The 72,089-nt window shown below is 46.1% G+C and overlaps 1 protein-coding gene and 1 non-coding gene across 3 annotated transcripts; one reads left to right on the top strand and one right to left on the bottom strand.

Annotated features, from left to right (window-relative positions):
- Positions 1-18,890: 18,890 nt before the first annotated feature.
- Positions 18,891-18,984, bottom strand: trnar-ucu (transfer RNA arginine (anticodon UCU)). The gene is made up of 2 exons: positions 18,948-18,984; positions 18,891-18,926 (listed from the first exon to the last, which is right to left on the bottom strand). It is a non-coding gene; the product is annotated as a tRNA-Arg (tRNA).
- Positions 18,985-26,462: 7,478 nt separating this feature from the next.
- On the top strand, positions 26,463-60,165 carry LOC111847241 (protein FAM110B). 2 transcript variants are annotated; one of them, XM_023818254.2, is made up of 3 exons: positions 26,463-26,727; positions 44,906-44,999; positions 57,944-60,165. In XM_023818254.2, exon 3 carries the CDS (start codon positions 58,245-58,247, stop codon positions 59,355-59,357), a length of 1,113 nt encoding a protein of 370 aa, XP_023674022.1. In that variant the 5' UTR covers positions 26,463-26,727; positions 44,906-44,999; positions 57,944-58,244; the 3' UTR covers positions 59,358-60,165. The 2 variants fall into 2 exon arrangements, with proteins under 2 accessions (XP_023674022.1, XP_023674023.1); XM_023818255.2 differs by lacking the exon at positions 26,463-26,727 and adding an exon at positions 35,414-35,602.
- The last annotated feature ends 11,924 nt before the right edge of the window (positions 60,166-72,089 follow it).

The following is a 72,089-nucleotide window of genomic DNA, read 5'->3' as shown; positions in this document are numbered from 1 at the left end:
ATCATTATAAGCACCGTCAATTTAAGGTCTTGTGTTAATCCACATGTAAAGGTGCACAAAACAGGGCATCAACCAGAGGTGGAGATTTCAGGTCCAGGGAGTACAAATCCAGACCAAGATATTGTTTCAACCAACCAATTGAGTATAAAGAGTCACAGTCACGAAGTACTCAAATGGTTGGTTGAAACAATCTTGGTCTAGATTCGTACTCTCTGGACCTATAATCTCCAACTCTGGCAGTAATGCATTGGTACCAGTCACCATCTGTCATGAGAGGTGTGCGGCTCCTGGTTGACGATGTGAAAACCTCAGAGAAAAGACAGAGAGAAGGCAGGGTTAGGTAGTTCCTAGAGCAATTTGGGGTTAAGCACCTTGCTCAAGAGCTCGATGGTGAAAACACTTTGTTAATCACAATATTTCAACCAGCAACCTTCCAACCACAGGTGCAGTGATCTAAACTGTTGAACTACATATTATGATATCATGCCCAAAGCAGTTTGTACTTTGATCAAACAACTGTTCCTGGTGTTCGAACCAACAACCTTTGAGCAATGTCTTTGTCCTTAAACATTGTGCAGCCTGCTGTTCAGGCCGTTTAAGTAAAGTCATTACCACATCTCTCCAGTAGGGGTCGGCAGCTCATCCTGAAGCACCGCAGGGCGAAGGTCTTTTCTAATATTTTTAAAGTAGTTTAATTAGTGCCCATTTTTCACCTGCGGCACCAGGTGAGGTTGTCCAAATCATTACATAAAATAAAGCAATTAAAAGCTCAGGCAGATTGAAAACTTACACACCCAAAGGGCAGCCTTTGCGTTCGATCTCAGTCTATAATTATTTTACTAAAACACCGATCTTTTTATAATGAAGATAAGGTCAATATCTGGACAAATGCACCATCGCATTATCTGCGTCGAAGCTTTGATTTTGTCGCCACCCTGTGGTGAAATAGAAGCAGTGCGGGCTCAAGAGTTACTTGAAGATACTTTTAAAGCATCGTTGTGTAAGAAGCACGAGAAAAAACGTGCGCCTACCACGGCGTGTTCGCAGGGGGGAAATGATGATAGGGTATCACTAGTCAAACATGAAGCCCATACCGCAGGGAGTGGAGTCAAACTGCACATACACGTGGGCAGGGGCGCCGTAAGGGGGAGGAAAGCTAGGACGATTCCAAGGGCCCCTGAGTGACAGGGGCCCTAAAAAATTAGGAAAATAACTGGATTGGTTTGGACTGGGGGGCCTAATATGATATGCTTTCATGGGGCCCAAAATCTCTAGCAACGCCCCTGCACGTGGGTGAGGAACGGGCTCCACCCTGCAGGTAGGCTACATGTGAGGTGATGTCACATGCGTTACATGTCAATAGAATCTGTCGCAAAGAAGTTGTTTTGAAAATCCAAATAAAAAACGAGTTTTGGAGAAAACAGGACCACCAACTGACGTCTTACATATCCAGTTTAGACCTGGTCTGCTCCAGCTGGGGAGAGACGTAAATTAGGATTATCACCTGTTTCGTATATTGCAGGTATATTAAAAATAAAATGCTGTGTCCCGTCTTGAACCAGGACACCTTTTGCACCGTATTTTAGTACCGATTTTGTTGTCGGTGAAACGGGTGGAGGGGGTGGCATTCTGTATTTAAGATTGAAATCCTATAGCAGCAAAAATGTTACAAACGTTTGAGATTTATCTTGGTAAATAGCGCAAACTGTGCTGAAAAGGACTGGATTGAGTTTGTGCCTTGCGCGGGTCTGCCTGCCATCGTGATGGGCTGGTTGACTAACAAAAGGTCGCCACACGTTCGACTCGTCGCCTACATTGGGTAACCTGCTCATCGCGTCAATGGTCTGCAGAGGAGTGAGCGAACGGGAGCTGTAACAGACGGGGGGGGTCTTTGATGTGACAGAGGGGTTTGGCAGGGGCGCGTATGCCCCTAGCCATTCTCACAGCATTCTGCTCGGGAGCGCTGGAAAGCATCTTCACCACGGCAATCACAGTCTGGTTTGGAAATTGCTCTGTCCCGGACCATAAAGCTTTGCAGAGCTGCAGATGATACTTTCGGCTGAACGTATACGAGAAGCTGATTTGCCCTCCCAGCAAGACGCTTACCTCGGTCAGACAAAGTAGGAGCAGAGCTGCCAAAATCAGCAGGAACACAGGCCACCAAAACAACCACCGCTTTAGTAGGCTGGGGTTGGGAAAGCGCTTCTGCTGCTTTAGAACCGCGACGTTCACAAGGATCGAGCTTCTGCCTTAGAGGCAGCAGACTGCTTAACACTGATTACACTTCTAACTGATATTCCCTCCTTATCGATGCACCTCACGCTTGATTTTGATCTGTGTTGCTCATCTCTGGTCCGTTTATTTTCTAGAGTGTAACTTTACTTTTATGACTATTATATTATTACTTTTAATGTCCTTTTTTTGCTTTTACAGTTTTTATAATTGACCAGCTTGCATTTCACTGCAAGTTGTGGTCTGACTGCATACCTTGCGTGTGTTGAATAAAACTCCTAAATCCTTGAAACAGAAAACAAAAACGAAATGACACGAGCACTTGAGCTTACTGACTTTTAAGACATTATTTATGTTTTTATATTATTATTATTTAGCCCAGCGGGGTGTAGTTAAGAGATGATTGGATGGAGGGCTGAGTCGCACCTGGGGGGGATGATAAACTTGTATAATATATAAAAAGCTATTCATGACTTAAGCCAATAAATAAAATCGATGGGGACTAAAGCCCCTCTAAAACAAGCCTAGGGACACCCCTGTAGCCCAGACTCGGGAACCTCAGTAAATCCAGGACGATGTCGGCGGGAAAGTCTCTGCTATTTTCAGGGCTGTCATGTGACCGTCCAGCGCTTTTCGAGACGGCTCACCCCTTTCTGTGAATGGACTGTATGCTCCAATCTCAGTGTCCGCACTCGTGGACCCACGGACATTGAGGCACGTTCCCATTTGGTCCATGAGGGCTTAGGGCTGTCCCACTGTCAAATAGTCAAGTGCAAGAGGGCTCTCTCGTACGTGTTTCAAGATATATTGGGCACATCCCAGTATATTCTGTTATTCGTGGAATACTCCAATATCATGCTGGCCATTTACATAAACACAGACCGCTGTACTACCGTACTAGGAAAAACTCCTCTGCTACGGTGGGGAAGAAGCATGTTGACCAGGTGACCTAGTGATACACTGGTTTGTAAGCACCAGTTTGTTCGGTGTCGTCACTGTGTTATTATTACTGCTGACCACTAGGGGGAGTCAGTAAAGCAAATCGTCAGTAAACCTGCATCTCTGCACGCTGCTTCACCTCCCACCGAATCTGAAACTGTTACTACAGAGCAGCCGGTAGCATTGAGATTAAGGACACGGCCTCGTCATTAAAAGTTCCCAGTCCTAGGCGGTGTCTTAGATATGCAGCCTGACCTCCGCTAAAATATCCTTGTTGTCGTAAATAAAAATGTGACGCTTTACATAAAAGTGTCAGCTATGCAAAGCCTACGTTAAATGATCTAAGATATATCTACAAAGGTTAGCTGAAGGAGCTTATCAGGTTTTTACTTTATGCTTTTATTAAAAGAAAATGTACGTAGATGCTAATTTTACCCTCTGATGCAGCAAATTAAGAGCAAAGGCGCTTATCTTAAGCATGTTTTCAGCAAGTGCCTGCATGACCTGTCTAAATGTATGATTACTGTATATGCTTACATAAAATGTTGAGTCAATTTAGACTAATGCTAGGCTTATGCCAAATGACCTTGCAGGTGATTTCAGTGTTACAAACAAAATTTCTATTGTCGGAATAAAATCACGAGAGTTGTTGCATCCTCCCGTCATCTTCATCGTTTGGTCTAAGGTGGTAGGATAGCTGTCTGAAGTCAGTCTTATCTCGTCTTGATGTTCCAGTACAATCAACCATGTATAATATTATTGTAAGTCTGTAGTCTTGCCTCAGGCTAATAGTGACGTGGACATTGTCGACATGAGCTCTGCCCAGCACCGAAGAGGAAGCAGCAGAGCGGGTTCAAGATTACAGGTAGAGTAGATAGGCACGGAGGAAACTCCGGCCCAAGTTCATGCAACCAGGGTCGGGTCCACATTCTGAGGCATCCTCTCTTTTTTTTCGCTGTTTTGTCAAAGCAAACCGTCGCACACACAAGAGCAGCTGTGGCCAAAAGCTGCCTCTGTTTCTACTCCAATGTTAAACAGTTTTTCTCTTCCTGTACATTTCCACCAGGAGCATGATGGGAAATAATCTCAACAGGAATCTTGTTGCAGTCTTGCAAACAGTGACCCTACAAGATCCCACGGTCTTTGATAGTCTGTGACAAAGAAATGTGTGAATAGTCTTGTCAGAACTTCCCAACTTTCGGAATGCTGGAGATCCCAGTAGCCTGTCCAGTGTCCACCTTCATACCGATGCCATGTTTCCTGTCGCGCTTCGCGAGCTCATGCCAAGTTCCTGCAGAAGTAGGACACCGTGAGCCAGTACTGCCAAGGGGCAGAGACTCTGCCCTGGACCCTCTTCTATGGAAACTTGAAAATAGAATGAGTGCCGTTTCAGGGGTTATGCTGGGAACATCTCACACAGCTCCCCTGCCTGGTTATCCGTGATCTCAGCCAAGTGTGAGGACATCATAGTGCTTTCGGGTTTTAATTTATTTGTGAGATGGCATCACTGTATACAGTACACAGCTATGATTAAATTATAGATTATTACGTTAAAAAGTAACCTAAATAGTTTTAGTTATTTTTTTCTCGATCAAAACACAGAGTCACAGGATCCTTGCTTCAGCATGCTCTTGTACAGCGTTTACTGCGCATGCTCCGTATAACATTTATTAAACTATGAATACGTTTGCTCCAGGCTGTTATATAAGATTACACACAGTTATTCAGCGTTATCATTGCGCCGATGTACCCGTGATTGGACCCCATCTGGAGACGGGGGGACGGATTTTATAATGATGTCCCACATCCTCCCGATCCCCCTCCCTAGCAGCTCCTCCCCCTCCCCCCGAATCGCTGTTATCCCGGGCGCATTTCACCTCCCAGCCGCCCTCACCGGCGGTGCCTGGAAGCTGATAAACGATAGAGAACCCCCCCCCCCCCGGTACTGGTGGACAAAACGGCATAACTCATATTAGCCGTTTTAAATATACTGTATGTTTTGTGTCTTTGCTTTCCTACTCAGCTTCTGCAACTATTTATCTAAATATATCGAATGCACACTTAATATATTTAATATTTAATACGGCGCAGCAAAGCCAGCGTAGGCACGGCGGGGTGACGGATACTGGGCTTTGCATTCCAGTTAAATGTGAGTACAGTAAGATGTTGGTTTCCTGCATTGCTTTCTGTCGTCTCACACTCCTCGACATGCATCGCAAGTAAAGATTATGCATGCAAAGTTAGATGTGAAGTGAAAACATTACTTCATCCATCCATCCATCAATTCGCATTTAGTTTTCAATGGGCACAGAATTCTCTGCTCATTTCATTTTGTAACCACGCGGTGTCACTATTGTCTCTAATATGAGGCAAACTGACTCACGCCTAGCGTAAGTCACCAAAGCAGCCCGTACAGTGTTTAACACAAACTAATTACTGTGCTTTCATAAAATAATGCATGCGCTGCGATAGCACTGTAATGCTAACCAGGTGGTTAGCTGGTTATTCACATTCAACAGGGACTGATCAGTATATGAAATTATTTTGTACTAAGAGGTTTAGGTAATCTTAAAGCAAATTACAGGGCTCTGATTATACTATTTTCTCTGCTGGTTGATGGCGATGGCAACTTTTCATATCCTCTAGCTGATCTGTGCCCAAAGATACTGAACTACACAGAGTGTTGGGGAAGTATACTCACAAAAGTAATTCATTACAGACAGAGGTGGAAAGTTCAGGTCCAGAAAGCTCAAATCCAGACCAAGGTTTTGTTTCAACCAACCAGCTGTGTACTCTGTTACCATGACACTTTATACTCAACCGGTTAACAGGCTTCCAGAAAAATGAAGACCAAACCTTTGTACTGAATTAAATAATCAATGACCCATATATTCCATTGCAAGCAGATGTAGTTATTATTAAGTCTAATTCCCAGATAAACAGAAATTCTTTGTTCTATTCTATAACCAGTCAGAGGCTAATGACTGACAGAGAGTCTCTACCAGATTGATTCTGCAACCAAAACCTTGTATATTCGTAGCTGAGAAGAGACTCGAAGATTGCAGATGCCAAAATGTCATTTCTGTGTGCATTAGGTAATGGAAGTACTGACAAGACGTCTCAAAGTACTCAGAGAGGTCCCGATGGCTTTGGTTTATTTTGACCAGCTGAAAATTCCAGTAGCTCTGTGGAACTGTAAGCAATAAAGCCTGGAAAGGGATCCATCAGTTTATTTTCTTTGAATAAAAATAAAAATTCGCCATATGTCATCCCAGATGGGAAAATTGAGGCTTGTACTGTTGTTGGCGAGAAATACGTCTGCCGTTGATTTAGGCTGAACGGGGATTTTGAGCGACAGTTTTTCGCAGAGATGTGGCAGAGTGAAGTTATCTGGGCCTTTCAAATCGTGGGACAAACAAATATATTCTGGGGCGGCCATTTTCCATTACGCCACTCGCTTCTGACAAGGGAGTTTTGCTCTGAAAAGAAACTGCACCTCTGTTGTAATTAACAGCAAATTCATATCAAAGGCGGAGAATTGAAAAAAAAAAGTTTGAAGAGTCTTTCAGTGTCACGTATGATAGATGCTGCACGTTAAAACCTGATAACAGAAGGAACTTTTTTTTGAAACATGACCCCTGATTTATGAAATATTTTAGTTCCATAGTAGAAGGAGGTGCTTTAAGGGTATTTGAAAGACAGCTTATGCTGGTCCTCATGTTAATACACAGAACACTCAGCAATGCTCTCTGCTATTTTTGGACTGAATCCAGATTTTTGAGTCATTTCCTGTCTAAACCAGCAGCAGGCACTTTAGAGGTGTTTGAAATATGGACAGCTTATGCTGGGCCTTGTTTGAATGCACAAAACGGCCAACATTGCCCACCACATTTTTTTGGACTGACCCCAGCTATTTCTCTTTCGAACCAGCAGGGGGCAATATAAAGGTATTTTACACACTGGCAGCTTCCGGGAGTCTTCATGTTAACACACTGAACACCCAGCACTGGCCACCACCTGATGCAAAGGTATGCAACTGCTTGTGATGTCATCACTGGCACAGAGACGGGGCATCCGGCCAAGGAGAGTGCTGGTAGGTTTCGGGCAGCTGGCATGTGGGGTTGGGGGAGGGGTATGTATCGTGAGCGGTAGGCTAGAGGACAGGACACCCTCCTCAAGGGCATCCAGGTACCCGGTATGCCATATGCCAGATCCACCAGCCTCGAGTGTTACGTCCGGATTCACTGACTGTACGGAAATTTCCGGAGAACTTTAATCCGCGAAGACGTCTGTGCATCGGCTGGCTGATTCCGTGTTGAAAAGCCCCGGGATCATGCAGCTGAAAGAGTGTCACTGATATAAATCTCAGCAGCACTCAGTGTGAGTGTGTGAGTAGGTTACACAAAGCAGATCCCAGAGCCCCTTTAACAGGCCGCCCTGGCGGCTCTGAAGCGTGTCTTTATCCTGAATCTCTTTGAGGATTCCCTGATGGTAAAATGAAGATGGGAAATGAGTGCGCCGTCTGTTCCGAAAGAAAGTGTTTTCTTACTTTTACGTCTCCCTGTCAGGCGTATCAGGTTAAACAGGCCATGTGTTAATGAAGCTGGTGGTGGGTTTTGTAAAAAGGTCCAAGGTCCAACAGCCGGTCAGGGTGGGGCAGACAGTCTCAACATCTGGGCCCACTGGGGTCAGGAGCCGAGGACCTAACGTGTGTCTCAGAGCTGTCGGGTCTCCTTACTTGGGTCAGAAAATTGGATCCATATCACAATACAGAATACTGGGGAGCATAGTGTTGCAGTGGTTAGCATTGCTGTCCTGCACCTTGGGGATGTGGGTTCAAGTCCCTGCCATGGCTCTATGTGCGTGGAGTTCGCATGTTCTCCCCATGTCATTATGGGATTCCCTCCAGGTACTCCAGTTTCCCCTCCCACAGTTCAAAAACATACTAAGGCTGATAGGCGTTACCAAATTCCCCGTAGGTGTGAATGGTGTGTGACTGTGACTGCGACTGTGACTGTGCTGTGCAGTGGGCTGGCACCCCGTCCTGGGTTGTTCCTTGCCTTGTACCTGTAGCCCCCAGTATAGACTCCGGACCCCCTGCATACCTGAATAGGACAAGCAGTTACAGAAAATGGGTGGATGGTGGTGTGTGGCTCAGCTGATTAGGCCTCTGTGCTGGAACGTTGTTGGTTCGAATCCCATCCTCAGCACAGCAGCCACATCACCCACCAAAAACACTCCAGCGCTGCCAGATAAATGGCTGACCCCTGCGATGAGACCCCAAGCTTTGCTCTCTCCTCTGTATGTGTATCTGTGTTAAAACAGAGCAAGATGGCATATGCAAATTCCACTGATACATTGCAATGTATCTGTTCTCATACTGTACAAATTGCAAATAAATCATAATTTCATACCCCATACAGTATATATAAACACACAGGAACAATAGGACAGAATTAATCATTCTAGGGAGGAAAAAAAAAATCAACTTTCTAATAAAATTGTTGCGTAAAACAAACCAAAGTTGAAAAATGCTGTCGATTTCAAGGTGGTCTGAATGGGGTTTTATTATATTTGCTTTGACCGGCACTGGAGTTTTCAATTTAGGATGTGTAACCACTAATTCATCATTTTGTCTCCACCTTCAGCTTTACGACGCCCCCTCTGCCTTCACGCAGCTTTGGTTTAATACAGCTGACTGGAACAGAGCGTCCTGGCTGCGATGACGGGCCCGTAAAGCCAGACGACCTCACTGCCCTGCTGCTGTGTCAGAGAGGAGCTTCCCTTTCAGGATCCTCCTTCTCCTTCTCAAGAGAAATGTGTTCCATGTGGACTAGAGCTTACTGCCATGAAAAAAAGGTCAAAACTTCTTCATCGCTGTTTAGTGATTATATGTATTTAAAGGCATTTTATATCTCATAATTGGGTTATAGAGAAGAAGGTTCAAGGTGTTTGTCTATCCATCCATCCATCCATCCACACAAGCATACCACCACTCAAACTACACACCCTTGAGGTTTGGGGGGCCCCTGTTGACCCCAAACAGTCACTAAATTGGGTTGGGGGGGTGTTGTAGTGACTTTTTTAGTGAGACCGCAGAAACAGTTAACCCACCCCTGGGTTCAGCTGCTTTATCAGTTACCCATTACAGGATTACGATGAATCTGGAACTCATCACAGGACACAGAGGGCCCGAGACAGGGGACACCCTGGATGGGATGCCAGTCCATCACAGGGCACGAGGCAGGGGACACCCTGGACGGGATGCCAGTCCATCACAGGGCACGAGGTAGGGGGACACCCTGGATGGGATGCCAGTCCATCACAGGGCACGAGGCAGGGGGACACCCTGGACAGGATACTTCTTATATAGACACCTTTCTATAAACCACATACACATTTCTGAAAATCGGATTATTAAGCTCTCCTTCAGGGCTGTTCACACACACTTTAGCTAACTCTCCATGTAGGTTAAACACATAACCAAGCTTGCAGTTTCCACATAACCTGCCTCCAGGCTTCTGCTGATATTCTACGCCAGCAGAGACAGCTAACAGCAGTCATGAGGTATGAAACATTCCTGGCTAATTTCACACACTCTGCTAAAGAACAGAGAGTTGGCTGGGCATTTTTATGTAATTGGAGTTAATGTGAGTCCCAGGGGAAGAATGCAGAATCTTAACGCTGTAGATCTCCAATACCCTGTGGCGGATTCGGCTTTTCCTGGGAAAACACTGATCTTATTTACATAGCATACCTCACGCGGAGACTTATGCGGGTCCTACTGGCAGCATATCCCCTCCCCCATATGCCTGTAGCGGATTGAAACGTGTTCTGCAAAGCACATACCGTATTCTGAAACGTACCGAAAGAAATGCATGCGTTTTGACTTTTAATCAAATACAGCAGGATTTTTTGGTGGCTAGTTAAATCGAGGAAATAAAAGCGTAAGCATTTGATGAAAAGTATAGCACTATGCAAAACTCTTAGTCAGTCAAAGGAAATGTTTAGAACTATTTATCTGAATAGTAAACATATAAAAATTAAGAGCAACACTAACAAGAGTAAAAAACTAACAAGAGTGTCCTTCGTTCTCCAAAACGTCACTGATATCTCGCTGGATGGCTAGATGAACACCGCTTCAGTTCCCAAACCTCTCCTCAGGGGTACCCCAGACATTCCATGTACAGTATTCATTCTGTTTATTACATTTCACCATCAGCAATCAATTAAACAATGAATGAACAAATTAATTAATTAATTGGTTTCAAAAGTTGAATGAGGTATTGATTAGCCACATGAGGTTGGGTAGCGGTCAAGTCACAAAATACTTGGATTGTTGTATTGGATTGTTGGCTGCAAATACTGGGCTGAATTTAGAAGAGGTTTTAAAATGACTTAGCTGACAATCTGAAGATCATTTGAACATCATTTTAGTTTTAGACTGCCGAAAAGTTTTGCACAGTACTGTATATCGAAACTGAGCCCTTCCACAAAAGTGTGATTTCAAAGTAAATTGAGCAGTTCTTCTAAACAGGCTTACATGAAGAATGGTGAAAAGGCCCAGTTTTGTGAGAGATTTGCTTAGTAGTTATTTTTATCTGACGCAACATATGCTTACAGACACGTCATTCTGTTAACCCTGGGATTTGAGCTGATGACCTTCTGATTACATGCTCAGTGTCTCAAAGTGCAAATCCACAGAGTTACCCTTTCCCTATCCATGTTTCATGGGGAACGACAGCCCGAGTTAACTCGGCAAATAGGTTCATGATCTAAGTCCAAGCAGATCAGACGCCGCGGTCTCGGGAATGAGGTGGCAGTTTCATCGAGTGCCGTCTCCCAGCTTCTTGGAGACTGCTGATTGGGTCGAGATGTGGTGGATAAAACCGTTTTTCTAGGAAAACGGTGCTATGAAAAAAAAAAGCCAGCGGTCTCGGAAACAGTGGAATAAAGCCCGGTCCAGTGAGTCATCCTTCAGCCGTGTCTCAAGACGTGGCCAAATTCTCAACAAGAGAAAGATGTTCAGCTCGTGCCAGAGGAAGCCTACAGCCTTGAGGACTTATTTCCCCTGTTGAAGGGGGGTTAGGGGGCTCATTTTCCTGGCTTGATGTAGGCTCTCTCACCCCTTTTGGAGGGGCAAAGCCAAAAACTACAAACCCGTTCTGAGCGACCACGCCCATCCTACAGCAAATCATTGCTATCCCAGTTTGGCTGGAACCTTCTAGAAGACAGACACTGAACTGAAGGTAAACCATACAGCCAATAGACTAGATCACACCCCCCCAAAAAGGACTCCTTTGGAACAATATTTGACCCCACCATCCACAACAGAATGGAGTTTCCTCCAGTACACCTTCAGACACTTGTAAGAACATAAGGCTATTAAAATACTTTATAATATCTTTTACTGTTACTCTAAGGGTCTTCATCAAGGGCCCAATGGTAACGTCACTCTGCCGACTCTGGGATATGAACCAACAAACTTGAGTCACACGCCACCCTTGCGCAAGGCATTATGTTGCTGACCAAAAACACAGTCAGTCACTTCATTTAATTATACAATGTGCACCTGGGCTATTTAAAGAATGTTTTATTTATGGTGTTGACTGTTATTTATGCATTGTTATTTTCGAGACAACAAAATGGCCCCCTCAGCAAGTCTCAGTGTCATGTGACACGTCATGTGACACGCCCGATCAGCTAAATGCTGAGCTGTAATGAAATGTCATGGAATCGCACTGCGGGGTTTCTGTTTTGGTCTGAGATGTGCTGTTTGCCTTTATACAGAAATTTCCAGAATGTTGTGCAGAGGGGTGATTCTAGGATTTTTTTTACGAGTGGGGCACAAGAGGAGCCATAATACCTACAACGTGGCCAACCTTATCATTAGCCAATAAAATGTTTTGAATTGGTGAAAGACAGGGGATACAGCATTCTGGCAGCCAATCAGTTTTCAGCTGGGGCCTGTTGTCCCGCCCCTGTATACACCCCTGGTTGTGGAAATTAATCATACGTTGCCCCAAATGGTGATGGGGCAGGGATTTTTCTGGAATGACCGCGCCTAGCCTGAGTACGGGAAGTGATCCTACTAACCTGGCATGACTATTCCCTAACAGAGTGAAAAAATCTTTATTTTATTAAGCACAGAAAGTGGAGGTTAGTTGTTTTCGGTGATGACCCAGATTTCCCCAGATGGTAGCCCTTTGGACTGTGGAGGGAAATCAAAGCCACCAGATGAAAACTGGGAAACATAGTAAGGGCACAGGTGGGGGGGGGGGGGGGGGAAGCAACAGTTTGACCAGCTGAAGCACACAGTTCCATATAAATTCAAGTTAGGTCTGTGCCTGTGATTGGAACATCATTGTTTCAAATCATGAGGTCAACAGAGTGATGTCACTGTTGGGCCTGCAAGCAAGTCCCTTAATCCCTCCATACTGTAGACTGTTTGATCCCGCTTTCTAATATAAATGAATGCGAATGTAATAATCAGTAAATATGGATACCCACCCAGCTAACCCTCTCTAGGGAGCCTGGAACCTATTCCAGACAATGGGTACACCTCGGGTATGATGCCAGTCCATCCCTGGGGACACATGCACAATGGGCTGTTCAGAGACGCCGGTCTCTGCCCTTAGACTGGCGGAGGAACCTAGAGAACCTGAATGACACCCACACAGTGCTGGGGCAGCAGGCGAAGCCCAGGAACAGAGCGAAGGTGAGATGAGAACCCGCAGCCCCGGAAGCCTGAGGTGACAATGCCGCCCACGAGAACCCGCAGCCCCGGAAGCCTGAGGTGACAATGCCGCCCATTGAGCCCCCTACACAAATTCTCATGGCCTTTATTCAGCATGATATTCTCAATTCACCCATTCAGTTTTTAAAGACTTCAAGACTTTCTCATAAGACCTTGTTTATACCCCACTGGGTCTCAAACATGGCAGCATTCCCAGTCTTCTGAGTGGAAACCCTCTTGGGAGTCTTAGGTTACACAGACAGGCTGCTGGATCGAGTTATACCCTGACCGGTCCCTAGGGGGCCCCACCTCACTACCCACGCACTTCCGGTCGAGGTGTAGGGGGGAGAAAGTGTCCCTGCAGCCAAAGGTACAGATGGTGAGATGACTGATCTGCTTCCTGTGAGGGAGGAATCATGCCTGTTAGTTTGCATCATTTCCACCCAGAAGGCGGAGCATAAGAACACGCCCCCCGTGGGGCTCTGGACACCTCCGGCAGGTATGCATGCTCAGTACCATACGGACTCCCACTGTACATCTCACATATACAAATACCAACTTATTTGCTCATATAATTCTTTGCACTACACCTGATTCTATACTGCTAATTGCGCGCTGTTTATGGATATCCATGGTTGTTGATTAATGTTTAATGTTTTGCCTTTTTAAACTTTTTAAACTTCTCTCTGTTTCACAGTTAGTCACCTGGAATCCGGCAATCAAGCATTTCACCGAACACTGTACTGAGTTTAATTGTGTCTGTGACAAATAAAACTTTGGGTGAGTGATTGTTTGGTTGGTTAGCTGGTTGATTGATTCATTGATCGATTGACTGATTGGTTGACTCTCTGAATGGGGCTGCTTTCCAAAATCATTTCTGTGATCCACCGAGTTAGAAACAGGTTAGGAAAATACTCGACAGTCCTAGGAGTGCCGGTGGAGAGCGGATCGCGAAGCGCCGCATGCGAGGTGGATAAATGCGGAGCAGACGATCGATAGGGGCCAGCGGAGCGTTCAGGTTCCGGGCCGCGGTTCTGTCTCCTTTCCGGGGGACTTGGTGCATGGAACCGGGAGTTTGTTGGTGTTCCATGGGGTACTTCAGGGTCGGGATGGCACATCAAACACCCAAGAGGACATTTCCGACTCTAACAAAAGACGAAGGTGGACGGAGCCTCTGCTCTCTGTCTCTCTCTTGCTCGCTCTCTCTTTCTCTTTTCACAGAAAGTGACAGCTTTTGTACCTTTAACAATCCCTCACAGGTGTACGGTGACGCCTGTCCCCTGACCCCAGAACATACACACCCTCTTCCGGTAGCACTTTTCACTGTTTTCCACGACACACTGAGAGCTGTTCACTGTGATCTGAGAGCTTTTCTGTCCTCAACTACAGAGTTAAACAGAGAAACAACAACAGTTCTGTACACTGTAATGCATAACATGCCATTATTCTAAGGAGTCAAAGTAGCCGTTTGTGCAAATTCTAAGCAAAATTTCAATAATTCAATAAAGTGAAATTCTGAATAGGGTTTGTTTCCATTAGCAGATTCCATTTGAATAATACTTGCCATTTATTATCCTGTGGTATTAAGATCCATGACTCATGCATCAGCGTGGAGTTAGTATCTGTAGAAGAACTAATCACCATGTCCTACCTATCTGCTAATTCACAGTCTGTCCCCATCGCAGGTTTGAGAATTTTTTCATTTGAATGTTTCTTTTGACATTTAGATAGATAGATAGATAGATAGATAGATAGATAGTCAATCCAGCTGCTGGGATATTATACAAGAAACTTTTCAAGATATAAAAGCTTGGTCTTCATTTATTTTATGAAGCATTTAATAAAGATAAGTTACACTTTTTCGGCATCTTACATGCCGACTGTGGGAGGCTGCAGAAGAGAAAGGAGAAACGTAAATGGCTGGACAGCACTTAGGAATGTCACGCTTGAGTGAATCACAGTTAGTATATGTGCTGAAGCCCTAACCTGGGACCGAAGACCATATAAGGATGGCAGGTTATTAAATATCTCACACATTAGCCATTTAGGAGTATAATCTACCATTTCATTAAACTTCCCACTTCTTTATCAATAACAATTCATTTATTTTTTTACATGAATATACTATGTTGAACACTACAGTTATTTTGCAAGGATATTTTTGCTAATTGGGGTCCTTATCTGGAAACCTTTTTCTGAATCCAGCTGTTTCCCTGTAGTATGTACATACAGAATAAGCAGTGTAGCTAATGAAGCAGCGTGTGATCAGAAGGTTGTTGGTTTGAATCTTGGGGTCAGGAGGTTATTGGTTCAAATTCCACAATTTGAAGGTTGTCCTGTGTTTGGCAGAATGACTTTGCCCTTAAGCAAGACCCTTAACCCCAATTCCTCCAGGAAGTGGCTGTCTGCGCTTTCTGAAAATATACATCACTTTGGATAAAAGTCTCTGCTAAATGAATGTAGAACAATTACATAAGGATCAGGAGCTGGGTGGTTTGCAGTCTGAGTATAAACGTCATGCCCTTGAGCTAGGCGTTAAGCCTTGTTCACTTCACTGACCTACCAGGCCACATCAATGGGCAAACTCTTTCAGCTATAGTAAGCAAGTTTAAAAATTGTTTGATATTGACATGAACATCTCAGCATGGGGCTTGTGACGGGGTCTTGGAATCGCCGTGTTGCTCCTGAACATCCTTCGTTCTGCTTCAGGAGCACAAAGCTAATCGCTAACAAGTTCCATATGTAGAATAGGGACTCTGGGAGGCTATGCTATTAAACATCGTTAGCTTCTCGTGGACTGAACCATCTGCATTTGATTCCTGGATGACTGTAGCTTTTCTCTCTATCCAACGCTGACTGCCTCTATTTTCTCCCTTGAAGGATTTGTCATGAAACTACAAAGTAGGATTTATAAGCTGTCCTTGAGAAATATATTTTTCCATGATCAGTTTTCAAAATAAGGAGCAGAGGCTCAGCGGGTGGCGCTGTCACTTCACGCCTCTAGGGTTGGGGGAATTTGACTCCTGACCTCACTTTTTTTGAGGGTGGGGTTTGCAGGCAGTCCCCTTGATACATGGGTATTTAAACATATGCATGCAATGAAATGGCACCTCAAAATTGGTCTGGGGGTGCTTCGCGATGGACTGGCATCCCATCCAAGGTGTCCCCCTGCCCTGTGCATTCTGGGATAGACTCCAGGCTCACTATGACCTTGTACACAACGGGCACACTAAGGGCAATGTAGAGACATCATGCCACCTAAATGTGATTTAGACCCCATATAAACAGGAGGAAAATGTGCAAACCCCACAGACACTGAGACAGGGGGGGGGGTGTAATCCACCACCTGGGAGGTGGGAGGCTACAGTTCTAAGTACTGAGCCAGTGAGCTGCCAGGCCATAAATATCCATCCATCCACCTATATATCTTCCAGCCATTTATGCTGGTCAGGGTTGTGATCGAGTACATTGGATCCTACCCCAGGCAGCACAGGGCCGAACTGAACATACAAAACACAAGATACAAAAATAAAAATGCAAGCATGACTTCTATGATGTTTTCCTGGATCCGCAGGATAATCAATATCATAATCGATGACTGTTACACAAGTAGTAAAAATATCTCTTTCAAATCAACCGGAACAAATATCCTATATAACTGAGAGTGATGTATCTTTCGCATTATTTGTCTGAAATCTCAAGAATCTCACTGAAGACAGATTTACAGGGTTATGCCTTGGTCTCCCCAGTGCTATCCCATAATACTGCTGCGCACGCAGAAATATCTCTTTCTAGTAAAACAAGAGAAGGCCTGATGTTCTCCTTGGTCCCTTTGGACGGGAGATATCCTTCTTGCCAGAGAAGCTGAGAAACCGGAGCGCAGGGCCCCCAGCTGAGGCAGAAGGGGGAAGGCGGACGAAACGCTGACTCAGCGTGGCGGAGAGTCCAGGAAATAGATTATGGCCCCGCGGGGAGCCGCCGTCCCGCTGGAGGCCGGCTATCTCGGTGGAGCGCCTGGGTCGGCCCGCTTTGTGAGGAAATGCAGAGCCCACAGCTTTCGGGGGCCTTGAGTTTTGTCTTCGTCCCGGCCTTCATCCACAACGGTGGCAATGCTCCTGCACATTGGGGAGAAGATCACAGATTGTCTGTGTGCAGGAGCGTCACGTTTATGAAAGGGGGGGCTATGGATTGTCTGTGTGCGGGAGTGTCACGTTTATGAAAGGGGGGGGCTACATCTTTATTGGATGGGGGGTGGGGTCCAACTTAATGAAAACACGATTTAAACTAATTAGTGTTCATTTATTTAGGATGGGGTGTGGGGGGGGGGGGGGCGGCAAATACCTCAACTGCCCCAATAAACATGTGTTAATGAAGTTTAAAGTGACAGTGTTATGTCTCGTGGGTGTGCATTGTATTTGTGTGTGTGTGTGTGTGTGTGTGTGTGTGTGTGTGTGTGTGTGGATCATGTTTATATTACACTGTGGGAACCAAATGTCCTCTGCAATGTGATAAAAAGATCCGTGACTGCAATCAAAAAACTAAAAATGCCTTGTATTTTGTTTGGTTACTTATGATTAAGGTTACGACTGGGTAGGGGTTAAGGTGGTCATGTTGGGATAAGAGTTTTCCTCATAGAAACCAGTGGAGAGTCCCCACAAAGATATAATTACTAACTTCAAACTATCGCTGCAAGTTTTTATTTCTTCATTGCAGACATAATTCAGAGTAGAACTGCTTTAAGGACGAGCTGAAGGGGCAGTGAAATCATGACATAGGGTCTGCTGAGAAAACAAACCCCGTCACGCACCATATCTCTCCCAGCCAGTGAGCTCATATGTTAACTATTTTCCGGAACCCTGCTCCCAGGGTTATTAGGCAGCGTTGCCACGGCGATGTCTGAGGCTGGCTGCCGTCTGCTCAGCTGCTGCATTGCAGTTGCACTGCAGAGCACTTCCTTGATCCTGCTCTCCTGCAAACGCACTCCTATGACACGCAACATATTCTTGACACACGGTGAGAGCCCAGAGGCATTGTGGGTACCTGTGGATGGTAGCACTTGGAGGTATCATTGTTTACCGATGCCTTGTGTCGCAGACATGTAGAGCTGGTGACATTCAGTCGAGGGAGAAACCTGGGAGATTCAATAACCTTATTTCCCTTCTGGCAAAGAACTGGTCTGAGAACAGAAGAAGTTTGTCATTTACGGCATTTATTTCCAATGTGATACAAGGATAGCAGAGTCAGACAGCCCCTGGAGCAGCTGGGGGTTACAGGCTGAGCTCCAGGGTCCAATGGTGAAGTCACTTGGCTGAATCTGGGGTTTGAACCAACAACCTTCCATTCACAGGCCCAGTGGAACCTGCTTAGCCACTGCTTTCAGGTGATGTTTAAAAAACAAAAAAAAAGAAAACTGGATGTGTCCCTGGAGCTAATTAAGTAATCGCTAGCAGAAGGTGCCTCTGCTTGTGAGTGTGATTCACTACACTGCCACCCCCCCGGAGTCTTCATGTAAGGGGGCCCTGACTCTCTCACTGCCCCCACCACCCTGCCCCGGGGTGTCAAGTCAAACAGAAAAAAGCTGACTCGCCTGTGAGGGAGGGTGAAGGCCGGGCAGCAGGCAGACCCAACAATGGCAAAAAAATGGTGGGAAAATGGTGGCTGATTTTACTTTCTGGAATGTTCCGGAAGGGGGGGGGGAGCAGGGTCAGAAAACACAGCACCTGCAATCAGTTATTAAGGAAACAAGAGAAAGGGAAGCACGGCATTTGCTAAAGTACTGTTACATTGGAACACTTCTTTATACATACCACACCATGCGCTCCTCTGAGACACACACACACAGTCAGGAGTGACGCTTGGGGTCTGACATTAATCCAAGGCCACAGGCAGTAATGCCCTTGCTCAAGTGCCCAACAGCAGTCAGTCTGCCAGCCAGGGATTTGAATGGACAATCTTCCAATCACCATCTCCCCCAAAAAGACAACGACTCTGGTGGGACTCGAACCCACAACCTTTGAATGGCCTCACCCCAGATAAAGTCTAGAAGTCCAACGCACTATCCATTGTGCCACAGAGCCCACCGGTCAATTGGGGAAATGGTCCATGGCCTGTGGATTTGTTCTCTGTCTTTTTCACACTTTTCTTTTTTTCTGGGGAAGAAGAAGAAGAAGGACAGGAGATGAAAAACATTAAAATTACAGATTATTGGGTGGCACGTTAACGCCGTTGGTGGTATAAGATCCCCACATCAGGGTAACAAGGCTTTAATATTGACAGGAGCCTTTAAAAGCAGTTAAAACTTTTATCTGAAGAGTCAAACATTTTGATAAATGTAGAATCAGACACTCCCTGCAGCTAATGGGGCTTAAGGGCCTTGCTCAATGGCCCAGGAGAGAAACCAGAGGAATCTGCCAGTGGGATCTAAATCAGCAGCCTTTGGATCCCCAGCACAACATTCTAACACACTGTACAACCAACAACCTGCTGGGAACTTGTAGGAAGGGCCTCACAAAGGAGCCCAATTGCAACATCGCTAAGCTGCCCATGGGGGTTGAACCTACAACCTTCCGATCACTGACACAGCAGCCTAGCCCACAGAGTTAAACACCACCCACTTTAACCAGTGGGAAATTAGCCCATTAACTTGAGGCCTTTTCAACATGTCTCCCTGTACATTGTCTAAAGCGATTAAGGAGGTGTAACAGAATCACCGCGGCCCATATTTAGTCAGTACTTTGGATTCTCAAGAGGTTTTTAGCGCCTGAATGAACAATATGTCTAAAAAGGAGAAACCGAATGCAGCTACTGTCAGGTACAGGAGGCTGTATAACAACCCTGATATCATCTGTACTTACTGTGAGAATGAAACTGTCCAGGGACAGTCGTTTTTGGCTAATTATGAGGAACAAAGTCAAAGTCACACCCATTACGAATGTTTCACTGTCAACCTGAAAACTCAAATGAAACATTCACACTTATTCTGCCTGGGACCAGATCAGTGGTGGCTGGAGGCTAAAAACAGTAAGAAGAACAAGGTAAGAAGACGATACATTTTACAAAACTGCAATAGTGAATTTTTCCTAAGAAGAGAGAAAATGTATTTTTAAACTACCAGGGTCAGCCAGTTCCTGGAGCAATGGGAGTTTAAGATTCCCTATCTGGAGCCCAACAGTGATATCACTTTGCCAACCTTTGGATTTGAACCAACAACCTTCTGATCACAGTCCCCCAGTAGTGTACTTGAGATGCTGATTACTTGGACTGGTTTGCAATGGGAAACTGCACCCTCCTCTGTGGGTTTATATCTTTATCCTTTCACACTTTTCCAAAGAAAGGTCCACTTCTTTTCCCAAATCCTGGTTCCTCTTACATCACAGATGCAAAACGGCTTCCAAAAGCGTGACCCTGAGCTTGGGGCAGTGACTTCTCAAGCCTGTGAGAAAAGCATAAAACCCGGGCTGGCGATTCCTCTCGGGAGCTGAGGGGGGCGTGACCCCAGCAAGAAAAATAAATCGAATCCCGCCGTCGCTCTGCAGATACTCCCTGTAGTGCAGACCCTATGAAGCTCAATGTAAATAACACACGACTCGTAAATAGTGTATTTGTTTAATTTGCTGGTGGTCACAGGGGTCAAAGCAGCCGCTTTCAGTAGAGCGTGATGTTTATTGAACGTGTGAGAGGTCAAACGGTCCCTTAGAACCCACATTGGACGGTAATTAATATTTATGTGGCTTTTTATGTGTTTTGACTTTGGGAAGGGTGGGGGAGCATATGCTTTGAACAAGTTCCAACATCCACATCAAATTAGGAAATATGAATGACGAGCCCTTGGACGCGACCATATGGAGTAAGACTCGGGATCAGATTACAGTTCGTATCCTGGTACGTCTGAGAGAATTCATTCGGCTGATTTCTCTCTCGTTTCACTCTTAGCTAAAACACCATGGCGCATGTTTCATAATCTCCTTAAAAGCGCAAATCTGCATTAATTCTTGAGTAAGAACAGACAATACATGGCCAGATGACTTTCCATTAGATGCTGGAACATTGATGGATTTGCTGCGTTCCGGTTGTGTACCGATGATGGGTGATCGGGTCCTTTTCTGTGAGCTTGTGTGGCCGAGCGCCTCACAGCTGAGCTTCTCCCAGATGTTTTGACCTTCATAGTCACTTCACTTGCAGTTGGCCGGAGCAGCTTTAGCAGGGCAGAAATGTGGCAAACTCACTTTTCGGGAAGAAGGCTTCTTTGAATGTGCCAAGTGGATAGTCACTATGTTCTCCTGTACAACAACCACATATTCTGCTGATAATGTTTGTTGCAGGATATTGTGTAACTGTGAGCTTATTTACACATCTGAATCAGCAGTGTGTGTGTGGATTAAACAGGAAACTCCTCTGATTAATTGGTGTATCTTCATATCTTTGGCCATATAATAGCTTTTTATTTTTTCATCTGTACAAGCACATGAGGACATATTAGTTTTCACCGATCTTTCCATCGTGCTCTCCTGTAATACCTACAAATGTGGTTAAAGCTCCAGGTCAGAGCACAGGGTCAGCCGTCTATCCAGGACCCTTGAAAGGGGGGGGGGGTTTGATTAAGGGTCTTGGTCACTGGCCCACCTGAGATGTGACTAGTCTGGTATGAAGAGGATTCAAACCAGCGACCTTCCGATCACAAGTACAAAGGCCACACACCTCCCACTCATAAGGAAGTTGCCAGGAATGGTGAGCAGCCAATTCATCAGGACACACTCACACGTTATCCCCCAAGCTGATATCTGGGAGTGTGGTCTGACTGATCTGCTAAACACTGACACCGCCGGCTGTGCGGGGGAAGGGGGTACCGAGGAGGAGGGCAAGAAGAAAACAGGCGCAGGATGGGCTGCAGCGGTCGCTCAACTGAAGAACACGTTTCTCAACATCTCGTCTTTGTTTCAGTCCCGGTTCATGGATTTGGGTGGTCCCTGAATGATGCCTCTATGTCTACCAGAGTCAGCTTCAGATGGACCTACTCGGCTTGCCACGGCCCTCGCAGGCTCTTCACAAGGGCGGTGTGTGGTTCAGTGGGTTTAGATGCTGGTTTTGGGATCTGAAGGAGGTTGGTTTAAAACCCAGAGTTAGCATAATCACTTCACTGTTATTCTCTTGCCCTCCCCTTCCCCCCAATTGCTCTGGTAACTGTTTGCCTGCGTTTCCTCCATAGTGGACATTGCTTGTAATAAATGATTCACAGCTGGTGGTTCTGGTGTTGAAACCTTTGACCTTAAAAGCTGATAAGTGTGCCCCTTTCCTAAGAGCTTCTCATCCAGGAGAACACTTAGAAATAATTTAATAAATGTAATCACAGCAATTACAAGAATAAAACATTATTAATTGAGTTGGCAAGACCTTTAAGAGTCCGCCTAGTGCAATCAATCATTTTCATTTAGCTGGTTCAGGTCAAACTGCTTTACTTGACCTGTGGAGTTATTTTTTTTGCGAGAAGGTGACCTCAGCATGCTCACTTGTCACATCTAACTTATGTAGTCAAATCATGTGAAAGGGCTACTTTAACACGAACAGGAGCTAAGACCTTGCTGATAGGTCATCTGAGTACCTGACCGTACCTGCAGTTGTTGAACATCAGAATGACCAATATGAACAGACTTAGGGAATAACCCAGGATGGGCCTCCAACGCATCGCACACTCCCAAGATCTTAAACCACAAAACTTCAAACCCCTGGGCTCTAGCGGGTGGGTGGCCCTCAAGGGCTGCAGTGATTACTAGTCTTCACTCAGCTCTTTTGGAAGTGTTGTGTGACTCAGTAAGTGAGGATGTTGAGTCTGTGATCAGAAGGTCACTGGTTTAAAGCCTGGATTGATTCCACTTTTAGGACCCTGAGCAAGGCCCTCAATCCCCATTTGAAAGCAGGAACTTTCTGGACCCGCTTTCTCTAATAAACAGGGCGGATAAAAGTCTCTGCTAAATGTAACTCAGGCATATCATTATATGGATAGTAAATCTGGTTAGCTGGCATTTTACATTACAGGTCGAGTGTTAATTTGTGTATGTGTAATGCTCTCAGAATGAGGAGTTATCGGCAAGGCCCTTGCCCCATTCACTCCATCGCCCCCTGTAGTGATAATCTGGTCAAGATGTTTTCACCCAGAGAATAAACTGTTAGCCAGTCAGTGCTGCATGGTTATCTGTTTAGCTGTGAATTCCATCTGTTACACAGATACATTAAATCTTATGTGAATGAATCACAAGGTTGCTTGCTGTTGTGTCAATAAACAATAGTAATTATTAATTCTGAGCAAGAATTATAAATTATTATATGCTCAGATCTTCTAATGTTATCTAAACTGCACCCTTTTTTCCATGGCCAGTTTATACATGAAAGATTTACAGAGAGAGCAGTTGATCTAGTAGGTTGTGACCACACAACCTCCCAGCGTAAATGTGCTAACCCACACTCTAACTGCTGCTGGTACAACCAAATTCTGGCCACTTTTCTTGAAAAAAACACATTTTAACACAGAAAAATATTGTCGGAAGTCTCAGAAATCCACTGTTTGTCAAATGCAAAACACCAGTTTGATTTGAACCTGCAACCCTGGGGTTGTGGGGCTACTGGGTCATCTGAATTAGCATCGAATGAAACACTTAACAAAGTGATGTAATATTGTAATGATATTATTGTTGGTATTCATCAATAGGCCATAGCATCATCAGTTGCCCTTTGCGTTTAACACTGAGAAGTGCAATAATTGTGGTGTGTAGGATATTAGAGCAGCTTTTGCCTGACAACTACGGTTCTAATTTTCAACCCATTTAGCAGTTGCTTAGTAACCATGAGGGAAAGTCTCCCCAAAGTGAAAAGCTTCTTTTCTGTGCCTCCCACAGACGCCCGGCAGGCGAGGCATGCAGGTTTTGGGCCTCATTTTGGGTGTTTTTACGCCTAACAGGCAGTATTCCAGTCTTATGGGAAGTTCAGGAATGAGCCCTACTGCGCTATCATGTTTATCAATACCAAAAATGCAAAGAACATACTTGTGCTCTTGCCAAGAGCGTTCTTGCTAAGTTGCCGCTCATGAACGAGCTGGGATGCAATGAATCATGGGATTGTTCTCGTTGGAGAGAATGATACCGATGTATCCTTGATATCTGGTGCTGGGCAAGAATGACTTCCAGGGATTTTTTTTTTACCGTCCTCCATACTTCTATTCTTGGGAATGAAACTGTACTTCGGCAATGGAAGATGTTGTCTACCATTTATGCGAGAATACAAGAACGGTCAAGTATGCAAACTGATAAACACCCCTAGGCTAGCATTGAAATCCAGGGAGGACATTGGTTGGCCAGCAGTCGGCTGAAGCGCTTGCAAGGGCAGGTTTGTTGTTGCTCTCAAAAAGTCACGTTGCCCCCCCCGCACTAAATAAATAAATAAATAGCCAACGAGTTCAGTCTGTAGATCGTAGCTGGTTAGCATCACACGCTGCTTCAGCACCTCCTAAATAAGGACTGCATGTCTTTAGTGTGCAGCCAAAAGGAACCCCCAACCCTCAGGGGCTCCATGAAAATACACGGTTTGAACCTGCAGCTGCACACCTGAACCTGTATGTGTATCAGTGAGCATTCAGCGGCACAGTGCACGAAGATGGAAGCTTCCAGAAGATTCTGGCTGAATGATCATAAAAAGGTCTTTACGTTGCCATCAGAGCAAACAGCTGTGGCTAAAGTCGGTACAGGACTGGCGAGCTCACTTCCTGTCTGACAGGGTGTCCACGTCCTGTCTAATCAGTTTAATAGTTCCACCGTGTTGACATTATTGAACCTTTGTATAAACTAACCGCTAGCTGCACAAGTGAAGTGAGGGGAATATACTGACACAGAACATGCTGGGAAATGAGTTTTAAAACGTGAGGTAAATGGATTGTAAAAAGAAATATGGATACCACATTAGTTGGGGGTCGCAACAAACAAATAACAGCCTGCAAACAGTAAACATGTTTATGCGAAGGAGCAGGACTCACGCCTCAAAAACACCTGGGCTAAGGCTGGTAAATTTTACCCTACAACACACTTTCTTTTCAAGCATTATTAACGGTCTATTCAGAATATATTGGTGTGTATATATTTGGCTTGGATAACAAAAGTTTAACAGTTAACACAGTTGTAAGAAAAACACGGATATTGCACAATTACACGCACTTTTAAGGGGAATTTCGCGATTACATCAAACTGACTGAAGTGAAAAACCACATCAGGCTTCATCGCCGACCAAGAGCAGCGCAAACCGAGCGTGTTAGAAGATGACAGCTGCTCTCTCAACACACGGCGCTCAATAAGTTTCCCGTTTTTGAAAATATAGTATATTTAGTATTTTAGTATTTAATATTCGGATAGTATATTTTATTTACCGGACGAGCTGTAAGGTGTAACTTTACGCATCTATCCGAAGTCGTAACGCTAAGTTACATTTAAAACATCTAAACAGTTTTAAGAAGTGCTATATAATTTCCTGCCTACGCATGTAGACAAGTACAATGATACTCAGTCTTTGCCATTGGGATTATTTTTACTCGACACAACTGTTGCCTTTTCCCATTTATGTAGGACAAAACGTGTAGGCTATGCAAGATGGATGGATGGATAAATGGATGTTTATTTAGTCAAAGTAATTCATATATGATTTAAGCGATATAAATGCAGTACCTCGCCGTCATTATTAATTAGGAATTGCGATATATAATATGGCGGAGAAAACAAAACAAAAACTGCACTCTAGGTTAAATATAAAATGTTTGATGGCTTTCAGGATGTTTATATTTTAGCAGCCTGTCAAACCTTTCCTTTTCTTTAGTGCAGCAGCACTGTTTAAATGTTGTGCTCAGTAGATTAATGGTTGCAATTCAATTCTAGATTGCATTGAAACGGTATCTAGCTTGGTGTTTAGCTCTGTGGGTTCAGGATCTGTGTCCGGAAGGTCATAGGTTCAAATCCCGTGGCTGGCAGGGTAATCCTATCACTGCTGTCCTTGAATAACGGCCCTGATTTCGGGTACTGTGTGTGTATCTGAAACGTGCTTATGGGTTATGCCGCTTATTCTAAAACTGAGCAACATAATCTCATTTTCCCATAGATTTTTCATCAAAATATTAAGTACAATTTAAAATAATTTCATTTATACAGTGAAAATCAATATCCATCTATCCATCTTCCAAATACTTACATGTAAATATATTACATGTAAAAGACACACGATTGGTGTGTTGGAAACTAGTCTTCGTGGTAAGTTGCCTTCTAATGCTTTGGCAGTTTTAAATCTATAGAACTGAAGATTCTGCATATCTGCTTTGCATATGCATTTAAACATATTTACATAATAACACGTTTGAATATCTCACGAAGTGCGACGTGAGTAATATGTGTACAGAGTGATCATTATGCTGACCTACTTATTGACCTGGTAAGTTAACAATTTGACTTTCACCCTAAACGAGCTCGACGTCTTTAAGAGACCCGGACTGTATCATTTGAAGGCCGTGGGTGAGCATCAGAATAAAAGCGCTTCTAACGCCCACGCTGCGCTGAAACAGATACTTCTAAGTGGGGTTTTATAGTGACCGACAGTCATATTTAATACGCGGAGCCCAACAAGGGTTGTACTTAAAAGGATGACATAGGATTTATGCTTTTAAAAGTACCTCCTCCCCCCCTTTTTGGCTGTAAAACTGGAGGGTCCTGACGGGACTGGGAGAGCGCTGCCGGACCGGTTAGAAAGAAACAGCTTCGCGGCAGCATCTCTCGCCTGCTACTGGCCGATCGCTGGAGGTAAGACCGGTTTTGTTTTATTTTAAACAATCGCAACTTAACAGTTCCTTATAAATGCGTATAAGGGGCATTTCATAATTAGAACCGCGCTGTTTGATGTGGACGTGCCTTTTGCAGCATGCACCCGTATTGTTTCCACCCTGTGGTGAAAAATAAAAACATCAGTATTAATAGTTTATTGCAAAAAAGAATAGGTTAGCATCCTTGTTTCCCCGGCTTGCATCATTTTCATTTCAGGGGGCGCAGTTTTCCGACCCCCGATTCCACGCCACCTTAGATCCCTTTTAGATCCATTCTGCCATGAACTAGGCTTAGTTAAAAAATAACTTAAGTTTGGTTTCAGTAGTTCGGCTTTCCGCCGGTACGGGTGCTGGGCAGCGCTGCGGTGCATTCGGCGTGGCATGCAGGCGACACTGGGGACCTTTATTATTACACGGAAAGTCACACGTTTTTTAAAGGAGATGGTGGAGAAATTGGGTCGGTACCGTTGGTCCGGATGAGGATCGTTCGCCATGCACGGCAGTGCAGAAGGTCCGATTTATAAAAGATGTTTAATTTTCATTAAAGTAACCATCGATGCATGCCTCCCCCGGGTGCGAATGCCGCTGTCAGCCAAAACGACAGCACGGATGAAGGAAGGGAGATCAGACGGCGGGCAAAGGCTCCGATAGCCGGTCCGTAAAGCCTCGACCGTGAGGAGGCGATGATGTGACTTATGCGGGCGATCAGACCGCAAGACCACGTAGATCGTATTTAATGCGTGAGATAAGGGCAATCAGACGCCGCTACTCCGGCACGATCATTTATATGTTTACCTGATGCACCCAAACTGTGGCTTTTCTGTCCTCTATGGCTTGTTTTCTGCTTTAACATCTTTCATAGCAGTTGTTTGGTATGTCCTTCATGGTTTTAAATATATTAAATAAATAATATGTTAATGCAGAGGTGAAGAGATTCTCGTGACTGAACCGGGTCTGTGCTGGTATTGGGCGCCTTTATAGAGTATTTTCTTCCACCAATGAAAGTATTTTTCTGACATTATTCACCATCTAATAGGCTCTTTTCTGCAGCAGACTGACTTTGGTTTTTATTAATGTTTCTCTGCTCCTCAATGTGTTTATCTGAGCAAGAGTGTTTTTAAAAAGGAACAAACTTTATTCCTAGTTAGGTTGTTCAAACCGTATGTGTAATGGTTTTATGTGTCCAGAACCTACCCCGTTTTAATAGCAGATATTTTACCATGCTGGAAGCTGGTGTCTATTTGTCCACAAAAAGAGACACTATGTCAAGGTGATTCCTGACTGCTTTACGGCAATCCTATAAAAGTTCTCCCATAAAAGGTCTACGGTGGCAGGTCTGCCTTTCCAGAAATGTACTCCATAAAAACTCATACGATAAACTGTAGTGGACGTTGCATGTTTAGGAAAACGAATAGCAGGTATAGCATTAATTGTGATGTGTCACTGCAAGGCTGCTGCTGCGTAGCTTGACCCATCTGTTTAAAAAACACGCCGATAGAGGCTCTGAAGCCCTGAATTGTGTCTCTGTCTTTTGATAAACACTCCCCCTTTGACTTCAACTCGAAAACGACTCCATTCAGGAGATTCAGGCCAAAAGTCACCATCACAAATCCCAATTGCTTATAATGAAGTCTTTCATTTTGAAAACCGCAAGTTTTAGTCCTTCCAGTACTGCATTTTAGGTCAATTTGATGGTGTCATTCAACGACTGAGTCGTTTTTGAAGCTATCTCATGTGCAGACGGTGAAAAGTGGCGTTTAGTGGACTTTGTGTTTAGGAGACGGAATGCAGTATTGGACAGGAGGACGGACTTGGTTCTGGGTAGGTCCTGGAAGGTTGCTCGCCTGAGAGGGACATGTGGGAAATGCATGGGGGACAGACTGTCTGCTAGAAGTGGGAGAAGTTTACTGAACCTTCAAAACTGTAAAATTGTCTGATTATTTAGCTGATGCATTTGTTGTGAGGTTCATAATTGCCTGTTTTGAATGGAGTCAGCGACCTGTTGATTTCATTATTTTTCTTCACATATTTAAAGTATGCTTTTCATCTCTTGCAGTAGCCTGATGTACGAACATGTCCCTCTGCTTATCTTCACGCTTCTTTCAAACATCTGCCTGTTTGATTAAAAACTTACTAAAAATATGCTGAGTTCTCCTTAGGATGAAGATAAAAACTGAATACTCTCTTTGGGGGGGGTCTCTATATGTCAGTTTGATGCTTACTTGCTTGACAGGTCCTTCAGAGTTCCTGGTCATCGTCAATCTTGTTGAGAATATGAGTTTTGCTTAGATGATCACTTTAGATTTTTTTTTTTGAGGATGCTGTGAGATCCACACCTGTCCATCTGTCCAAAAGTTGTAGTTTTCAACCCCAATCATATCTGGGTCTTACCTAGATGAATTGAAATTAAGCAATTGAAATGAAATACTTATTGATAAAAGCTGCTATGCCATTGATGGGACAACTGTTAGTCTTTAATGTGTCATACAACAAGTTAGACTGGACTGAATCTGAATTGGACTAGACTGAGTCTGGACCAGATTGCCCTGCGACTGGCTTGGCTTGAGTCTGGACTGAAATGAATGTGGACTAGTCTGCATCTGAAATGGACTGAAATGAATCTGGACTGGAATAAGTCTGGATTGGTCTGTGTTAAGACAGGATTGTGTCTGGACTGGCTTGGCTTGAGTCTGGACTGAAATGAATGTGGACTGTTCTGCATCTGAAATGGACTGAAATGAATCTGGACTGGAATAAGTCTGGATTGGTCTGTGTTAGGACAGGACTGAGTCTGGACTGGACTGAGTTTGGAAAGTCTGGAGTAGTTGGCAGAGGTTGAGGTCACATTGTGGGCTTTCACACTTTCCCTCTAACCCAAGGGTCGCCCGGCAGCCGGGTCACGCTGTTTATTTTTGCTCGGAACGTCACTCCAGCCGCCATGGTGTGCATCACTCTCGAGGAAATGTCTGAGTTACGTTGGGAAGAGAAGCACACTCTACCCACCATTAGGAGACCGGCTCTCCTGTGAAGTCTCACGGTGGCCGTGATCCATGGAGGGTCACATCCAGTGAGTGCCAGGGAATGTCGGGGTGTGTCAACTGTGCAAGTTTGGGAAGATGTCTCCAGTCACGGGAATTCACAGGCGGCGGGAATTCAGCGGAACTGGAGCGGCGTCAGACCTGCGTTCCAGAGGACGGGAGTCACAGGTTGATGGCATCCTCCTGCTTTGTGGTTATTTCCAGATGCCTGCTCAGAATCACAGGAGTATCACGTCGATTATAAACGCCTCTCAGCGGACTTGAGGAGTGCCGTTCCCCATCCCTTCTGGCCCGCCCTTGGCGTGAGATTTTTCGGTCTTCTTCCTGTTTTTTTTTTTTCGGAAAACGAGGGATTGCTTTTTTTTCCATCTCCTACCTTTTGACGGATACTTCCCGGAGTCACAGTGTGTTCATACAAAAGTTTGCTGTCGTGGAAACGGGGACGGCGTGAGAGAGGAGTGTTTCTGAGTTTTTTTTTTTTTTGTTATTTTTGGTGTCTGTTCAAACCATGGGTACTTGTGACTTATTAGACGTTGTTTTGCTTTTAAGAGCTGAGTTTTTTTCCTTTCAGAAAAATATTTGGATGTGTACCTTTTAGGAGTACAAGCTCAGGACTGGTGGGGGGGGGTGTGGAGAAGATGGATGCCAGTTATCTATTTTTTTTTTATTTTATCTTTTTAAAATGTATCTGTTTTTCATGTGAATTATACCTGAGCACAGACACTAGGGGGCGATGTAGAGTGAGTGCTTTAAGAGGCGGGGGTACCGGTGACCCTGGAGGTGTGAGGTGACAGTGCACTTTTCCGTTTGCCAGGCATGTAGGTCATATGGTGAGCTCTCAGCCAATGGCATGGCATGTAAGATATAACTTCTGTGATCCAGCTCACCAATGGATGGCCCCATTAAGCACAGCTGAAGCATTCGCTTGCAGTGGAGGGTGAAGAGAAGCCATAGCTTGCATCTAAGGGAAATCTCTGCCACTTACGACGTTATGGGGGGGGAATGTGTGGTGATGGATGATCGCAGTTAAAGCTGTTTCCTTCCCCTTGTTCATTCATCCATCGATAATAACTTAAGCCATTAAATTTCACAGCCGCCTGTGATTTCTGTACATAATAAGGTTTTCATGCACACTTTCTGCAAAACCTCAATGTATAATTGAAACGGTATTTTTTATTTTTTTTTTTTTACTTTCCTTCCCTGAAATGTTCTTCTCCATCGCTGTTGTCGTCACAGATCTTCAGACTGTGCCGTCTTTGCGTTATTTTTTCTTCTTAAGGTCTGCGATTGCGCCAGCATGTAGCTGATAGATGACTTTAAGATGGAGCTGAGAACGAAACACCACCTAAGCCTTCCAAGATAAACAGCCCCGCGTTTATAAAAACGCTTAAGCAAGCTGAAGGAGGCCTTTTGCAGGCTAGATATGCCTCCCGGAGACGACAGACCCTTCTAGCCTGAGCTCTGCTATTGTGCGGAGATCAGCGTTCCAGTCGATACGAGTGTGGAAATATACAGCGTTAATCTATGCTGTGCATTTTGGTCTAGGGTGCTAGCTATTTCTGTTTTCCTGTCTTTTTTGATTATTTGTTTTGTTTCACCTCTATGTTTGTTTGGGGGAAACTGCAAGACAGAATCTTCCCCTCCCCCCATGGTCCCATCTTGGGAGTGGGCTTGGGGCAGTTTCTTGCTGGATGCCTTGAAGTTGGGTTAAGCTCATTTGATCATTCCGCAGTCCCACACAAACACCCCCACACATGCACAAGCATGTTTTCAGTCATCGTTCAGCTCATTAAATGAGTGCTGGCTGGGAAATAGACCCCCCCCGCATAGACGTTTGGGGGTATGGCAGGGGGGTGCCCAGCTACCTGGGGGGAGACTCAGAGTTATTTTGCCTCAGCTGTGTACTGTAGGAGTGTTCTGTTTCATTTCACTCCCAGTAAGTGATGATGTCATTCCTGAGACTCATGACCACCAAACTCACCTCTTTTCTTGTTTGTTTTTCCCCCAGCCAGACCAGCCCATTTATTTCTGTGGTTGCGTTTGGGTTGTGCCGGTACCGTCCGGGCCTGGACCTGGTTCTCCCCCTAAAATGGGAGAAATTCCCTCAATAGGCCTTTTGGTTTGCAGTTCCTGTTATCACATGGTTCTCCTGGTCACCCTTTGCAGAGACACTCTTGAGGTCCTCGCTTTTGGAAACGGCTGTCACCTCATTGACGCGTTCCCCAAAAGGACGGCCGTGCGCCTCTCCGCCCAACCGAGGAAATCGCCCAGTGGCTTCTGGGGACAGGCAGTCAGGGGCCTGAGGCGGATGTGTAGCTTATGCTAAGATGTTAGGTCCCAGTCGCCCCCTGGGACCGATCTTTATGTGTTTTATTTCTTTATTTTACTACGGCCCATGAGCTTGGGGGGCCGGTGGGTGGGGGGGAATATGTCCTGTGATGTCTGGGGAGGTGCTGACCTGATTACTTTATCTCTGTGAGGTTGAAACTTCAATGAGATGTCTGCTGTCTGTCGTCTAGTCCTCAGTGTTGTCATTTTCGTTTGCGCATCTCAGACTATATTAGCGCAGATGCTTGTGGCAGCTACCACACTAACCAAGCAATATGGCATCAAGGCTGAGGAAATATTTACATTTCGCACACTTCGTGTATCAGTTCACCCTGCATAATGTGCATTTCTTCATATTAGCATTTTTTATTAAGGAAAAAATGAATGAGGATATCAGTATCGTTAGCTAAATGAGTGCGCTTAGCACGTTTCTCTGCCGGAAGAGTGTTTCGTCGACGATGTGAGTCGTCCTGTGTTAAGAGCAGCGAGCGACAACACAGTGCATTGATATGGTTCATAGCATCATTAAGATGAGTCCCGTCTGTGGATATTGATTCAGATAATCAGCAGCTACCGGAGGTGTTGAGTCCATGTCTGTTACCTGTCCCCAGAGGGGCCTTGATTAACACCTGCTTGACCCCCACCGTGGCCCCCGCCAATCTCACGGAGGAATGTGGAGGGATAGACACTGACCTGAGACACAACTGTTTTTGCTACCCTCTACCTCAATAGGCACTTTGTGCTGTTTTTGCTACCCTCTACCTCAAAAGGCACTTTGTGCTGTTTTTGCTACCCTCTACCTCAATAGGCACTTTGTGCTGTTTTTGCTACCCTCTACCTCAAAAGGCACTTTGTGCTGTTTTTGCTACCCTCTACCTCAAAAGGCACTTTGTGCTGTTTTTGCTACCCTCTACCTTCGAAAGGCACTTTGTGTCTTATTTTTTTGTGTCTGATTTTTTTTATCCTTGTACCGATCAATGGATTATTTTTGGAAGGCAGACATTGTTCTGGTGTAAGCTGTCTGTCTGTAATATGAACGGATTTGTGTTTTTTTTTTGTGGGAGGGGGGGAGGGGGGTAGCTTCTTTTGTTTTGATCGTCTGTGCAGCTCTGCCTCTCCCGGATGGATTAGCTGTCCTCCCCCTGGCGTGATCTGGGATTTGGGTCCATCTGTCTGACTCTTCAAGCCTCAGTTCTGGGCATGCTGGCTCCCAACGGGCCCCCCGTGGGCTGTGGGTTCACGCTGACTCACTGCACCCCCTACTGGATCAGGGAAGACCCCATGGGAGAAGTCGTTCTTTTTTCTTATTGGCTATCATGAGCTTGGCTACGAAACATTAACCTTATTGGCTGAAATGCATTTTTGTGGTTACCGAGAGTTCATGCTGAGCTGCGGGAGCAGCGGTCAGTCTACCTTGCACCACTCCCATGATGCACTGCACCACATTCTGGTTTTTTGACGATGCGCCATGACACCTACGGGTTGTGAACTGAAACTGCACCTGCCAAAAATGAACAAGAGGATCAGAGACACGGTGTCCAGAACCTACGCTGCTGTAGCTCTGTTCGTGTCCACCTTCAGAATGAGACTGCTACTGTCAGCTATGTGTAATTACATGCTTTCAGAAAGCGTTGGCTGGGACTCCTCACGATATCCACAAAATCTTCACATTGAATTTCTGTATAACTCTACTGGGGATTTCTTTTCCCGCCTTTTTTTTTTGGCCTTTTCGGGCTGGATCTTCATCTCAGGTATTGTTTTTCTCCTGTACTGAGACGGCCTGGCTGGACTCACCCTGGAATGTTCCTGGAGGGGGGGGGGGGGTTCCCTTAAGCTATCTAAGACCTGACACCCTCAAGTAAGACGCATTCTTTATGGTGCCCCAAGTGACCTGTGTGCCGCTTGAGGGAGAACCACCAACAGCATCCATCTCCTCTAGCCCCTTGGTGCCAGGAAGCCCACCTAGATACCTACATGCCTTTGTATTTGTGGGGGCGCTGTTGTATGTTTTTCACAGAGACCTTGCTTTGGGTTTTATTTATTTTTTGATTGGCAACATTATGTCAATATTTAGACAGATGCGGAGAGGATTAAATCTCCCAAGGGTAGTGACAGGGAGCTAATTAACAGGGTGGGGGGGGGGGGGTGTTGTTTTATAAGGGGTGCTGATGGCTTTCTGAGAATTTTGTATGGGGACGAGTCACTGAAATGTCTAAACGGGGAGCAGGATTGAGGGGTTTCACTGGGAGGACCCCTGGCGCCCCCTACAGACTGGGTGAGGAAAAGCAGCTGATGCTGGTTGCTGATTTATATCTGTGCAGCTGGTTTCCGAAGGGGCCCGTCAGGAAAATCCTGCTTTATTAACCTCCTGACCGGCTGTGATCCGACTTAGCCAAGGATTAAAGGACGACAAACGCATCCCGCTTAGCTGAGATGCTCAGAATCCCTAAAGCGGGAATTCCCTTATTTTATTTTTATTATTTATCGCTTGCTGTTAATTGTCACTTTGCCAGATACTAAAGAGATGAGCATCTTTGTGGGGTGCATACAAGTACTGTAAACACCCCGCTCTACCTTTTTCCTTATGGTGAAATAAAATGATTGTGTAGGGGATGGTGTGTAGCTCTGGGTTTGGATGCTGTGCTTGTGATTGTAAGGCTGCCTGTTCAGCTCTGGGGGCCAGTGCTTCAGTTGGGCCCTTGAGCGAGGCCCTTAACTCCCAGTGGCCCCAGGGGTGTGGGAAATTGACTGACCCCATACTGTAACCCACAAGACTGTCCTGCAATGTCTGCGTGTCTCATGGTGAGCAAATCGGGACAGGAGAAAAGACTATTTCTCCCCAGAAATGACTATGAAGTGTCACTATTCCATTGTATTGTTATGTTGTTCTGTAACCAAAGAGAGTTCAAAATGGCTCCACATTGATACACTGACTTGTTCTTCAATTGTCTTACTGTTCGCTTTATGTGGATATTTTGATTCTTTTTCCTAAACCCACCTTTCGGATTTACTTTTCTCTTCCTTAATTATTATGAGATTAGCGATTAGCAATTACCGATTTCTGGAAATAACCAGCTTTTAAATGACATTTTGTTTTTTCAGTGGATGCTTTAATCCAAAGAGCAGGGTCAGTCAGTCCCTGGAGCAACTGAGGTTAAGAGCCTTGCTCAAGATCCCAAGGAGGAAATTCTGGGATGCAATAATGAAATCACTCCGTCAACCTTGGGGTTTGAACCAATAACCTTCCGATTACAGACACAGCAGCCTAACCTGCAGGGCCATAGACCGCCCTCCACTCTGTCGGTCTGCGTGTGACGGTGCTGTTGGCTCCACCTTCTGGGTTAGTCTGTCTTATGCTTTATCTCCTCCTCTCTGTTTATGGGTCCATTTCGCACATAGCCGGATGGTTGCTGGCTCACACCCCCCCCGCCCCCCACGACGTGATGATCTGGCTCTAGTCCGTCTCTGAGAAGTGCCCCCTGTTTGCGGGTGAGTCCTTCTCAGAAACATGGGAAGCATATTTACCCGTAGACGAGCCAGCTTTCATTAATACTGCATGTGTTTATTTGTTTGCTGGGGGGGGCGTCCTGCTTCCACACTGCCGGAAATGCTCTCCTGGCTGCTTTCAGCTGGACAATCGATGCCTGTGTGGGATGTCTGTGAAGACGCTTTAACCTCACCGTCTTTATTTATGTGGAAGCTTATGTCCTTTTTGGTGGGAGCCTTTTTGTCTGTTATTTCCGTTATTTAATAACTCATAATCATCAGCCACATTTCTTTGCTTGTAATACTAATTTGGTGAGCGATTTATAATGGTTATTTGTGGTCAGGGTGTGATTCTGGGATTTTTTTTTTTAAGGTGGGGCGCTGCAAGAGGGGCCATAATTCACACAGAAGAACCAACCTTATTGTTAGCCAATGGTCTATTTTTGAAGTTGTGAGTAACAGGGGAATGAAGACTCCGGGGGCCAATCAGGAGGGTCAGTCAGCTTTCACAGTGCACCTGTGCCCCCCCCGAACATACACCCCTGTGTGTGTTTTAAACAAAATAGTCACACACACCTGAGTGACGCCATCTGAGCATTTTAATGTAACTAAAATGCATGCAGGTGCCCCCAGTGTGTTTTTGATTTAACTGGTTGGAGTTTGAGGTGCTGCATCGTACTTCACATGAGCCAGTTCTGTGTAGCTCGTCCTCATTGTTGTTGAAGGACCTTCCTGGGGACCTGACCTCAGCAGTGTCACTCTAAATCTAACCAAACAGGTCGCGACATTCAATTAGAGTCTTAAATCTTTAACGAATTTAAGTGTCGTCTGAGGATTTGGTTCCCAGTGACATCAGCGCACACGCAAGAATAATCCCGTCCAATCCCGTCCTGGCCTTCACACCCAGCAAGACCTTGGATTCAGGGTTGAACAAGGCTGTTGACCCTTGAGATGCGGAACCTTTTTCCATTCTACAGTATTCAGGAAGTTTAAACAATCAGGAGCCTATTGTTGGACCTTAAAGCAGGTGCTGATTCTGCGAGTTAAGCTATGTGTTTATTTTCTGTCGCGCCCTCATCTGACCTGGAGGATGTCATGCATCATGTAGATGTTTGTTTCTGAGTTTTTAGCCTTTTAAAAAATCAAGTAGATATCATTGTGTTTTAATCTTTCTCCTGGGGTTCAAACCTACACCCTTCTGGACATGAACACAAGTCCCAAACACACTGCTTTACACGCTGCCTTGCTTGCATACGTTTGTTCAGACCAGATGTGGTTATGCTGCGTAAGTCTCCATTTTAAGCCGTTGAATCGCATCCCTTTGTGGTCTCCTGCACCCCCGAATACGGTGATGTCAGCGAACGATTATGCCGGAATCTCACACGGGGCAGGTAGGCGACAGCTTCAGGGGTCGGCACCCGTTCCATGGAACCACACCATGTGTACGGTCGTCCTGTGCTTTGTCCTTCACCAGATCTGGAAGTGCGTGGTCAGCGCCACACCGTCCTTCGACACCAGAGCACGTGAGGGTGTTCATTCCAGTCTAATTTTTAATTCCTTTATTTTACGTCTGAGCAGCTGAACTCAGGAATTCAAGCAGCCCGTAACTGGTAAACTGAACAGCATTTATCTGATGTTTTTGGGAAAAGAATAGTTTTTTGGGGAGGATATTTTGTTTTCTTGGTGAAGTTCTTGAAGTTCTTCAGTTCTTGTAGCCTGCAGAGATAAACAATAAACAAGAAAAATTGCTTCGATTTTAGAGCAGGGTAAGGTCGCTCCTCGAGATTCGTTGGTGTTTAGAGCAGGGTAAGGTCGCTCCTCGAGATTCGTTGGTGTTTAGAGCAGGGTAAGCTCGAGATTCAGGAGCCTCGTGCTTGTTCGCCCGCGCGTCACATGATTTGGATTCCCGGGATGCTTTCTGGTGGGGGTGGGGGTGGGGGGGGGGGGTGATTCGGGTGTCCGACTGTGTGCCCCCGCGCTCAAGAATCCTGGGTGTGTTTGATCATGACGTCTTCGCGTCTATCTTGGCAGAGAGACGACCCCGTTAACATTCAGTCTAATTCTGGAGTCCATAATGGTTCTTTAAGACCCCCCCCCCCCCCCACTGAGGCTGCGGTGCACATGACCCGTCTGCGGTTCTCGGCTCCCTGAGGGGCCGGGCAGCCCAAAGCCCCCTGCTGAGTGTAGTCGAGAGGCGGGGGGGGGGGGGGGGCGTTTCAGCCCCTGTCTGAATGGGGCAAAGGAGTGTTTCTCATTTTCCTAAACAATAGCAGCATTGTTGGAGGGGCTCAGCTGATGCGGGTCCACATTTGGTTGGAATTACTGCCACGGTGGAGACAGGAGGGCAGCAGAGAATCCTGCCCGCCCCCCCCCTCCCCGCACACCTCCCGGGGGGCTTACAGTATCGCTCCCTGATGGGATCCCCTCGGACACCCCGCATTAATGTATCCCTGGAGACCACTCTGCCCTGTTTCCCATACCACCACCGGGGATCCGAGTACGAAACCCCCCCCCCCCCTCGTAACGTGTGGGACAGATCCAGGCTGGAAATCCGAAGTGTGACAGGTAGAGATGGGTTGGGCCACCGGACGGGGGGGATTAAGCCGTCGATGGCCGCCGGTGACTCGTCTCTGCTCTGATTGGCTGGAACTAAGGACGCCGTCGCTTTAAAAGACGACTGAAACAAAAGGCAGCCGAGTCACTCTCAGAACAGCCAGCCGGCTCACGTCTGAGAAGGAGCTCGCTTATTAAAATTTAATTCTGTCGATACTCGGCTTCGCTTTTATCCTGCCCGACCCGAATGCCCCTCCTCCTCCCCCCTACCTGGCGAGAGGCCATGATGAGATTAGCCCTCAGCCACAGAGTGGGGGTGGCGTCTGAGCCCCACTGGGCATGTGCAGAGCACTGCAGGTGCCCCCTCGTGTCCGACCCCCTCCGTTACATCGCAGGTCTGCAGAGATGTCACGACAGGTCGGGCTGCGGTTTTTAGCACACGTACAGTAATATACGGTATTGAGATCTTCGGTGTGACGTTGATGCCAGATAATCCGGATCGGAATCAGCCTTCTACTTCTGGCTACGTTAAAATTGCCGGCTGAGCGCAGGCAGGCGTGGTCGCCCTCGTTTGCCAGCTTGACGTCAGGCTGGGTTATCTGGGGGAGGAAAGTGCTACCTGCCTCGCCGTCTCTGCCGTCTTGACGTTAGTGACGGATTATGCTGGCCTTATTTTTCCAGTTGCGTTTACAGTCCTGTAATCTGCCTGGACCTGTCGCTGGACTCCAGCTGCTGCTGTTTAATCTGCTCCTTTCATTGTGGGACTTTCTGTAGAAATTGTTATTTAGTCCCCCCCCCCCCCCCCTCCCCCACACAATTACGCAAACTTTCTGTGTGTCTGGATATTATTTTTTAATATATGGAAGCAGGAAAAGGGCATATCGGGGCTGACGTGTGGCTCAGTAGGTTGGGATCCTGTATGTGTGGACAGAAGGTCCAGTTCAAATCCCCTGGTTGATGGAGTGATTTCACTGCTGCGTTCTTCACCCCATTTGATCCATGTGTGTGTCTGACCTTGCTTTTTCAAAAAAAGTATGTTGCCGGAGGAAAGTTTTTGGTAAATCAAAGTATTTAGCAAGCTATAATATATCTAATTCTAGGCAGAATAAGTGTGAGTGTTTCATTTGAGTTTTCAGGTTGACAGTGAAACATTCTTAATGGGTGTGACTTTGACTTTGTTCCTCATAATTAGCCAAAAACGACTGTCCCTGGACAGTTTCATTCAGGCGCTAAAAACCTCTCGAGAATCCAAAGTACTGACTAAATATGGGCCGCGGTGATTCTGTTACGGCTCCTTAATCGCTTTAGACAATGTACAGGGAGACATGTTGAAAAGGCCTCAAGTTAATGGGCTAATTTCCCACTGGTTAAAGTGGGTGGTGTTTAACTCAGTGGGTTAGGCTGCTGTGTCAGTGATCAGAAGGTTGTAGGTTCAAATCCCACTGTCAGCTTAGTCATGTCATTGTTGGGTCCCTGAGCAAGGCCCTGAGTTCATGTGAATGTGAAGGTACAGGGAGGCATCTTGAGAAGTCCTCAAATCAATGTCCTTGCTCACCACAGTCTAAAGGCTGGGTTAGGGCACTCTGTCTGTGATCAGATGGTTGTAGGTTCAAATCCAAGGGTCAGCATGGGCTTTTGAATAAGGCCCTTAGTCCTAATCGCTCCAGAGACTGGATGACTCTGCTTTCTCCAAAGCAAACTGCTAAATAAATGTTTTTTTAGAATGCTTTGTCTCTAGGTGACTTAGATAGCAGCGTTCTTAAGACGATGGGGTGGTTTGAGACTACAGTCACACTGCTGGTGAACCCTGTCCAAAATTACAAACATAAATAGCCGGGACAGCCCCTCGTTCCTCCCCTAGATCTTTCCGGCAGCTTCTTTCCATCCCGCCACACACCTCTCTGCCTCTCCAGTCTTGATCCTTACAGGCCAAGCACAGCAATCCGCTGCTCTCATGACCCACGCCTACTCCGCTAATAGCAGAGTGAATTGAATTGTCGATTAGCTACACTAACTGTGGTTCCTGGGGGTTTGGCCTCTGAGTCTGTGATTGGAAGGATGTTGGTTTGAGTCCCATTTGCACAAAAATGTTCCGGGAGCGTTGGGTAAATGGCTGACCCTGCCCTCAGACCCCAGCTTCAGTCTCACCTGTATACTGTAGGTGTGTCTCAGAGCAGAGCATGATGGGATATGTGTGTCTCAGAGCAGAGCATGATGGGATATGTGTGTCTCAGAGCAGAGCATGATGGGATATGTGTGTCTCAGAGCAGAGCATGATAGGTACACATAAAGAATTCCTACATACAAATAAAGCATCATTATATCTAAAAAACACAAACATATTAACTCCTATAGATGCAAACTCACCTTCCCTCTGTCTTTGAGTCCTGACACACGGGACAGATCTTATATTATTACTGAGAACAGCACGAAGGGCGGTTCTCAAAGCATTTCAGCCGAATCGTTCATCGTTTCCCAGCTACACCCGGCATGTTTGTTTAGTTTGGTGTCTCTGATACGAAATAAATTTATAATAAGGCTACGAAGATCGATTGGAGCAAAACGATATTCCATGAGGTAACGGAAATAAAGCTCGTGTTTCCATCGCAAGCTGCAAATGAAACGGTGATCCAAGCCCCGAGTTTCGATCGGGTCTTTGCCTCGAACACATTTAATACTGCAGCCTTTAAAAGGATGGGGCTGTCATTCCAATAAACGGACTGTAACGTCATACAAATACGTTGTCATCATCTGTTTAGACTATGTTTGTTTGTTTTTGTTTGTTTGTATAGTTTCTGTACGGTTCTGTACGGATTCAGGATCTGTAGCTCTGAGTTCTAGCTAGCTGGGAGGGTGGTTCTCGACCTCTGTCACGGTCACCTTTGTCTTCTGGTCACCCATCACAATGGCACGTCCAAGGTGACGCGCACAGGCAGCACATGTGGCAAGCTCGCCGCTCGTTAGTCGCTCGTTAATAACTCATTAGCCACTCGTTAAGCATGCATGAATTGCTCGTTAGATATAAGTACTCGTTAAACTCTCCTTAAGCAGGTATGTCAGAGGCACATGGGTCGTTGCTCCCTCCACGGTGGTGCGCGGTCAGTAATATCCAGGCCAGGTGCTCCCCCTGGTGACAGACGTGGGTAGGGTGGCCCACACACGCATGTTCACATGTTCGCTCTGCCGGGGACTAGGCTCTCTGGTAGCTGTTAGTACTACTGTGTTGGATAAAAATCTTTTTTAGGAGAGAAGGCAGTTGCCGTTTCCGTTTGTTACATCATTTTTTGGTCCTTACGGTGCGCACCGGAAGCAGCTTGGAGCTGAACACACGCCTGCTGGTGTAGCTGGGTGTTTAGCTGCAGAGATTCCTCTCGAATTGCCCTGTGATGTGACAGCAGGTCTCTGGGGGGTCTTTTCCTCGCTATGCTGACTGTGCCGAAGCTCAGGGACCCTCCAGAAAGCACAAAAGGATCGGTACCAGGTCCTCACACAGTCCTACACGTCTCTGTCCTCTCTTGATTTCTCTTGCGTGCTCAGCGACTCGCATGATAATGAGGCTTGTTCCCACACTAAAACTAGCATCGACATCTTTCAGTCAAGTACAGATGTTTTTTGTTTCGTTGCATCGATGGAAATTGCCAGAATAATGCACTACTGTTTGCTCTGAAACGGATCAGAGATGTTATTTTGCTTTAAAGTCAAAGATGCATGACTTATTTGTTAAGTTATCATCCATGCATCCATCTATCTCTATTACCGCTTATCCAGTACAGGTTTTGGAGTGTATCCCAGAATGCACAGGGCACAAAGCAGGAGGACACCCTGTACGGGATGTTAGTCCATCACAGGGAAAACACTCACGTCACAACTCAGGTGCTGAAGATAATTTCGAGAAGTGGTATTTTCCATGGCAGTGACACTCACATGCTGCACATTTTCAGTGATGCCAGATCTTCTTCACAGTGGGATTTTTGGACTGTGGGAAGGAGCTAGAGTGCTAATGAACATTGGGAGGATCTGAACCTCAGAAAGGGGATTCAAACCCTCAATCTGTCCCTCTGAGGGTGTATAACCCTCTTCCCCGCTGCTTTGATCTGTCCACATCGGCAATAGCCTCTAAACACCCAGCTGGCTCATCCGTTCCAGGTCGAGACCTGGTGCCCTTTTGTTCCCCCATGTGGCCAAAATGTGCGCTTCTGCCAGATGAGCAGCAGATTCAGGCTCACCCTCTGTCACCGGCCATATTCGGCCACGCTGACAGGTTCAGAGTCGTGTATAGCTCACCGGTTTAGGGCTCTGAGCCCGTATCCAGAAGGTTGTGGGTTGAAATCCTACGGCAGGAAGATTTATTCCACCGCCAGATCTTTGCATAAGACTCTTGATCTTGCCACTTGCTGGCACCTGTGTATGGATGTGTGTCTGTCTCTCTGGTGGATGAGGTATGTGCAGACGACCCTATGTCCCCCCAGGGGTGAATAAAGTACCCCTGTTTTGTAACCGAAGCCTCTGTACCACTCATGCGAGATTATGGCTTCATTTCTCAGACTGGACCTTTATGGATGACTCTGTATTAAAGATTCATGGCAGAAAATAACTTGTTATCTTTCTGCTGAAGGGGCGAGTCCTCCGGATGATTTATAGGGGGGTCCCCTGTCGTTAGCGCGGCTGTTAACACTGTTGTTAGCACTATCTTTAGCGCACCTGATGGCGCAGTGCTCGGGGAACACCCCTGTCAGGGGAAATGATTCGTCCGGTTTCTAAAATCGCGGCACCTTGCTCCACGGCTGCTGGACACAGAGTTCCGTTCATGTGGCCAGAAGCCACTGGCCATGCGGCTCGGTACACGCCAGAAATCGACGTTAGGATCTGAAACATGACATAAACTTCGGCAGCCAGTAGTGAGAGCGATGGTTCCCAGACCATGTGGATAGACGGGGTTGCTGGTATCAATTAGCCAATATTGACCTAAACCCACGTTATTGGTTCAGAGACATTTGGGCCCAATGTGACACATCATAGACCCCCTCGGTCAGAAAAGCACCTATAGAGTATGTTGTGGGACTTCCAGGCGGGCTGAAATACAACCAATCAGGAGGCCTCAGTTTCCATAAGCACCACCCCTTCTTCTGTGGTTGGAGGTCAGTAAAAAGTGCAGACCTTCCTTCCAGAAGTGCTTGTGTCATCTTGAAGACCAGCCAGCCTCCCCACAGTGTCTGGATGCTTATATAACATTTATTTAGGAAACACTGTTACCTAAAGGGAATTTTTATCAAAGCTTTTTTTTTTTTTGAGAGAACAGTGCCAGCCGGTGCCATGGGATTTGAACTGGTGACATTCTGATCACAGGCCCAGCATCCTAACCTGCTGAACCACACGCCATCCCCTGTAGCAGATGCATGGCTCATGGTTTTATACTGTAATTCCTTCTGTTTATTAGTGTTACGCTGTGGTGATGATCATAATCCTAAACATAAGGATGCTAACAAAGACAGGTGTAGCTCCACACATGGGATGGGAATCGAACCCGCCATCAGGGAGGTGTGGGGCAAAAGGGCTGGGCGATGAAATGCCGTGCAGGATGGAAATCGAACCCGCCATCAGGGAGGTGTGGGGCAAAAGGGCTGGGCGATGAAATGTCGTGCAGGATGGGAATCGAACCCGCCATCAGGGAGGTGTGGGGCAAAAGGGCTGTGCGATGAAATGCCGTGCAGGATGGGAATCGAACCCGCCATCAGGGAGGTGTGGGGCAAAAGGGCTGGGCGATGAAATGCCGTGCAGGATGGGAATCGAACCCGCCATCAGGGAGGTGTGGGGCAAAAGGGCTGGGCGATGAAATGCCGTGCAGGATGGGAATCGAACCCGCCATCAGGGAGGTGTGGGGCAAAAGGGCTGGGCGATGAAATGCCGTGCAGGATGGGAATCGAACCCGCCATCAGGGAGGTGTGGGGCAAAAGGGCTGGGCGATGAAATGCCGTGCAGGATGGGAATCGAACCCGCCATCAGGGAGGTGTGGGGCAAAAGGGCTGGGCGATGAAATGCCGTGCAGGATGGGAATCGAACCCGCCATCAGGGAGGTGTGGGGCAAAAGGGCTGGGCGATGAAATGCCATGCAGGATGGGAATCGAACCCGCCATCAGGGAGGTGTGGGGCAAAAGGGCTGGGCGATGAAATGCCGTGCAGGATGGGAATCGAACCCGCCATCAGGGAGGTGTGGGGCAAAAGGGCTGTGCGATGAAATGCCGTGCAGGATGGGAATCGAACCCGCCATCAGGGAGGTGTGGGGCAAAAGGGCTGGGCGATGAAATGCCGTGCAGGATGGGAATCGAACCCGCCATCAGGGAGGTGTGGGGCAAAAGGGCTGGGCGATGAAATGCCGTGCAGGATGGGAATCGAACCCGCCATCAGGGAGGTGTGGGGCAAAAGGGCTGGGCGATGAAATGCCGTGCAGGATGGGAATCGAACCCGCCATCAGGGAGGTGTGGGGCAAAAGGGCTGGGCGATGAAATGCCGTGCAGGATGGGAATCGAACCCGCCATCAGGGAGGTGTGGGGCAAAAGGGCTGGGCGATGAAATGCCGTGCAGGATGGGAATCGAACCCGCCATCAAGGAGGTGTGAGGCAAAAGGGCTCTCCAATGAAATGCTGGCCTTTATTGTTTGCCGTGGCGTGTCAGGAGCAGTGCAGTGGCCCAGTGGGTATCCTGTGCCTCCAGTGATGGATTTCAGTCTCACCCTGACCCTGTACTCCTCTGCAGGTATTGCCCCCACTGAGAACCTGAGGACTACGGAGGAGACCAGCGAGCCAGAGAGGGGCCAGTCTGGACACTAGAAGACCTGAGGCTGCTGCAGGTTAGTGCTTGGCTCCATCCCTCAGCCCCCGGGCCCCCACCACAAAGCTGTTAGCCTGGGTGCTGTTCGCTAAGCTAAAATGTGGCCACCATTAGCCGTGATGCTAGAAGAAACCTGACGTTAGCTGCTTGCTAACCAGTGTGTAGCATCCAGCGTCCCATCAAAAAACCCCCAGCATCGCAGTGGCTCGATGCTCAGGAGCGCCCTCTATCTCCTAGTTGGTTCATCACGGTTGATATCACACTTTTCAAACAGTTCACCAGATGAAGGGATCTGATGAAGGATCTTGGCCCTTTGTGACGGATCCTGAGAGCGGTGGGTCTGTTGTTTCTGGGGCACCATTCAAAAAGTCATGTTGGGCCCCCCCGACCCCCCTCAGATGTTTCAAAAACTAAATCAATAGCTAGTGAGTAGAGTCAGGAGATCATAGCTAGCAGGTTAGCAGAACATGCTGCTTCAGCATCTCCTAAATAAGGAACAAGTTTTTTTTTTTTTTTTGATAGTAATGGTCTGTTTGTGGCCCAACGCAGGGGCCCCACACCTCGGGGGCCCCACACAAATGTGATATCTTTTAAGTGGTGCTCGCCATAGTGGTCAGAAGTGCTGAAAGGGTAAATGGGAGTGAGAGCCTGGCTCTTCAGGTCCCCCCCGGGACGAGCCGCAGGGCCTTGCATGGTGATACAGGAAACAGAGTTATCACTGGGGCAGGAAATGGCATTATCGCGGGTCGGGGGAGATTCCTGCTGCGTCTCCCCTCGCGATTAACGGAACGTGCGGACGATGCTCTCTCACGTAGCACAAACCAGCCCCATGGTGTCTGATTGGATGGAGACCCATTAAGGGCTGCATGTGTTATTATGGGGTGTTTTCACGTAGCGGCCGCTAATCGCTAACATCCTTTCCTGCATCTGTTAGGGTCGGGCGGGTGGAGGTAAGCACAAAATCGCAGGTCCTTTGAGGCGGACAGAATGGACGTGTCCTTCGCTACCATGGCAGTTTCTGATAGGTCAGCCCCCTCCAACCCCCAGTGACAAACAAGGCAGGATGAAGCCAGGGATTGTACTGCTGGGGTGTATAAATGGGTGGAGCCACAGGAGCACTGGCCCTAGCTGAAAGCTGATTGGCCCCCCAGTGCCCCCTCTCTTGTTCTTCACCTATTCAAAGCATATGATTGGCTAATGGTAAGGTTGGCAGTTCTGTATGAATTACGACACTCTTATTCCATACACCTTGAATAATTTCTAAAATGACCCCTACCATATCAAAAAGAGCTCACTGTTTATCGTGTGAGGTTATCTCCTCGTCAGCGGTGAAGGTGATCAGTTAGCGGAATAATGTTCTTTCAAAACTGATCTCTTATAGGGGATTGTGGGAAAACCTCACTGAACTAATGGTTAAGCTTTTAAACAGTTTTTAAGGATTTGACTGAAAAATGCTGTGGAATTGTACGTGCAGATAATAAGACTGGCAGCGTCATAATGGTGCTATTGGATAAAAATGTGTTTTTATGGGATGGCAGTGGGGGGGGAAAAAATCCAGATTTTCAGTAATATCCATTAATGACAAAGGCATCCTCCATCTGTCACATCTGGCCTTGCAGGTGGGGGAAATCGGGGCTGGGGGGGGCGCGTTAGTTAATGTGACGGCCTGGATTTAGGTTGTTCAAACAATCCTGTTAGCAATGGCTGTCAGATGATTCCTACCCTGCCTGGTCACATGACTGCTCAGCAGGGGGTGGGGGGTCTTTTTGAAGGAGATTGGTGGACTGGGTGGAGTAGGGGGGGCGTGCTGGGTGTTTTGAAAGAGCTGAAATGAGGCAGGCTTCTCCGGTTGTGTCTTCAGAGGGGTCAGAGGCTGCGGGACGTTTGGAGACTGGATCCATGCTGGGTATGTATGGGTGCATGGGCTGCAGACAGGGGCTTTAGAACCTTCTGTTGTGGCAGGGGGCAAAGGAGCGGGGGGGGGATTTAATCATCGTTGATGCCCGGGGAGACAAGAGTCTGGCATGCTTCCGAAAGCGAGTAGGTCAGTCTAGCCGTCCGCGGTGGTTTTAAAGTAGAAGGGCGCATTGTTAAAGGGGCCGGTCGACATGGTGACCATCTCTGCAGTGTCCCGAACCCCGCGGGTCGCTTTCGGGAGTGCTCACCTCGCCAAAAAGCAGCACGGTCACTGCCGGCTGCCCTCATTCTTTCCGGAACCCTCCGCACCGGCCCACCCCCGCTGAGAATTCCGTCAGGACAGGGCGCCGTCGTCTGTTGGGACGTTCGCCTCGGCCGACACGTTTGCCGTCGTGTCCGCTCTGCTAAATTGCGTTAAAATAGCCTCAATTCGTAACGGTTTCATTCAGTGATGGGAAAATGAGAGAGAGATGGCCATTGTCCTTTATGTAACCACACTCCAGTGATGGCCGCCTCGGCTCCGAATCGTGGAAAACTGGGTCACCGTGTCTGACCCGCTTTTCGCGGCATGGATCCCTGAGAAGCCCACGGCGGGAATGTCGGCCCTTGTCTGAGGAATACCCGCTTTTCTGTGCCATCCGGCCCGAGCGCGTAGTGATGTTTAGGTCTCTGCATGCACATTCTCGTGGTCTGTCAGGCGTGAGGCGGATAGCTGCTAATATGCTGCCCCCCCCCCCCCCCGGCCCCCCACCCCATGACCACGTGTGCTAATATCTCTGACTGTAATTTAATCCTCAGACAAGTCAACTTGTATAAAAGGTAGACAAGATCCTACACACCTCCATTTTTCAGTCAAGGATTCAAAAGCTTTATTTCTATTTATTCAAGGACAGTGAAATACTTGCTTGCGTACCTCCCTGTAAACTTAACAACACATAACAATAAAGAACAATAAATTACAAATAACGATATTGCCCAATAACATGATATACACACAATATATACAACATACAGATCCTCCTCGCTTTAGGTTGATCAGACTTAGGATATATCGGCTTTATGATGATATGATAGCGATGCACATTCAGTAGTCGTGGGACTTTGAATTTTGATCTGTTCCCGGGTCCTTTGCGATATGCCATACGATACTTCCTGCTTATGCTAGGCGATGGTAGCATCCACCCAACCACGCTCCCAGTCCCGATCACAAGTGTAAACATCTCATACAGTGTTTAATGACGTATTGTACTGCGTTTTCTTTTCTTTGTTTAGCCAGATTTTCCCAAACCCACTGTGTCTTCTCAATGCGACTGTGCCATGGCAAATTCATGTTCGAATTAACGATATTTTCAGCTTATGTTGGGTTCTTCAAAACATAACCCCATAATAAGTCGAGCAGCATTTGTGTATGCAATATACAGTTCGTATACTTTACTCTTTCCAGTTTCATAGATAGATGTTATAGATGTTGGCTGTTTTCCCTCTGTAATAATAACCTTTCACTGCCCTTTCAGACAGACGTTGGCTGCTGCAGGAGGTCAGTCTGAATTGCCAATAGCTCCCAATCGTGGTTTTTGGACGGCGTCTTAACAGAGGAGGGGATGCAGTATGGTGGTCTGTTAGACTAATTAAGATCCCTCTGTTTACCTTTGTAAGTCCCACTGCTTATGTTCGGGAGGAAGGTATCAATTATATGCTTTATCTAATCTGTGATCTGTCATGTCACATTAACACAAGCAACGTTTTCCCTCAAATAGACTTTGTGCGGCTGCCAGAGCCAGAGGAGGAACTCTGATTTACAGTAGATACTTTTTACAGAAAGTGTTCTTAACAGTTGCTTTTGCATTTTATTTTTATTTAGTTGACAGTTGTGTCCAAAGTGAACCACAAGTGAGGCAACATTATAGACATACGGCTGTCAAGCAGTTGACTGGGCATAAGTGCAGCTAGGCTGAGCTGCCAGTGAATGTCTAGGTACAAGCGTAAGCAGTACTGGAGCAAGAGATAAACAGTGTCTTCCAAACAAGGCAAGAACCTAATAAGACAACTATTCAAGTCAGCAGAAGGTGCGGCATTAACCTAACTGCAGTGAAAACAGGGAGTTTGTTTACAGAAAACGCACATTTCGGTAAAAACTGTGCCCCCCCCCTCCAAACCCAGGATAGCAACAAGAGATCACCCCCCCCCACCCCCCAAAGCTTATTTGTTTATAACCTGGAAATGAACGCAGGGAGGCTGAAGAGGGTGGCATATATTTTTACCTGTATACAGATAGGCCTTTGCAGCAAGTCAATTCTGACACTAAAAGAAACTTTTTTGTTTAAGCTCATCACAGTCCATAAGATTTACTTCTCATGGCTGTGAGATAGCAGCCAAGACATAAAACATCCGTCTCACAGGTAAAATGTGACTTGACATCTATGCATTTTAAGGGAACATTCAGTGGTGGGGGGTAGTAGAGCTGTTCCCAGAACAGATGGGTCTTAAGGCATTTCCCTGAGGTGGAGATGGAGTCTCACGACTTGGGCCCGTATTCACAAATCATTTTATCTTACCACTAAGAGTACTCCTAAATTGCACTAAAAGTTTTTCCTAAAACCTATTCACAAAGTGGCTGAGAGCAACTTTTAGTTAGGAAAAGAGCCAATTCCTAAGCTATGAGTAAGACTGTCGGCTATGGCTGACATTGGATCTCATGCAGTTTGCCTGCAATAACCACTGGGATTGGTTGATGATAGGCCAGTATGTGCTAGTGAAATTGTACACACGGCATCCCATAAACACAAATACAGTGGAAACTGCATATAGTGATCATGGTTATAGTGATCAACCGCTTATATGGATCAAATAGCTTGGGACAGAATCATTCCAGTACAAATACTGATTGAATAATTCACTTTACCAAGTAGCTTACAGTGTTCATCTTTGGTCTTTTTAAACATGACAACATATGGAAAAAAAATTAAACTACATTATTATTGATCGCCCTACTTTACCTTGTGGTAACCTGTCTGCTTCTGGCTAGCTACCTGAGGCTAATGTTGCGCGCACAGAAAACATGACGGGAAAGAAAGTCATTATCTCTCAATTACGAATATAGACTCATCAAAATTTACGATAAACTGCCAAAACCAAGCCAACAAAACGCAGCAGCGAAACTACAGTAAGCTGTATTTTATGTGCAATACTTTATTATAGCGTATTTGAATTATATATACAGTTCGGTTGGAGATGTTATTGCTTCCCTCACAAGCTCCACAACAATCATTATTCCCTTCCGACTGAGGCGGTTTCCTTTAAGTAATTCAGCATCCGTTTAATGTTTCCAAGACATTGCGATGTTGATTGACAGCAGCCATTTTGCGATTGTGTGCGAGTCGGTGTGTGAATCGTGAATCTTAGTGACTTAGGAATCCTCTCCACTATTTTTTAGTTCTCCCAGACTTAAATGCTATTTTGGTAGCCGTGAGCTACCAAACAAATTTCATTGTATTTCTGATGCAATGACAATAAAGTCTCTTACTCTTATTATACTTTTAGTGCTAAGGGGCTTTGTGAATTGCTCTTAGTCCTATATTTAGGACTGACACGCCCATTGTTTTTTAGGAGTTTCTCCTAAATAGTCAAGTTAAGAGCTACTTTTAGCCTTAAGATGCTTTGTGAATACGGACCCAGATGTGGTTGGGCAGCTCATTCCACCATCAGGGAGCCACACGTAAGGTTCACTTGGGGGATGGATCTAATGATTCAAGTCAAAAGTTCACCTCTGGTCGTCTTCAAGCTTGGCGCGTGATGTTTCTCCCCATACCTTCTGTGGTCATCTCCGCCCATCTATATACACAATCTTTGTTCCAAAGCTAAGCAAGGTGTTTGTTCCCTGGCAAAGCTCCTGGAACCTTAGGGGACATCAGATAAATTTTTTTTGCTGCCTGCTGGACGTTTGGAGGCTTAGTCAGGACGTTAAGCTTCTCTGCTCCCACGTTCTGTGAATGAGTGTGGTTTTATAATGCAAGTCTGCAGGAAAGTCTCCCTTGGGCACCATTAGCTGGAACAAATGGCTGGTTACTGGTCATTTAAAGCAGTGCTTCTCAAATGGGGGGCCGTGGCCCACTAGGGGGCCTCAGTGAGGACAGAGGGAGCCGTGCAATTCATGTGAAAGGTGTAGAAAAATATATGACATTGCCAAAGGTAGGGCAGTAGGCTATATAGAATTTTTATGGTTTATCGATGATTTTTTCGAAAAGATACAGGATGACACAGTACTGTTTATATTGATATACTTTAACTGCATTAAAATTCAAGGCTTTATTAAAGATTTTCATAGAAACTAAACTTCAGTGGTTGTCAGAATTCTGATTTATAAAGCCATTTGCCAAATAGGTTTTGGATGTAGATTTTTTTTTTGTTCATAAACATTCACCTTCTGTTTTGAGAGCAATATTATAGACGGAATAAAACAGTGTTGGTGGACATAGTGGAGTGAAACCTTGTTTGGGTTATGTTGCAAAAAAATAGCAGTGTAATCAAATTACAATACGTTTGTTAATAAACCTTGGCAATTATTGTCATTCTTGTAGAACAAATACAAGAGAAACTACATCATAACTGTTTTCCTGGACTCAGAGGGTCCTTGGATATAAAAACGCTGAGAACCACTGGCTTAACGTGCTTCTGAGAGAAACCTTGAACCCGATTGACCTCAAAAGACAGAACAGGCCCTTATTGTTACTGGGCCTTTTTGTCGTATGTGCATAGGAAAGGTAATGGTTTAAAGGCAGGATGTGTTACAATGCATGCTGGGAAGGTTTTCAAAACACAGGTGCACCTATCAAAGCACAAAATGTCAGTGGTGAATAGGGTGAAAATGCCAGTGTTGTCATGTAGCACAAACCTTGCGGGTTTCATTGTAGTACATTGGGGTGGGTGGATGGCTCTTGCCAGCACGGGGGGGGGCGTTTGAAAATCACAATTGTTGGTTTCTTCCAGGGTGAGCAGATGGAACAAATGTTAAATATTGCTTGTGTAACAGCGCATTCAAGGAATTTAGTAACAGGATGCAAGATGCGTAGGCCGACCGTGCATGTAATTTATTTTTGTTTCTTGTTAGCTTTCGATGCTGTCTATGAATTTTTAACTACCAAAAAAATCATAGTCTGTAATGAATGCTCACGGTGTGCCAATATCTCAACATCTCTCTGATTCTGGTGGACCATGTTCTCTGAATGCACCCGATAATGGGTCAGACCTTATCCAGTTGATGTCAAAGTTTTGCAAACTGGTGAGGATGAGATTTTTCACTCCAGAGGAAAATCATTCCTAATCAAAAAGTTGGATGACTTAGAAGTCCACAGTGCTGCTGGTGATGTCATTTTACTCTGGCCAGCTAGCATATGCAGATGGATGAATTCACTGACTCACCCTCTAGCAGGTAACAGATTCTAATTAGTGTGCGTCCCAAATCATATGAGTAATAGGTCTAACCTTAGTGGTGGGAGTTAGCAAGGTGCTAAATTGCGGTCAAGTCTACAATCTTCTTAATGTCTCCTCTTGCTGTGCTGGAATTTGTCTTGGATCTTGGATCTGACCTGTTGACAGTTCACATTTCATTCATTTATCAGACGATTTTATCTAAAGCAACATGGGGGCCTGTGTGAGGCTCAGCTGTTTAGGCCTCAATGCTGTAATCAGATGGTTGTGGGTTCAAATCCTTGGCAGTGTAGCCTCATCTCCTTTGGGCCCTTAAATGAGGCCCTTAATCCCCTGAAAAAAACTAGATAAGTGCCAGCATACTTGTACACTTTTGTGAAATCTTTCTGCTGACCGTAGGATCCGAACCAGCAACCTTCTGATAAGACACAGCAGCCTGACATGCTGAGCCACACCCTGCCTGTTCGTCCATTTGCCCACGTTTGCCTTCCTGTTCCTGGCAGGGAGAGCCCTTTATGTGATCTCACTGAAACTGTGCATAGCTTGAAAAGCTGGTCCTCTAGTGGGATTTATCGTCATTGAGCTTCAACCACATGACCCTACTGAGCAAATGAGAGCCCAGCCATGTCCGACTGTGTATTATGTCCTATGTTTTGTCTGTGAGGGAGGGGTTTTCAAGTAAGAATTTCATTGTGCTCTGTACGCTGTACTTTGTACATATGACAATAAACTTCAACTTCAACCCTTGCTCACCTGACTTTGGGTAGAAGCCGGCGTCTGACATTAACCGGTAGATTCAGATTTGGTCATGAGGTCAGCAGTAGCTCCAAAAGCATGACTCATTGTTTTGTTAATGAGACAATTTCCCATTGTGACCAGGAGTGGTGTAATTTAAAAAAAAAAAATGCGTTGCCATGGTGTCTGTGTTTTCTTTAAGCTCCAGACAAGCAGGTCACGCAAAGGCTCTAGTGTTGCTACTCTGAAATGGGCATTCTGTCAGGCCGCCTCTCATAGCCATTCTCCTGATGTGCTAATACCACACCGTTCATTTCTACAAGGTTCCTTTTAATGAGCAAGCAGTTGAAGGTATTGCGCCATTAGCGGGTGCTATATGTGCAGCTTGTATGCTCTGCATATACCTCCCCTACAGCCTCTCAGAGTATGTCTACCTTAGTCTAAGTCCTCTGTCATTGGCTGGAGCTCCATGGAAACTTAAAAGGGGGCGGGGCTTAGGCTCATGGTGTAAATCAGGACGATCGATGTTATTCGTTTTACTGAAACTTGCTTTGTTCAGCTTCAATCGATCAATTCAGTAAAATGCCCCCAGTTGTGTAAACAGCCTGAGTGTGGTGGCACTGTAAGCTTTGTGACCTGCCCAGAATAGCACCTGAGTTCCCTGCAAAATTGATATTAAGAGCAGCTCTTAATGAGTGTGTCAATACAAGAGAGGCTCTGATTGGACACGTTTGCTGCAGGGGTGTGACCTGGCATTTTGAGGTGCTGTGACCATCTGTATTGGTGCTGCTCCTCACATCTAAACCTGAACCTTTTCCCTTCTGAATGTACTATACAAGGCAAGCCTGTGCATTTTCCTGTTTTTGGAAGAAACTCCAGCTTATTTTAAATCAGTCTTTAAGGTTAAAAGGTTTTACTTCTGATTAAATGACAGCACTTGAGAGTGAGTGTGCCCTGCGATGGGCTGGCCCCCCGTCCTGGGTTGTTCCCCGCCTCGTGCCTGTAGCTTCCGAGATAGGCTCCGGACCCCCCGCGACCCAGAAGGATAAGTGGGTTGGAAAATGGATGGATGGATGGAACAGCAGAATGGCACTCAGATGCAGGCCACAGTATCTCGCCCTGCCTTCCCTTGTTCTGTACCTGTCCACTTGGGACTGTATCTATCTACAGTTTTTTTTGCAGCAAAGCACCCAAATTTGCAGCCCCCAAGAAAGGACACGCCGTAGGAGAGCTGCATGGATGATGATTATGGTGTGTCGTCCAGGATACCGTAACAGCAGTAACAATACAGATCACGCGAAGATTTGGCTTAGAGCACGTCAGTAGGAGACCTGTACTCGCGTGCGAACCTGGACACAGGAGAATTGTTGGCTGATATTATCCCCAGGGTTAGAGCAGTGTGGCTCTGTGCCTGTGATCAGAAGGTTGTTAGATCAAATCCCAAGGCTGACAGTGAGTTCACCATTAGACCCTCCAGCGAGAGCCTGGCATATGGCACTGTGGGTTAAGACACTATACTTGTAATCAGCAGGTTGTTGGTTCAAATTCTATGGCTAGCAGAGTGATTTCATCGTTGGGCCCATGAGCAAGGTCCTTAACCCGCAATTGCTCCAGGGGCTGTTTGGCCCTGCTTTCTCACTTGGGTGTCACTTTGTAAATGTACCTTTGTAAATATTAACATCCATTTTATTGTTGTTATTTAGTCAGCTTTATTCAACGATCCTTTGAATGCTCATTGCAAGAGCAGCCCTGTGGAGCCTCCATCCGAACCCAAACTTCAGTCAACTACCTTTGTGAACAGTTGCTAGAGTGGAAAACACAGCTTTGAAAGGGGACTTGACCAGGCATGTTGAAGGACACCTATACTGTCATTCTTCTCTTGCCTCTTTGGCATGATGGTGACACAAGTTTCCTCTGTGCGGTCCTCCCCAGCGCCGGCCGTCTGCCGCTTCGGGGCCCCTCTCCCTCGACCGGGTCGGTCATGCATGCCCGTGTGAAAAGCATGACCGCGACCCCAGCTGCTCTTTCCTGGTTGCGGTGGATAATAAGGGCAGATTCGGGCGTCCAACCAAATGCCTGCGGAGTTTCCCATTACTTCCAGCTCTTGTCTTTCAAAGCGACAGTGGGAGGAGCAGGACGGCGTGACAGGAGAGTCTGTTGTGGTTTATGGTGGGTGAGCAGCTCTGACAGTGACCTGCTTGCTTTGGGTAGTTTGACTTAGACTCAGACTAGCTCAGTATCTATTGTTTATCGCACTGAATCCTCAGATCCATCTGCAGTCAAAATCGGTAAATAGAGGTAATTGCAGATGCGCTTGTTATTTGGACTGTATTATTTTGTGTTCGATTTTTATAAGAAATGTCACACAATCGATGTACTGTATTTGAAGTCCCCTAGGTTATTACCATGTTTGGGGGGGGGGGGGAGCCAGTCGACCTTGGGCCCCCAGAGGTTTTTTTTTCTTCTCACTAAGGAGTTTTTGGTTCCTCTCCTCTACTTTCTTATGCCATTCTTTCTTTCTCTCTTTCCCGGTTTCATGCACCATTTGGTATAAATTATATAGTAATGGATTAGCCACACACTCCTTTCGAGTGCCTTGGGGCGAATCTGTTGTGAAAGGTGCTGTATGAAAATAAGCTGAATTGAATAGGGTCAGTCTCTGTGATCTGTGTCAGAGCGGCTGGTGGATACATTAATCCCATTTTGGGCTTCATTGTAGCATTATTTTAGTACTGAAGTAGATGCCGAAATCATTCTGTCGCCTTGATGCGCTATATACCCTCAATACCCTCACTGTGCTGGGATGTTGTGAGCTCATTCTTTAGAACTGGGACCAAAGCTAATGTAGGTATGATGCGTATGTGAGTCTCGGCAAAAAGAAGAATTGACTATGTAACAACAGCTGTTTGCCTGAGAAACTTGTGATTGTTAAGCTGCATTTTCTGCTGAAAAATGCCAACCTTATGCTCAATGATTAAAAATGTAATATTGGTTTTAAATAAGTAAGCAAACGAACAATAGCAATCCAGGTCACCGGGCAGAGCGGAGGCCAGCGCTCTCTTTACGGCACACTTGCACGCGGCACATTTGGGCCAAGTCTGAGTCACCCTGCTCGTTTTAAAATGCCAGGGAAGCTCAACACGCCGAACTGATGCCGTGTTTAGGCCTGGGGGGGGTGAATGCACCACCTGCCAAGCGGGCACGACGGTCCCCATCAATTATACACACGTCCATTCAGTTTTAGTGCTGACTGAGGAACCAAAATGGCTGCTTCCTGCTAGGCTGCAGTTAGCGTTCTACTCTATCAAGATGCTGTGCTTAGCGATTTGTGGTTCTTAAATCGTCATTTATTACAAACAAAACAATTCTAATATACAGTATATTAAAATCAAATTGTCATATTAATGTAACATAAACAATGTATGTTACTCACAGAGGTGAGGTCTGGCATCCTTAGCGTAGGATTGATGTGCAAAGTTTTGCTAAACTGTTTTTAAGCTTATTTATGGCAGTTAAATATAGCTAAAACTGACAGGTGACTTACAATATTGCCTCTAAAATGTCCAATGCATTATTATCGAAACAGGAGAAATCTCTTTAGCAAATATCCTGAACAGGCCTTAATTCTTGTACATTTTACATAATTATACCTATGCTAGTGTTTCCATGAGTACAAACAAATTAAAATGGGGGCTTTCAGTTTCTTAATCTTATGAGTACTGTGGTTCTTGCGGTGGCCACCAGTGTTGGGGGTGTCACTACACAGCAGCTTCCCCAAATATACCTTTGAATGCGCCGACTGTGCTGTCAGTTTCCCATAATGCCTTTCATTTACGGTCCCGATTTCAAGTGCCTTGTGGGACAGCATTGCAGTTACCTTTAGATTTTGGATGCTTTTCTCCAAGGGAAGTAAGAGAATTAAAGGGCCTGAGAGCCCCAGGAGAAGCTCGGGCTGTCTTACTGTACAATACAGGAGTACAAATCCACCAGTAAACACCTGGTCAAGAAGTCGACAAATAAATGCCTTGTACTGTAACTCCCAGTAGGGAAAGACCCCTACTGGTAGGATCAAACACAGGATGGCTGGCACAAAATCACAGAAGGCCCCAAGTAGCTTTGTTCTGTGGCCATGTCGGATTAAGTCACATGACTTTAGTTTTATCTCTAATAGAACGTTTCACAGTCGAACCACAGGAAGGTAAGCAGCCGTTCGGTGATCCAAAAAAGCAGTAGGTATGATGTGTGGAATCTGCATCCTCTGCCTCTGCCGCTGCCCCTGCCGCTGCCTCAACGTCATAGAGTGCCACTTTATATAGTCCCCTTGCTCTCTTTTTTCTTATGAAGTAGAAGACCAGTTCCACTCTGTTACATTGTTATTTATTATCATCATTATTTCAGCTTCGGCTGTCTGATATGCCTGTGCATCGTGGTTCATGAATCAGTTCCACAAATGCTCCACAAGTCAGGTGAAAGTCAATTGCAAACTAAATCTGACATCGTACCCAAAGGCTTAGTAAGTGCAGTTTACCTGCCTTTTCATTGACCTTTGATTTCAAGGTGGAGCCTTTCTAACGGAGTAAATTTCAGGAAGGGGTACAAGGGGTTGAAGTATCCCAGATGACAATGGTTGCTGTAATTTATCATGGTTTCATAAACGATGATAACGGAATTGGTGTTCCGAGATAAATAAATTCCTTGTTTTAGATGTGGACCTTTTCTGCCATCTCTTGGGTGTGTGACTCATGAGTCAGAACCAGTAGCAGCGTTAACAGCTGATCACCCACCCCCCCACCCCCCACCGCACGTAGACAAGAGCTCTCCCTGTTGCTATAAACGTGATGTCACTCGGTCTCTGACACATGGTTGGTTGTCTCTGCGTTTCAGATCACCTCAGCCTGCGCCGAACAGAACGGCTCAGACGAGACTCCGGGATCCCTCTATCAGCCCCACGGGAGCCTTCAGAAAGGATTAATGCAGACTTGTGTCCGGCGCGTACAACAGCCGCCCTTTGGAAGCGAGAATCAGCGGAATTTGATGAGCCGCGAGAGGAGCCCTCGTTGCTGACCGTCAGTGGAGAGAGGATTAATCGCTCATTCACCTGGCTTGATGTACATGTTTCTGGGCAGCACTCCGAGGAGAGCCGACCACGGAATTCAAGACGGCTGCCGGGGAAAGACCGTCAAGCATGCCCACAGAAACACTACAGACAGATAGCATGGTCAAGCCCACGGGCCAGGCCACCACCTACGCCTCGGCTGTGCCTCTCCGCATCCTTAATAAGGGGCCAGACTACTTCCGTCGGCAGGCAGAGCCCAACCCCAAGCGGCTGAGCGCGGTGGAGCGGCTGGAAGCCGACAAGGCCAAGTACGTCAAGAGCCAGGAAGTGATCAACGCCAAGCAGGAGCCCGTCAAGCCGGCCGTGCTGCCCAAACCAGCGTGCCCCATCACCAGGCGGGCGTGCAGCAGCCCTGCCCTGAAGGCCTCCAACAACAATTCCAAGTCAGACACCTGCGTCAAGAGGGAGAATCTCAACCTAGAGATCCTCAAGAACATCTTGAACAGCTCTGAGACCTCATCCACGGGGACAGCTCACAAGCACAGTGCCAGGAGCTGGGCCCCCCAGCGCTCGGAGTCGGTGGAGCTCAACCGGCGCTCTTTTGCCGAGTCCCTGAAGGTCTTCCCCTCCCAAGGTGCCTCGAGTCCCCACGGGAGCAACCTGAACATCAGCAGGCGCTTCTTTGAGGAACAGTCCAGTGACTCATCACTCCATGTGTCCCACAGCTCGTCAGACATCCGGAGGATATGCAATGGCAAGCCTCTGAGGGCCACGCCGAGCAGCAGCTCCGCCCCACCCCTGCCGCCTAAGCCCAGCCTACTGGCCACCAACACCCTCAAATCCCCTGACAGTGAGACCGTGGAACCGGGAAGTGCAGTCACCCGGAGACCCTCCCTGCACAGATCCAAATCCGACCTCAGCGACAGGTATGCCCGGGCCGGCGCCGACGTCGAGCGCTTCTTCAACTACTGCGGACTGGATCCTGAGGAGCTTGAAAACTTCGGTGTGGAGAACTTCACCCGGGCCAACTCGGACATCATCTCGCTGAACTTCCGCAGTGCGAGCATGATCAGCTCAGACTGCGAGCAATCACGGCACAGCAACGACGACCTGACGGACGACGAGGAGGCCAACGAGCGCGTGCCCTACGGCATATCAGCCGTGGAGAGGAATGCCCGGGTCATCAAGTGGCTCTACAGCATCAAGCAAGCCAGAGAATCGCAGAAGGTTTCTCATGTTTGAGGGAAAGCTCGCCATCTCGCCTTGTCCACCTGTTTTTGGCGCTCTGCATCGTCTGTGACTCTGAGTCCATCAGTTTCTATGCGTCCGACATGTGACCTCCTTAGAACCTGCATGCTTCTCGAACATGCAACCTGACCTGGCATCAAGTCAAAGACGCAAACCTAAGCAAAAAAAGAAATCGACTTTGCGACGGCTGCCCTATCCAAGCCCCCCCCCCCCCCCCGCTTGAAATACAGTATTCTTTCTTCTTTCAATGGAATGGGACAGATACGACGTCAGCTAACTGGCATCCTTGGCACAACGTCATGTTGTGTCGTGCCCATTTGGATCGTGTAGCCATATCGGTGAGAAATCTAAAGAATGCTGCTTACGTGTGAGCAGAAGCAGTCACGCTGTATGTATATACACCCGCAGGCCGTAGGCGCATGTTATGGCCCACGATAGCTGTACTTTCAGAGCCACGTCACTTTCCATTGCGCTGTCGGGTTTTGCACTGGTGATGTGGTGCAGACAGTATTGTAATATCACAAGCCTCATGTAATTCGCTTCCATATAGTTTCATCAGCTGCGACGTTTCCTCTGACAGCCCATTTTTGTGGTACTATAAAGACTTAATTGAATTTGTTGAGCGGCTGCCATTTTTAGCATCCGTGTGTCAGATAGATGGCAGAGCTGCTCCACTTTTCATCAGCAAATTATTTTTCTTTCCTGTAAATGCTGTAAGGATATGTAAATAAATTCAAAGTTGTTACCAGATCTGTAAAGAAGAACGATCTGCTATGCTAATAAATAGCTCTTGAGGCAATTATTTTCTGCTTTGTCTTTGCATTGCAAGAGTTTGTTATTCTGTCTAATAAAACAAAAGAAACATCTATAAAAGCTGATATGATGTTGATGTTTAGGTCTCTGCTAAGTCTCGAGCATATCCTCAGTGGAAATCATAAGGTGACATGCTGTGATCTGGAACTCCTAACCAGGGTAAAATGAGGTCAGAGCGGAGTGTCTGTTCTCCTGTCGGATGGCTGTTAGAATGCCATGAGCAGATGGAAAGTGACAGGTCAGCTCAGCGGAATTTGCCACCACTCTAACCACCGGGCCCCCTGTTGGCCACAAACAGTCACCGTCCTATTTTATAAACATGATCTATATTTAGAAGATGCTGTAGCTTCTGAAGTGAGGCCCAGAAACAACAAAGCAGCTCCTTGGTCAGCTTCCCCTCCATCCAAACTCAAACAGTCATATCACATCTCCTGATGCTAATTTCATATTTCATCTGGGCACAGGCTCCACTGTCTTTGGAAGAAACCATGATGTGGAGGAGAGGTAAGGAGCAGCACTGATACAGTGTGGTGCCACATCCATCACATGACAATCCACCTCAGGGATGGGAACCTGAGTGCAGCCATGTGGCAGGTGATACCTCAGCACCACACCAGTCCAAATGGACCAGTGCCTGGAGTGACAATCCTGCCACCAACCCCCAAGTTTCTCCCTGTAAGTTGGAGGAGCTCCTTCTAGGGCTGGATGTAGATTAACATCATTCCCAGGATGAAGCAATTGCAGGTTAAGGGCCCAATGGAGTAGAATCACTCTGGGCATTCACGGGATTTGAACCAGCAACCTTCCAGTTACTGGCACAGATCCCTAGCCTCAGAGTCACCACTCCACCCACATGATGTAGAGAGGTGAAAAAAATGGCAGCGGCCCTTTCTGAGGTGAAACTAGACCTGTCAGAGCAAGTAGACTATATAGGTCAGGCATTAAACTTTGATGAAGTGCTCCTCAGTGTTACTGTAATTGATCTGAGGATGCAGGGCTGTGCTTCGATAGAAAAATGAGCCGTGTCTCAGTTGGAAGGAGACCAGCTGAAGTTGGTTCTGGCGGAGTTTCTGTATTTCTTGGAGGTGCAGACATTTAAAAACGACTGAAAAAGACTTGACAATTCTTCTCTCGAGTAAAAATCCATGGATTAAAAACTGCACACGCCACGCTAGATGTAGGCGATGTTTGCCAGTCAGCACCATGGGGAGGACCTGTTCATTTATCTCCATCGCTTCTGATAATTGGCCGGCGTCTCCTGGCAGTGAATGAGGCAGCCAATACCGCGGTGCTCGTGGGAGATGGGCGGGGTCTTCTTACCCTACTTTATTATTGATGCAGACTTCGAATACAACTTTTGTAGGTGCTGGAGGCAAGAAGAGAAGTTTTCAACAAATCAGAATGTTTCATCCAAGGAGACGGTTGATGACGTACATTTCAGTCAATGCTTGATGCACAAAACAGCAATTTACTTGGAATACAATCGCAAAGGTATCTTTAAATACTCGAATAAATAATGTCCATGTGTTCAGTCAGCTCAATTTTACCTTGTGTCTATGTGAAATGCAATTGATGATAACCACGGTTAGCTAAATGCACCTTGGCTAAGATTTTGACCCTTGAGTACAATAGACAAGTCCTACAGATCCTCGAGCATCACCTCCGTTTCTGCTATCATGGACAGCCACGTTGTGGAGCACTGCTACAATGCCATAGAGATGTTCAAAGCCATTTGGAATATCCTTTCAGGGCTGCGTGGAGCTGACACAGTGGCCCAATTACAGGACCCAGCAAACTCCTAGATCTGGAGAAAATTATGCAACTTGTACAGTGTGACATTCCTGGCTGTAGAAAAGCCAAAGGCCGACTACTTTCCTGAGGAATTTCAAGCATCTCAAGTGTCCTAAAGACGAACAGGGCCAGACATTTAATAAATGTTTCAGTTGAGCAGTTTTAATACCTTACTGCTGAGATATTGTACCAGACCTGCAGTGGGAGAGAATCATAGCTCTCTATGGCTGGTTTTGTCTTTCTCTACCTGCTTGTTTTGCATTAAGGTCACCAAAGGAGTTCAAGGTCTGCAGTTTCACATTAGTTCCGTTATCGACCAGCAGTCAGCTGATGATTGAAAATGACTAGTATAGAAATACTCGTATAAAAACCTGATTTTATATATTATAAAAGGATAAACTGACACAGAGGTGAGACACATGGGAAGCAGCTGTCATGCACCCATTTACAGTTAAAGTGAACTATTCTGAGAAGGGATATAGGGTCACAATGCATGTAGACCTTTATATATATAGTCTATATATAGACTGAAAGAAGGGATTTTGATCTCCAACATCACTTTTCTGCAGCAGCTTTTAAAATGTCCCTGTTCATGCAAGGTGTGCAGGTTTCCTTCTTCTTAATTATTAGCATTTCTGATCTCATTTCACACTCACATGTTTATTTGCTAAATAAATTACCAATCCCTGACCAGGATAAGTGGCCAGAAAATGGATGGATTATTGACTTTTCTATGATGTAATTTATTGTTTAAGACAGAGTAGTGTTTCCTTTATTCTATTATGTGCAGGCGTATAAATAAATCTCTGTCGTCCATTAGCAGTTCCGTCTTATCGAGTTACACGCGCTGGCGAAAGTCCACATGTGACCCTTGTGGTTCAGCCGGCAGCCATCTTTCAAGGAGATAATGATGAGGACATGGAGGAGAAGTATACGGTTTAATATTACCAACGTCATGAAGCGAAAACAATAAAAAACATCATAGCCGCAACAGCTACGGAGATACGATCTTTACTGAAAATGCATTTCCAATTGTTACGAGCAATTAACTAATTGGAGAATATATATATATATATATATATATAGACCACAATTAAATGACATTCATTACAATGAAGTCACAGTGAACGTTACACAGATATTACATTCCTACTTCACAGAATATGAGGGAATCTTTAAAAAGTATGTAATTCATGTCTCAGAGTCCTTGCTTCCCCCAAATGGCGTGCTTAGCTCTCTGAGCTGATGTCCTCCTGGGGAGCACTGCAGATCTGTGCTCACATCCCGTCCCACTCCGAGGGATGTTGCGTTTCATTCCCGGTGGCATGAGGCAGTCGCGGATTCCTGCTCGCCGTCCTCGCGCGTCTGTTGGAAAACAGATGATTTTGGACTCCTCTCTGCGGTGCGTGGGTCCAGGCCGTGACGATGGGTACAGGTGGGGGCACGCCTGTTGTTTCCAGGCCCCCCTAGTTCACACCAGATGTTTAAAAAAACTGAACAAGTAGCTCGCAAGTATAATCAGAAGATCATAGTTAATTAGTAAATATGCTGCTTCAGCATCTCCTAAATATGGAATGTGTTTATTTAATATTTAGTGCAGAGACTGTTTGTAGCCAACAGGGGGCAGATGTGTGGTTTGAGTGCTGGTAAAAGCCACCTTTGGGCTCACTGGGAACCCTTAGGCTTGGTGTGTGTCTTCCAGCTTTATAAACTGAGTCATCCTCCACACAGACATGGTATTCATGTAAGCTGGTTACACACCATGTGTTCCTTGGATTTACTGAATTTATTCTGAAAGACTTTTAACCCTAGGATGCACAAGTGGGTCAACTATGACCCAGTGAGGTCGTTTTCTTGCAATATCTTTGTAATGAAAAATTTTTATCGCTTCATATTCCAGGTATTCCTCAAATAACATGTTTTTTATATCATTCCATAAAAAAATTTAAGTTACCTGTTATACTTTTTAAGAAATTGTAATATTTGTATTACTACCCCAAGCTTCCATAAGTGGGTCAAACATGACCCACATGCATTTCCCATACAGTTTCATGGGAACCTGTGTCTCTTATCAATTGTGGCTGTCAGGGATTTATTTACTATGGACCACACACCCTATGTCAGAAGTGTCACCGAACAGGAAGATTATTTTACACAGCAAGACCTGATGCAAACATCCCATACGCAGTAGATGGGATTGTTTACACAGGGAGACAACCAGGGGAAGAAGTTCAGAAGAATCTGGGGGAAAACATTGTCCGGCAGTTGTGCAGTAGATTCAGAAGCACAGGTCGCCACACCAAACATAACTTTTTCAACAGTGTGCCTGGAAATAGATCTCACTATTGTGGGGACTCTAAGACAGAACAAGTCAGACATCCCCTCTGATGAAGGCTTCCAAGTCCAGGGACAGAGTTTGGATTCAATGCCAGCATTACCATGGCCAGCTATGTCAGAAAGGAAGGAATGGCTGTTGTCCTCCTGAGCATGATGCACCACAATAATACAGTGGATGAAAACAGCAGAAAAAAAAAAACAGAAGTGATCAACTGTGTGTAGATGTGTGTGTGGATGGGTGAATGTGAGGCATAAATTGTAAAGTACTCGTAGGAGTAGAAAAGCGCTATATAAATGCAGTTCATTTACCATTTACCATCACATTCTACAACAAGACAAAAGGAGGTGTTGACACCATAGACCAGATGGTTGGCACCTACACCTGCAAGCGACAAACACAGAGGTGGCCCATGGTGCTGTGCTACAACATCCTTGACATCGCCACCCTAAATTCCTATACCTTTTTCACGACTCAGCACCCTGAATTCAACAGAGGTATCACCAATGTATGACGACTCTTCCACAAAGAGCAGTGGTGGTTCAATGGTTAGGGAAGTGCACTTATAATTGAAAGATTGCATTGGTTCGAATCCCCGACCAGCAAGGCACTACTGAGATACCTTGAGCAAGGAACCGCCCCAACCACTGCTCCCAAGGCGCTGAATTAGCTGTCCCCTGCTACGTCACATTGTCACATATGGGTTGAACGCATTGCATTGTTGTGAGCTGAGGTGTGTCAGCAATGGCAATTAATCACTAAATTCTAATTGAATTAAATTCAAAAGACACATGAGGAGTTGACTAGAAGGCTGCCCACAACTGCAAGCCCCGATCATTAAAGCAATGGGAAGGTGTGGGGTGACAAAAGCCACAAGCCAGCCATAGGAAAGAAGCAGACAGGGCCAATCGAAGAGAAAGAGATGTCAGATCTGCCCAAGAAACAAAGATTACAAAGTCAGCAATAGGTGTGGGAAGTGCAATGTCCCTACTGTATGTGCAATGATCACAGCCAGAAGCAGGTAGTCTGTCACAACTGCAGACAAGAAGGCAAAACAGGGACCATCGCATCAGAAGCTTCAGCAAACACAGACACTTACCTGCAAGAGAATAGATAAGAGAGAGGAGATGTCCATGACTGGACATTTACACACAAACACATAATGAATGTTGACATTCTTCTATTGCTGTTCTGTGTAATATTCATTTTTTAATTATCAAAATGTGTTACAAAGTAAAAAATAACATTTCAAACATGAAATCATTCTTGTGTGGTCCAAAATATAATACAGACTATGTTACAATTCATTATTCAAAACCAAAATGACAAAAATGGCATAAAACAAATTGATTTTTATAAGTGGGTCAAACATGACCCACTTATGGAAAAGTGTAGGGTCATACCACTCGTGCATCATAGGGTTAATTATGATCATTGCCAATCAATTATAACACTGATGTGTGTGTGTGTGTTGGCAAGATAATTGTGATATTTCTGCAGTTACCCTATATGTACAGGACTGTCTTAACAGATCTTTATCATGTCTGAATTCAGATACAATGAAGAATGATTGATCCCCAGACTCTAGCAATAGGTCAAGAGTAACAAAAGGCACATGCAGGTCACTGCTAGCCATGAGTTCTACCTGGATGGTCCTCATCCCATTCCTGATACTGATTCCGGAACTCCACTAGGGGGCAGCTTGTGCAGTGAGATTTTTGGCTCAAAGGCAGCGACCTTAACCACTAACTGTGATCACCCATAGACCTTAGCAAAGCTCACAGGATCGATGCAAAATACATCTGCTGCCTTCATACTGTAAGTAGATTTCCTCACAAATTTCTAGCTAAATATTTCTAAATACACTGTGGCTGCATACTGTGCAGTTCTCAGCATTAGTCTGTCTTTTTGTTGTGGGTGTGTGTGGCTCAGCATCCTAACCAGATGTGTGTGTGTTCCAGGGGTTGCTGGTTCAAATCCCAAGGCTGGCAGGGACTGGCTGATCCTGCTTTCTCAGTTGTATGTCTGAATTATCTGCTAAATCAATGTTAATATGATAGATCACCTGGAGGAGAGTCAGGAATGGACCCCACGTGATAAATGACATCATAATCTGCATGTCGTCAATGATCTCATTCTAGTGAATTCTTGTTTTATCCGAAACCTTCAAATTCAAAGAAACAGGGGATTGTTTCTGCTCCACAATATTAATGCTGAATGTTCTAGTCCAATCACAAAGTTTACCAAAGTTCCCCTTCCGAGAAGTTTTGCTACATGCAGTGATTGACTGGGTGCAAACAACAAAAAACAAAAACTATAGAGTAGCACCCTTTACCTCAGGACGGGGAGCCGACTGGGACCCTGGCAAGTTGGGCTTGAACCCAACAGGCCTGGTAGCGCTTATGAACTCATGACTTCCTAAGACTGAATGCATGTATGGGCCCCACGTACGCTACTGAAGAGTAAACATGATTCGGTAACTGAGCCAGGCTGTCCAATGAGATCAAGAGGGAAACTGCAGAACCCATACTCAATGAGAGCCTGGTGTGGGGCATTGTGGGTTAAGACGCTATGCTTGTGATCAGAAGGTTGTTGGTTCAAATCCCGTTGTCAGCTGAATGATGTCATTGTAGGACCCATGAGTAACACCCTTAAAAAAATGTATGTTGTATGTCTGTTAAATGAAAGTAGATCTCTGTCCCCTATTACAGCATTAAGCTTTCCTACACTGGCACCATGGAACCATGCCAAACCCGGATGGAAAGTTTCAGAACAGCTGTATAGACCATACAGTCTGAGTGCCTTTTTCCAAAGGATCTGCTTCTCCCTCCTCAGTTAATGAATTCAGGTTTAGCAGTCTGCTTGTGGATCAGACAGCAGGGCACCTGGGATCTGGACCGAAAGGTCCTGTTTTTAATGACTGTGGTACCTTCACCCTGACCAAAGTGTCCCAGTACCGCCCACTGCTGCGGCAGAACCAGACCACGTCCCGCGGTCCAGGTCCTCCACACAAAGGCTTTATATTCTGCAGTGAGCTTTGTCTGAAATGCCTATTAATATTGACTAAAGGAACACAAATGCCACACTTTGTTAAGACTGTGCTGCTGCTGTTTTTGTAGTCCTTTTGCAGTTGTACTCATTGACTTTGTCTACTCAGTAAAACTTCCATTGAACGTTGATGTAATGCGACCAAGAAGCTGGACAGAAACATGGATTCCCTGCCTTTTATTTATTTACGTTGCCCATCGAGGCAACGCCGCTATCTGGACTGAGCGCCCCGCAGTCAGAGATCCGACGGCTTGTTTTGATATTGCTCTTTCAGCACGTACTGAAATTCATCCTGCTTCTTAAGTTCTCCACAAATAAGAAAAGTAATTTAAAAGGTGTAAAGGGAGCTTTGGGAGAGGCTTCAGAATGAATCGACCCTCTTCTACGAGGTGCCAAGAAATGTTCAAATGATCTGTGGTCTATTCCAGTGTCTATTATTACTTAAAATGCTGGGCTCAGCTTTCTGAGAGTCCCTGAATGGAAAAGTCATTTCATTCGAGTGGGAACACGGAGCACAGGGGCCAAGAGAAACAGTTAGATGTCCGCCATGGTGGCACGGATTTGGGATGCACACTGTGTCAGGCTCACGGCGGAGAACGTACTGAAGGAACATTTTATTTGTTTGCTTAGCTGAGATACTGCCACAAGACTCTGCTCATAATCTTACGACGGACTGGTTTTATAGCTCTTGTATCGGAGGTTAAGGTGCTCGACGGGGTAAAAACAGAGCCCCTTCCTGGGAGTCGAACCTGCACCCTTCTGGGGGAGCGGACACAACCTATCACCCATGGCTACGTGTCATTACAGCTCGGTTCATAAAGGATTCAGCATGGGATCAGAGCATCTTAGGGAACCATGACCTCATACAACAGAGGAGCCATTGTTCAGGTGGTTAGAAATGTCAGGCTTGTATCCTGCAGGATGCAGGGTTCACTGAAAGAGTGACTGTACAGCCTCCTCAATTAGATTATAACCAGAGAGAAGCTGTTCATCCATCCATCTATCTTCAACAATCTCTTATCCAGTACAGGGTCCAAGTGAGCCTGGAGTACATCCCAGAATGCACAGGGCACGAGGCTGGGGGACTCCCTGGATGGGATGCCAGTCCATCACAGGGCACATACTCACACTATGGGCAATTTTGAGATGCTAATTAATCTAAATATTTGTGTTTCGACTTTGCGAGGAATCCCATGCAGCCATTGAAGAACATGCGATATCCATAGACAGAACATAAATGGGATTTAGACCCAGAACCCTGGAGACACAGAGATCACGGTGCCACCTCTGTGCTGTTTAATATATGAAGATAACTACATTCAGCATGCTAATTTATTCAGCAAATAAGTTTATAATGTATAGTATCTGATCAGGAATGCTAATGACAAAGCATTTTATTGGCAAGCTAAAACCCTGGGTTCCTTTAAGTCAGAGCTAGATAAGATTTTAACAACTCTGAGCTATTAATTGAGTTCTCCCCAAACGAGCTTGATGGTCCGAATGGCCTCCTCTTGTTTGTCATGTTCTTATTGTGATTGAGTATCATGGTGGTTCTCTGTGTTTTAAGGACACGTCCTGTTGTATTTTCTATCTCTCTGTGATTTGACCACAAAGCAGGCTTTGGGTTTCACAGCTGGACCAAGTTTATTGCTGGTGCTGAAGAGAGTATGAGATTGTGTTTCTCTGAGAGGGCAGCGTAACGTCACCGCCAGACTCGGACAAAACGGAGCAGGGCACTCGTGCAGCATTGATGTGATAAGGCTGAAGCTGATGTGACAAAAGGGTTCTTTGTTCACAGGATGGACACTATTTCCCACACCCAGTGGTAGCGTTTACCACCACTCACACCACGGCTGTTGGTCACTACCCTACTTGGGTCAAGGGGCCTCAAAGTAAATTTTTGATTGGGGCCGTAGAAGCAACAAAATTGCCCCAGCATCCACCTGCCTGGCCCCTCCCCCCCAGGCCTGGCCCCTCCCCTGCTCTGGGTAAAGGTCACATGGGGTAAAGGCACTTCGCCCACCTGCTCTGAGCTCAATTCATTCATTAGTCAATTTATTGCTCATCTCCCAGCAGCAACCTGATTGGCTGAGACTTAATTGACCAGCTTGTCATTCACCAACAACTTACTGTTTGTAGCGCAATGCAAGGGATCCTTCTAGAACACAACCAATGCAGGCCAGACCACATTTACTTTGATCGGTCTTTTTTTTTTTTTACTGTAGATCAGGGGTCCCCATCTATTTTCCCCTGAGGGCCAAATTCCATTAGCAACACATAGCCAAGGTCCACCGGGGGGGGGAGGGGGGGCATCACACAGTCCAAGTCCAGTTGAAGTTCGGTCTTAGTCCACCAGTTGGTGACCACTTCCCTCCAGTTTTGAATAGTGATTTGTGCATTTTACACCCCTCACATAAACATCACACAGTTTGAGATGCTCCCTAGTGACTATGGATCTAATTCACGGCTTTACCTGTTCCTACATGACATTTTCCCATAATGCATCTGAAATTGACCTAATTTCTCAGGCATGTCAAACAGGAGTTCATAGTTACTACCCTCGCTGCTGAAGTTTTATACAAACAAGGCTAATTTAATTAGGAACCTTCCTCAAAGGTACAACGGCAACACCCACCTGCTTCAGATCACAGGCCCATGTTCTGAACCACTATTCTACCAAAACACAGGTATAAGATCAAGAACTCTCCTCAAAGTAGCGCCGTCAGTTGGACCCTGTCACATGAATAATCATCATGGAGAATTTCAACTTTTATTTTAATGGGGAGATTTTTATCGACTTATCTTCATTTTCCCACCTTCAGAACCAGCCAGTGAAACCCATTTAACTCAAACCATCTGACCATGTGAGTCTCATTAATGAAACCGTATCTCAAACCCAGCTGGAGCCCACCTCCCCAAGGGTACACTCTACTTTCCCAGAAAATATCAACCTCCACCACCCCCTTTCCCAAACCCACACCCACCCTCATAATTTGTAGCCCACTAACGCCGTTACCGCACGTCGACGACCCAGCTCCTCTCGGATTAAAGGCCATGGGAAAGTGAGCCTCATCAAGCTCGACACGGAGCTGCAGGGCCGCCAAGAACAATGTGGGAGCTTCCTGAGCCTTAAGGACATGGCTGATGAGAAGAGAGGCTCACCGCACTGAGCCAGCGAGAGTTAGCCAGCGAGAGTTAGTCAGCGAGAGTTAGTCAGCAAGAGTTAGCCAGGTAGAGTTAGTCAGCGAGAGTTAGTCAGCGAGAGTTAGCCAACGAGAGCTAGCCAGCAAGAGTTAGCCAGCGAGAGTTAGTCAGCAAGAGTTAGCCAGCGAGAGTTAGTCAGCAAGAGTTAGCCAACGAGAGCTAGCCAGCAAGAGTTAGCCAGCGAGAGTTAGTCAGCAAGAGTTAGCCAGCGAGAGTTAGTCAGCAAGAGTTAGCCAGCGAGAGTTAGTCAGCGAGAGTTAGCCAGCGAGAGTTAGCCAACGAGAGTTAGCCAACGAGAGCTAGCCAGCGAGAGTTAGTCAGCGAGAGTTAGCCAGCGAGAGTTAGCCAGCGAGAGTTAGCCAACGAGAGCTTGCCAGCAAGAGTTAGCCAGCGAGAGTTAGCCAACAAGAGTTATCCAACGAGAGCTAGCCAGCAAGAGTTAGCCAGCGAGAGCTAGCAACAACAACAACAACAACAACAAATTTATTTTTGTATAACGCATTATCACAACATTACATCATCTCAAAGCGCTTTACAGCATCCCCACCCAAAGCCCCCAGTGAGTAAGCCATAGGCAACAGTGGCAAGGAAAAACTCCCGAGAAGGAAGAAACCTTGGGAGGGACCAGACTCAAAGGGGGAGCCCATCCTCCAGGAGCCGGCAGTGAGAGTCAAATACAGTAAAATTTGAGACACGAACGGGGAGCAGGGGGGAGATGACAAGCCGGTGCCAACACTCCCTCCAATCGGCAGGCAGCCAGAAGGCAGGGAGCGGGTCATACAAGGAAGATGACACAGGCAGAACGGCGAGCTGGATGCACGGACGTCATTGGTAGTGGCGACGTCACATGTTGCAGGGTGTGCTGGACATCTTGATAGACTGAGGTCTCCAGGCAGCACCCCCCAGGAGGAGTAGGGGAAATAAAATATGCAATTAGTCAAAGTAAGGGAGACTATAGACAGTGCTAAAAGTTAGATGAGTGCAATATGAAGTGCAATGTGCAAGCTCTGGCAGATATGGCTATGGCAGCATAAGTAGGAGGGAGAGGCAGGTGGGAATGCAGGCATGGGGAGTCCCTGAAATGTCAGCACTCCAATCCCACAAGCGATTGTGAAGCTAGAGTGACAGCACTGTCAATTCAGTTTATCCAAAGCCAATGGCACCGATCCCCACCCAGCTCTACACCTCACACTATAGGTATAACTGGGAGTGAGGAGTTAGCTAGAGCTAGAACTAGTGTCCCTATAAGCTAAACTAAACAGGTGTGTTTTTAGTCTAGACTTGAATATTGAAAGTGAGCCTGAAACCCGCATATCCGGTGGAAGACTGTTCCACAGCTGAGGAGCTCTATAGGAGAAAGCTCTGCAGCCTGCCGTAGCTCTTTCTACCCTAGGTACTAACAGATATCCCGCGCCTTGAGAATGAAGCAAGCGCGGAGGGTTGTATGAGGTCAGCAGATCACTAAGGTATTCTGGTGCAAAGCCATTCAGTGCTTTATAGGTTAATAGCAGTATTTTATAGTCAATCCGAGACTT

This window comes from Paramormyrops kingsleyae, chromosome 4, assembly GCF_048594095.1.
Source record: "Paramormyrops kingsleyae isolate MSU_618 chromosome 4, PKINGS_0.4, whole genome shotgun sequence".
Classification (NCBI taxonomy): Eukaryota; Metazoa; Chordata; class Actinopteri; order Osteoglossiformes; family Mormyridae; genus Paramormyrops; species Paramormyrops kingsleyae.
This window is presented reverse-complemented; position numbering and strand designations above follow the sequence as displayed.

Bases quoted from the DNA above. Each gene is read 5' to 3' on its own strand.
- LOC111847241 (XM_023818254.2), top strand. From the start codon at position 58,245: ATGCCCACAGAAACACTACAGACAGATAGCATGGTCAAGCCCACGGGC.